The sequence below is a fragment of the Xenopus tropicalis genome, chromosome 8, assembly GCF_000004195.4.
Source record: "Xenopus tropicalis strain Nigerian chromosome 8, UCB_Xtro_10.0, whole genome shotgun sequence".
In the NCBI taxonomy this organism is placed as follows: Eukaryota; Metazoa; Chordata; class Amphibia; order Anura; family Pipidae; genus Xenopus; species Xenopus tropicalis.
In genome coordinates this window covers 70,811,876-70,864,570 of record NC_030684.2, presented here as the reverse complement: position 1 = coordinate 70,864,570, position 52,695 = coordinate 70,811,876, and the positions used below count along the sequence as shown (strand labels likewise).

The 52,695-nt window shown below is 38.9% G+C and overlaps 2 protein-coding genes and 1 long non-coding RNA gene across 4 annotated transcripts; 1 reads left to right on the top strand and 2 right to left on the bottom strand.

Annotated features, from left to right (window-relative positions):
- Positions 1–1,175: 1,175 nt before the first annotated feature.
- On the bottom strand, positions 1,176–6,450 carry LOC101730376. Its single transcript, XR_208924.4, has 2 exons — positions 5,988–6,450; positions 1,176–1,374 (listed from the first exon to the last, which is right to left on the bottom strand). It is a non-coding gene; the product is annotated as an uncharacterized LOC101730376 (long non-coding RNA).
- Positions 6,451–6,556: 106 nt separating this feature from the next.
- On the top strand, positions 6,557–38,064 carry mark4 (MAP/microtubule affinity-regulating kinase 4). Of its 2 annotated transcripts, XM_002932636.5 has the most exons (18): positions 6,557–7,068; positions 11,487–11,672; positions 11,817–11,870; positions 21,028–21,076; positions 21,341–21,406; positions 21,829–21,899; positions 23,074–23,130; positions 23,237–23,473; positions 24,620–24,739; positions 24,837–24,936; positions 25,437–25,546; positions 25,642–25,792; positions 26,082–26,296; positions 30,118–30,221; positions 31,501–31,737; positions 32,068–32,147; positions 35,476–35,520; positions 35,653–35,807. In XM_002932636.5, exons 1-18 carry the CDS (start codon positions 7,027–7,029, stop codon positions 35,715–35,717), a joined length of 1,989 nt encoding a protein of 662 aa, XP_002932682.1. In that variant the 5' UTR covers positions 6,557–7,026; the 3' UTR covers positions 35,718–35,807. The 2 variants fall into 2 exon arrangements, with proteins under 2 accessions (XP_002932682.1, XP_012824414.1); XM_012968960.3 differs by lacking the exon at positions 32,068–32,147 and having other exon boundaries at positions 6,559–7,068; positions 35,653–38,064.
- Positions 38,065–39,253: 1,189 nt separating this feature from the next.
- ckm (creatine kinase, M-type) lies at positions 39,254–46,291 on the bottom strand. The gene is made up of 8 exons (NM_204043.1): positions 46,273–46,291; positions 43,276–43,488; positions 42,423–42,577; positions 41,679–41,811; positions 41,375–41,546; positions 40,509–40,632; positions 40,082–40,271; positions 39,254–39,759 (listed from the first exon to the last, which is right to left on the bottom strand). Exons 2-8 carry the CDS (start codon positions 43,466–43,468, stop codon positions 39,581–39,583), a joined length of 1,146 nt encoding a protein of 381 aa, NP_989374.1. The 5' UTR covers positions 43,469–43,488; positions 46,273–46,291; the 3' UTR covers positions 39,254–39,580.
- Between the last annotated feature and the right edge of the window lie 6,404 nt (positions 46,292–52,695).

Below are 52,695 nucleotides of genomic sequence, written 5' to 3'. Positions count from 1 at the left end.
ATACAGGTGTCGGTAGAATTGTGGGCAAAGTCTGATAGAGCACTCTTCTCAGATTACCCTTTCACTCGCAGGTTTGTAGGTCCAAAAGGGTAAAATCGTGGTGTACAAGGTCCAGGTGTAGTTCTGGGGAGTAGCTGGAGGCACCAAATCAAAACCAGCACATCTCTCTAGCTTATGGCACACATAAGCAACTGTGACCCAAAAGATTTTCTTTTTTTTGTGCTATGATCCTAGGATTCCTATCTAAGAGCCATGTTTAAATCATGTTACTAAGCCTTTTAATATCTTGTTTGTTCTATGACAGCTTAGTAGGTGACAGAATGTACTTCCAGTGAGTAAAAAATAAAAAGGGCGTTGGAAGATGAGCATGCAAATACCTGGGAAAGGTATGTTGTACCGTTTAATATTAGGGCACTTATGAAATCAGCCTTATGAGTCTAATGAGTATTACATATTTGTTAATGCAAGACTCACCAGCACCCCCTGGCCTCTCCAAAGTGTATTCTGCCTGTGCACTGCACGGAATACACTTTGGAGGGGCCAGGGAGTACTGGTGAGTCTTGCATTTACCCAATTGTGTTCGCCATTTTCATTTTCACTACGTCATTTGCTGATATTGCAGCCACAAGGTATCACTGAAGCAGAAAGAAAACACATATAAAACGCTACACAAAGCTTACCATAAACTGCATCAACAACCACATGGCTTGCACTTAACACACACGGTTTATCCCGCTTATAATCTCCTTGCTGTGCCAGTGTTTTTGTACACTTTATTACATATTTGTGCCTGCTGCAAAGGCATGTATCTTTAAAATATAAAGGCCCATTTACCAAGCAGCTTTCCAGTCAAATTGCAAAATTCAGACACAATTTGCCATGTGTTTACCCATGTTAATTCACAAATGTGGGCACTAATTTGCAGAAAAATCTAAAGAGGACATTTTAAGGCATCCTAAAATCCTGGATATGTGTAACCATTTTAAAAGGAATATTTGTATTCTGTTCCTTGAATGGACATACATGGGGTACATGTGTATACCTTTAACTATGTGAACTGTAGTTTAGAGTATAGAAATGGCAGGTTTCATATAATTTTGGAAGGCATTGTAAAAGCGCTGCACATCCCCTCTGTACTTTCCAAGTTCAATATCTTTAGTAAAAACAAAACACAATATATTGAGAGAATGAAGTATCATCTGTTTATATTTACTGGGCTGGTCAGCTTCAATTGCACCTGCTGTACTGGTACTCTATCAACTGCACAATATGACATTAAGTTTAATGTTCAATTTGTACAACTCTCACAGGTGACTCAGGGTACCGTTCAGTAGACATGCCAGGCATCTTGGGAACACAGGGTATGCTGGAACCCTAGAAGAATAAATAAAGCAAATGTATTAAGTGGTGTCAGGGCATGAAAGACAGCAGCTTGTGAGACTGCAAATAGCCTCTGGTCTTTTTAATATTAGTAGAGTTGTTTTTTTTTTCCTTATACTTGTTACTGATGTGCCAGTAACACCCAGACAGTACCATTAAATGGGCCCCCAAAGCCACATACGAAGCAGCAATAGGTTTAGGGAGCATTTGACTGGGTTAGGTAGAAGATAAGGGTAGGGAAAACAGGCTGTGGCTATATGGCATGATGCCAGTAGTTAGGAGGGTTAAGGTATGGATTGGTTAGGTATGGATTGGTTGCAGTCCCTCATTAAGAGGAGTTTGTGGGAAAATTTCCCAGACATTCTGTACGGAGCAGTACAGCAACATCCCTCCCACACTCCCTAGGTTGGAGGACTAGGGGTTGCTGTATATATCTGAAAAGGTGACCATTGGTGGTGGGTCAGTTTAAGAAAGTGACTTCTGCATCACCACAAGATGCACTCTGAGCAGGCGTACTTTGATCCCAGTGCTCTGTACAGAGCTACTGTATATTGTTACTACTTTTTATCGAATGCTTTTACTCGTAATGAGCATTTCAAAGGGGTTGTTCACCTTTAATTTATTTTTTAGCATGATGTAGCTATTCTGAGACAATTTGTATTTGGTCTTCATTCTTTATAATTGTTTTATTATTTTGCTTTTCATTAAGCAGCTCTCAAGTTTAAAATTTCAGCAGCTGGTTGCTAGGGTCAAAACTACCATAGCAACCAGGAAGTGGTGTCAGTGAGAGACTGGATGATGAAGGCAAGGCCTAAATAGAAAGATAAATAACAAAAAGTAACAGTAACAAAATTGTAGGCTCCCAGAGCAAAAAACTGGAAAGAGTCAGAATTAAAAAGCAAATATATCAAAAACTATAACAAATAAAACAAAGACCAACTGAAAAGTTGCTAAGAAATGGGCATTCTATATCATGGTAAAGGTTAATAATTGTGACCTACCCCTTTAACCACTTTACAATTACATTTTAAACAGACCTGTAATAACTCATCTTTATTACTTGCCTACAGTACTTGCCCATATTTTTCATATTACACCCATGCAGAAATTATTATACCTTAAATTATAACTAAATTACATTTGCACAGCCCTCATAGTATGCCTCCACCTATACTTAGACTATAAAATTACTGTCTGTGCCTTCAGGCATACAGTCTCTCTCAATAATTGTTTTAATCCTCTTCTACACAATGGGGAATAGCAATATGCATAAAAGCCGAATATATAATAATAATATTTTTTAGTGTTTAATAAAAAGGTACAGCAGTTATTTATTAGTCATATAAATACAAGTCTTGTGGAAGCAGTCTCTATAGCACACCAACTGAGGCAACAGTATGCAATACAAGAGGCTTCAAAACAATACAGTAACAGTCTGTACTTTTATCATCTTTCATATATGACGTGAAAAGTCTCTACAATAATCAACAAAGCACAGTCCATCCATATGTGCTGAATTATTTAGCAGAAGGCAACAACAGGACCCAGCCCACAAACAACAAATATCTCAAGCAGGTCCATCTACACCTTTCTGTTGCAGGCTGTGGAGCTTACCTGGGACCATTTTCTAAATAGGCACACAAGAGTTAAGGTGAGGGTTTTACCCTATTAATAACCATTTTGTTAGAGTTAATAACATCATATTCAGAAAGATTGAGTTAAACTGGCAAAGTTGTTCCAAATTATTTATGTAACAAAATTATGCAAATTCAATTGAAAATTTGTCTTAATGCAACTTTTGCGAATCCCTTCTTGTATGTTTTTATAGTGTGGTAGAACAGAGTACCTTGAGAAAACCTATCCAAAACATGAAGAACATGGTTTAAGTTAAGCTTTAAGTAGATAATTAGTACACTGTATAGTATCGCAATTTAAATAAACCTTCCAAGGGGCCTAGTGGGACACTGATTGATAAGTAGTTTCAATATGTTACTGCTTACTACTAAATAGACTTTGCTAGGGGTCCATTAGCATCCAATAATACCACTTCTTATCAAGACAAGTATTAAAAAACAACATATTGCTTCTTATTCAATTCTCTTTCTAGTTGCTAGGATGGCAGACCATCAATAGTGTAAGTGTAGCGATTAGTGGCAAAGCCAAGGGGGGTACAATTTAAGGGGCAGCATGCCACCCAGCTGTGCCTAGAGTTTGTTCACACCCAGGGCACTGGGGTCTAGGCACACGGGAGATCTCTGCACATCCTGTCCCCTGTGCTCACAGAAATCCTGCCCTTTAACTACCAAACAAATAAACCGGTGTAATTAAAAAAAGAATGACATATTATCTACCTGGTTATCGATGTCCGTAACATATTTGATTGTAAAGCAGTATGTTATACGGGTACATCATGATTCTGATGAGGTTATTTTTTTAGGTTTGCTCAACCAGTATTCTGAAGTCTGATATTAAGGAACTACTATTAGCTGGCAACATATGTATAAAAGAAAGCATTTTTAACTAGCAAAAGAGATGCTCAGTTGCTTGGACTGTACTGCTTATGTCCTTTACATCCACCCCCCTATCTTCTCATCATGGTATGCTCCACAATGAAGTCGCTAATAGCATGATTTTATAGGGTCTTCCCAATGCAAATGATTTAAGGGGGGCTCTCTTTGTCCTACATGCATAAATTACCCATAAACACTTGCACTCCCACACGCCGGCTTACATTAGTTCTTCCAGTGATGAAGAGGTCTTAGCTACAGTCAGTCACTGTGAGGTAAGCAGACTTTCCCCACCTCTTTACTGCTATTGGGCACAGAGCTGTCGCTAGGCTCCCCTATCATCCAGTTTCAGGCTGAGAAACACATAGCCACCTCCCTTAGAGGAGAGGCCTTCTGTGCACAAGCCTGCCTTTGCTGAAGGAAATGTGCAGAGGACAATGGAACATTACTGTGCCCAAGGAAGCTGCAAGATCTGTTACTTTTCTTTTATTACTGACAGAGCTTAAGGGTGAAGACACACAGAGCTACTTAGCAGCTTACTTGTCAGGGCTAAATGCCAGAAAATACCCTGCCATAGACAATACTGAGAATTCTGTGCTAAAACACAAGTAGAGACACTTAACAGTAATTGATCAGCATTGTCTAGTTTTGTAGCAGTGACAAGTAGCCAGTGACAGTGGGTCTTCACTCTAAAGGTCCCCATACACCATAAGATCCGCTCTTTTGGCGTGGGCGATATCGGGAGAATCCAGGGTAATTAGATCGTTTGGCCCCAGTGCCACTATAACGGCAGGTATCGGAAAAGTCGGTCCGGGGACCGCATCAACGAGCCAATGCGGTCACTGTTCCGACTAGATTTTCTAACCTGCCCGATCGAGATCTGGCCAATTTGAGGCCAGATATCGGTTGGGCAGGCCCGTCTGGAATGCCCATACACGGGCCGATTAGGTGCCGAATCGGTCCAGCGGACAGATATCGGCAGCTACTATCGGCCTGTGTATGGGCCAGACGAGGCATAGGGTGGATAATTTCAGCAAGCGGAAAAGCGCTTGCCGAAAATACCGCCCTATGCCTCCTACATGAAAATACACATAAAAAAGCAAGACTTTCAAACTCTCGCGTTTTTATGCGTATTTCCGCTACATGTGCCTGTACCCGAGCGTATTCTATTCATTCGGGTGCAGGCACAAGGGCGGAATTTTCGACAAGCGGAATATCCGCCCTACGCCTCTTCTGGCATTAGCCTAACAAATTACAGAAACTATTAATTGAGCTGGTGGGGGGCTGTTTGGCCTCTGTTGGTACTTTAAGTACCAGGGCCTATTTTAAACTCCAGTCAGAACCAGGCCAAGTAGTTTTGCAGTCAAAGGCAATCCTACCCTGCACGGTGCCCAGCCAACCTTTCTCATGCAGACTTGTAAAACCACCTCTGCAAGCCACCCATCCCTTGTCCCCTTGAGCTGTACCACTTTCATCCCAGCTCTATAGTTGCTGCTGCCACTTCTAGCCATCCATCCCTTGCCCCCAACCCCACAATTGAGCAATAACCCTAGCTGCAGTCCTGACAGGCTCATTGGCTGTATATCAGTTTAAAGATCCTGCACATAATTTTAAGCTTTTAATTAATATATAAATTACACCTACAATTCACAGAGAAGCAGAATTAATCACCTCACTTGGATAGCTAGAGGACCCCCACATCAGTATATATCCTCCCCTCCGGCTTTTGCAGAGTTACACAGCAGGTAAGACTTCCACATCCAGAGAAATCATAAATCATATTACATTGCATCCAGGCCAACTGTACTGAACAGTCCCCCACATCATACAATAGACCGTAAGCTAAAAGGTCCCACCTGCATCCCTCAAACTGCTTTTCAACTACAAAAAACTCAACAACTCTCCTTAGTAAGGAAAGCTTTTTAAGAAAACACAATTTCATTTTTAACATTTCAGCACCTGAGATAAGTCTATTTGAGAAAAATCTGACCAGAAGCAGAAATGTATTGGGGTGACTCAGAAGAACTGGCAATTAATGGGGAGAATGAGCTGGAACATATAAAACGCTATGAGAAGTAATATATACACAATAAAACTTACCTTCTCCTGACAGAATAAATACAGAGGAGTCAGACTGGGTTTTGGTGGGTTTCCTTGGTGCAGCAGCCACAGGTACCTACCCACCCCCCACTGAACAATAAGGCACACACAAACAGATTCATCCTCAGTCTCTTTATCATACAAATACACAAATCACAAGCAGTTTCTCTGGCACAGACACAATCAAACACGCCAACACAGGCAGATTTCAGATCTCCCAAACTAAAGCAGAGCCATTTTCTAACACAGTCTCACTCTCACACACAGAGCATCATGTGACCAGGCTGAGGCTCAGAAAGATACAACGTAACATGTATTAGGCAGCAGCCTGGCAGAAAGACCTGCAGTGTTATCAAAAAGACACAGAATCAGCAGTTACTGAGATCTTAAACATCATTATGGGGACCTCGGGCACTTGCTCTTGCCCTGTTGTGGTTGGGGGGGGGGGGGATTCAAGGAGGAGGGGGAAAAGTGCCCCCTCTCCGCACGCCTCTGCCATTTCCTCTGTCTCACACCTCCCATTCATTGAATTTTCTGTGTGCTCCTGTCTCTTTAAGGGGTTGGTGTAGGGGGAGGGGAGACTGTCTGAAAGCAGAGCCCATCCCAATGAGACAGCCGGGAAAAGCCGTGAGATAACGAGACAGCTAGCGAAAGAGGTTAAAGAGACATCAAGCAATATTCTCAGCCAGGGGCTGAGCTCTAGAGATATTCTAGGTCGTCAGCTGGCTGCACACATTCACAGCAACAACCACAGATACACAGGAAGGAAGATCCACTGAATATAAAGAGACGGGTGACTGAGAGACAGCTTGAGAAAAGAGACATCCATGAGGATGGAGAGAGGTGCCGGTGGGGAAATGATGGCGAGACATGAGAGGTGTGGGGGAGCCTCCTGCTGAGAGAAAGAGAGGAACCTGGAATCACTACACAGGAATGCTCTCAGGAGCCATAAGGGCCCTCTAGAAGATACCATGATGTCTAGTTAAGGTGCCCCCTACACACCCCGTGGTGGGTTGGTGTTGTCTCTCCTCGCCTAAAGATGTCTCGTGTTACCGCTGGCAATGAGAGGATAAATGACACGGTGAGCACTCATGCCCTGGGGTGGCCTGGAATGATAGCTCAGTTGATAGCTAGACTTGCGGAGACGCCTGTCATGTTGCCCTCCAGCTGTTGTTGCACTATAATCCCCCCCCCCCCCACCAAACATATCTGTTTTTTGAGGCTACTGGGATTTGCAGTTCATTCAGGAACAGCTGGAGGGCAAAAATTTGAGGATGGATTTTTAGCTGACAGAGCTAAACAGGGTTCATTTACATAGGTGGCCGGGGAGGGGCGCAAGGGGGGCATTTGCCCCCCCCCCCCCTGGAGTTTTCCCCTCTAACCGGGCAAGAGCAAGTGCTCCAGGTCCCCATAATAATGTTTAAAATAACAGTAACTGCTGATTCTGTGTATCTCTTCTGATAACATTGCAGGTATTTTTCCAGGCTGCAGCCTCATACTTATTATATTGTATCTTCTCTTGATTCAGCCTGGTCACATGATGCTGTGTGTGTGTATGTGTGAGTGTGCACTATTGTGCATTAAGGGGGTGAGAATGGCTACCTGTGGCTGCTGTACTAAGAGCCAAATCCCAGTCTGACTCCTCTGTATTTATTCTATCAGGAGAAGGTAGGTTTTATTGTGTGTATCACTTTCCATAAAGTTTCAAACGTTCTAGCTCAGTCTCACCATTGATTGGCATTTCTGCTTCAAAATTATCCCAATTCCTTTTTTCATTTAAATCATCTATTAATTAACCCCCACAAATATATATATATAGGGGTGCATTATTGTAATGTGATAAACTCAGTACAGTTTAAGTACATACATATATATGAATTAAACTGTACTGATGACAATCCCATGTGAATTGAAACACGTAGATAGTATGTCTTAATAAACAGTAGATTTGTTGGACATTTATGCTGTGAGTGCTTTCTATACACTCAATAGATATTTATAATTAAAAGATTAACATTATGTCCAATATCTTTAACAATATATACAAACTGATTGCATAGCCAATGAGCTTTGCTGTCACTGCCCCTGGCAGGGCTGGACTTAGGGGTAGGCATGGTAGGCACCTGCCTATGGTGCAGTTACCAGCAGACCTCCAACAGAGAGTGGATGGCTGGTGGAGGTGGGATGGTAGGAAGGAGTGACGGTTCAGGGGGAATGGACATGGGTGATGGGGTTGCAAGCATGCAGGGGTGAAAGCTGGTGGGGTGCCAGATGGCAATACAACTTAGCCTTGCTGTGACCCTATTAACTATGTATTACTATTATACTATATATTAACTATGTGGCCAAAAATGTTGATTGTGGTCACTGTATTAGGTCATTAATGTATGTGATTTTGGTATCTAGCAGCAACTTACTGAGATATATCTGTGTATTTAGGAATAGTTTTTCTAAGTGGGGGGTCATACCCACTTTTGAGTATCTAGATTCACTGTGTTCCACTGTAAATGGAACTTTGCTAGTCTGCTGCCTAAAAACACTAATGGCAAGTTCTGCAGTTTTTCTCCCATCTGTACTATTAGGCTACTGTCATGCTGCAAGCCTTATTTTCTGCCAGTATATAAACACAGGCAGAATAACAGCCGATCAGCTCCTTCCTGTAGCTTTACTGACAGGCATGGAGTAAGTCTGTCTGCAGACATATAGGGGGTGATTTATCAATGTTCGAGTTTGCCATATAAAAATTTGCCATATAAAAGCTTGCAATTTTCTATAGAAGCCAATGGAAGTTGTCCTAGGCAAAGTCAAGCCATATTAGCAAATTCAAATTTAATAACTGATAGATAAGCCCAACAGTGTTTTTAGCGCAAAAATGCATACTTTCGCTTTCCCATGCCAAAATACACTTTGTGCTTGTCTGTGCAAATACAGCACGGATCAAATAGAAGGATGCTGTTAACGCAGGTGGAGAAACAGCATTGTGTATAGGCCTGGACTAGCAATCTGTAGTTTTTGCAAATGCCACAGGGGCTGCTGTACATGCCATAGACAGATACTATTTATTGGGACAGTTTGGGCTTCTTTGTACTTAAAATGGCACAGCCTATTTCAGTCCATACCAGCTTGTGTGCCGTTTAGTATGTGTAGGCAGGTACACAGAGAACACAGGGAAAATTAGAAGAACTCCAAAGTACCTGATACAAGTATTGAACCAGGGCCCCCATAAAAAACAGAACTGTGCCATAACTGTTGAGCCTTTCTTTCCAAATAAGCTCATCTATTAATGAGTTATGTATAGTGCAAAATGTTTTATGGCTTAAAAAGCCCCTCACATTACACAGTTATTTAAGATGTGAGCAGCTTTCTGGTCTTAATAAATTACCAGTAAATTGATTTCCTACAAAACTGACCAGGCCCAGACTGGGATTCAAAATAAGCCCTGGCATTTCAATTACACAGAAGCCCAAACGGCCACCCATGAGCCCACTAAATAGTAACTGTCTGTGGCATTTAACAGCAGCCCCTCTGGCATTTGTCAGAATCCACAGAACCTGGCATTACCGTAGCACCTGTATATAAGCTTAGTCTAGAAACCTTGACTTTCCCCCCTGAATATTTTTCTGTGAATGCTCATATTGATTTATACCTCTGCTTAAAATGTATGTTTCATGGGGAATAACTGCACTTTCAGTGGAAGAATAAAGGGCTATATGCATCTTTCTGGGCCAGAGGAAGACACTGACCCCAATATCATCACCTGTATTTGTATTGGTGACTTTTTTGCACTTTTATTTCTGTTTTGTCTTTTATGTGCTGCCATTGCAAGAAGTTTGCCTTTTTATCTTTATATTTGAAGTGATTTTGCTGGTAACATGATACTTTTTTTTTCATGACATAACTTGGGCTCATTTATGAAGGCAGGGCATATAAAATGCCGCTTCTGGCCAGACTTTAGAGCCAGTCTTGAACTAATACTGTAATACATTGGTGGCAAAAATTGGTGATTATAATGGGGTCAAAGTGTTTTTCTGTAACAGCAGTCTTGCAACAATAACCAGTTTAATGCCATTAAATTGCATTCTGAGAATCCCAAGTACCATTGGTGCATCAGTGCCATGTTTTGTCTTAGTTACCAGGGTACAATATTAAGGGCTGCGGTCACTTGGTAGATTAGGTTTCCTTTGGAGTGAATCTATCTTATTTTATGAACTTATTTTATGGTTATTTGCAAAAAGGCAGTTTAAGTAAAGCTGGTTTAGCATCTTGTTGGAGCTTTTGCACCAAATTTTTTCTTGCCAAAGTAAACCTGAATTGTGATTGTGGAATTGTGTCTACAGTATTTGGTTCTCCATCTTGTTTTGCACCTTTTTGTAGGAAGAGGCTTCCCTCTGGCACATTTATTAATTCCAATTGGTGTGCGATTATTTGATCATGTCCTATAGTGCCTTGGTTGTGCTTTCATAGAAATAGCTCCTTTAGAATTGTGCATGTTAATGGTTTGTTGGAGGAAGTCTTTTTTTGTTTTTTTCTCTTTGTTTTCAAGATCCAGTGTTTGTGAAGAGGAAATTTCTAGTGGTGCATTATTTTCTTATGCACTTTCGCTCACCTATGTATTGTGTAAATATTTCTTGACAATGGCAGGTTTCTTTGGTGCAACGTCATATTGTTGGTGTTGGCAGTGTTGTCTGTTTGATACTATTAGAGCACTCCTAGCATGAAATATTTCTTGGTTGAGCATTTGTTGGAAAAAGTGAGTGTCTCGGTGAAGGTTCATTAAAATATTTCTCTACAGTGGATATGTCATACTAGGCCTTGTTCCCACTGGCATTTTCTATGCAAGTGCAGTCAGTGACTACTCACACTAAAATTCAAATCCAACAGCTTGCACCTGCATCAAGAGATCTTATTCACTGACTAAATTGGAATGTATTTTTGGAGGGTTCACTTGTATAGGTGTGGGACCTGTTATCTAAAATGCTCCGGACCTGGGTTTTTGGGATAAGGGATCTTTTACGTAATTTTGATATTGATATCTTAAGTCTACTCAAAAATCTGTTAATCAAACACATATCATATTTTTTTTTCCACAATTTTTTTTTTTTTTTAACTAATGATCCAGTTTGTTTTTTTCTTAAAAAACAAAACTTTTCAATACCATCTGAAAGCTTGCAAGGTCATGTTGAAGGCAATGGGAGCTGTCCTAGGCATTTTTTTTTACAGTCATTTCACTACAAGGTTTTTAATTTTTGTAAATTCATAAACTAAGGTATGCAGGTTTCCTTGATGCATTTTTGTGACCGCTTTTTATTTTATCTGATTTTTTTTAATAAATAGGAAAACATTTGTGCTTTTTAAGAATATAAGTTTAGTCGAGGTTGTAAAAAACTCTAAAATTACACAAATGTGAATTTTAATAAACCCGCCATCAGGTGTTTTTCTTTTACAACTTGAGGAGATAATACAATAAACTCTTACTCGTTCTTTCTCTGTCACCTTTAGTCTGGATCCACCCGCTCAGAAAAAGCCTCTACACCTTTATCCTGGCCACCTCGACCTCCAGGAGCCCGGTCCAGAAGCTCCGTTCCTGAGGAGCCACATGTTGGGAATTACAGACTCCTAAGAACCATTGGAAAAGGGAATTTTGCTAAAGTCAAGCTGGCAAGACATGTCCTTACTGGGAGAGAGGTGAGAGAATTATAAAGTATTGAGCCTAATTTGTTTTAACATAAGGTATATTATTATTTATATGTCTTATATCAGGCCAGACTTTTTTGTTTGAGATTTGGTGCTAAAGAAAGTTTAGTCATGTTATATTTCTTGCATCTTCAGGTTGCTATAAAGATCATTGACAAGACGCAGCTGAATCCCAGTAGTCTGCAAAAGGTGAGAAAAACAGTCTGACATATGTATGGATATAAACTATATATGAATTAGTTAGAAGAACACATTCTGAAGATAAGGTGTATAGAAACTGTATTTAGACAATCCATTTTTTCCAAATAAAATTTTTATCTAACTTTTTTTTTTCTTGTTCTGGAACAAATAAATGACCACTTTCTATGTTACAATTGGTTTGTTGACCTTGCAGTACTACACACAGTAAATGTAATACAATGCTCTGGCTATCCCACTTAACTTTACGTTGACTAACCCCTTTAACTTTTAATATGTTATAGAATGGCCGATTCTAAGCAATTTTTCAATTGATCATTATTAATTTTCTATAATTTCTGAAATATTTCCCTACTTTTCAGTTTTCAAATGGGGGTCACTGATCCCAGCAGCTAAAAAATTATTGCTCTGTGAACTTAAAATTTTATTGTTATTATTAATTTTTTACTTACTATTGCTTATCTGTCTAATCAAGCCCTCCCCTATTCATATACCAGTCTCTCATTCAAACCACTCCCTGGTGGCTAAGATAATTTGGACCCTAGCAACCAATTCCAAACTGGAAAGCTGCTAAACAAAGCGCGAAATAATTAAAAAACAAGAATTTTGTAAGATGGATTCTCTTGTAAGGTCTTAATAGAATTTATTTTAGAGCAGGCACAGAGAAATATGTCATGTAAATTAGGGGCCTAATATGTGGCATTATGGAGCTAAGTGAATGTATGCTGCACTAACTGAAAGAATAACATTGTAAACTTTGTGGTTTGTTCACATTTATGCCTTATAAGGCTCAGAGTGAACCAAACCACACTGGGAATTTACTTGGATGGAACCAAAAGGAAGCTGTTAAATTGTTGAGCGCTTATAGAGTGAGTTTTGACAAGTCATGATTGCCGCACTGCTTGGCATACTATTCCCAGCATCTGGTTTAAATAAAGAAAAATCTATACTCTGTGAAAACATTGGATTGCTTGTAGCCAGAGGGCTAACATAATGTTAATGTAATCAATGGATATATCTAGCACATGGTTTGTAATGTATTTCAAAGCCTGTTTTTGGTATATTTAGATATGTATAATTCACCAGTTGTGTGTGTGTGGCCTTAATAAATGTTAACAGAGATCACTTATGTACTGTATGTATTAAAAACCCACATTTATATGCTACGCTTACTGAGGATTGTTACAAAGTCAGTAAGTTTATGACTGTATGTCCCCAGTCCACCCAGATGACCAGTAGTTATATTACTTTTAATAGGCATTGGTCCAAGGACCTGAAGTTGAGAAATTCTTTCACTAAAGGATGCTCTTGATTTTAGTTTAGAACATGACCTTGGGCTTTATTGTTAAACAGTTGGAAGAAAATTACTCTGTGATGTATTAAAGGGCAATATCTGTTTAGAACTGAGGAAGGAACACTCCCCGCCTATATTGAACAAATTAAGTCTCCCCTGAAACTTACCCAGAAGTATCCTGTACAGAACAATTTTAGGAAGATCCTGGCAAGTCATTTCCCTGTTAAATTCCCTTGCATCTTGTATTAGTAATGTACAATCTTACTTGTTGGTAGTTTTTTTTTTTTTTTTGTAATATTCTATTACAGATGCACCATACACTGGCAGATATATAGCAACAGCAGATACCATTTTTGTACCTACAAACCAACTGATATCTATAGTATATGGATAATGGGCATTATTGTTGGCGCACCATACACATTCTATTGTAAAAAAAAAAAAACGTATTTCATATATTTTTTATTGGGATATGTATGTACAGCTTCAGAGAAGTAATCTCAGACCTTTATTTTGTTGCTCCAGTCAGATTCTATTGGGAATGTAGAATATGCGTAAGATGATGCCAACTTCAAGAAGTCAGATTTGTATTTGAGTTGGGAATAGTGGAGTGGTGTCCTATCTTTAGTCTCTCTTTGGCACCTGTGATTTTAGTAGCAGGGGGAAAGCATTAGATTTCCCACATTGCTTACTATTGTCAGGTGAAAAGTGCTTGTGCAAGGCTTTGGTTTTCACTCGGATACATATGCCAATATCAGTTGTGTGTATCATTGTCCTTAAATCAGGTTCTTGCCAGTACAGGGGGATGCCTGTCTTGGTAGAGGGGGCACTAGGTTTTCTACACCATAGACTTTTCACAGCTATCCCTCATTGGCTCCGAGTAGGGCCACACTAAACTGAGGTCATTTTGAGTGCGCTCTGAATGTTCAGAACCGTTTGGAGTAATGTTTCCTTGCTTTACATCTCATCAGAGCCTGTTCCCTTTAGTAAGTTAGTCTTCCCTCATCTCCAGATATATTCCTTGACAACCCCTCTGATCTGCTTCTCAGTAGAGCCCCTGCCATTTCTGATCAGGACTCCCTCCGCCCTGCTGACCTTTAGATGCCCCCTGGGGAAGCACCTTTTAAAGGACACTTATTTGACACCATCTGTCATTGGGAATAATGTGATGCTCACAGAACATTATTTGTCAAATATTTTTGAATCAAATTTAGTCTGTAACTTTTGTTCCAAACAGTGTCCCATGTGGCATAAATAAATAAATAATAAAAATAAGTTAAAAAATGGACAGCACACACATTAAAGTGCAAACATTTATTGTAAAAAATCACATCATATTCATACTGTACACAAAAAGCGACGTTTCGCGCCCAGCCGGGCTCTTCCTCAAGGCTTGTGAGCAGTAACTCCATATGCATACTCCTAAAGGAAGCTATTTAGAGCCCAACCGGGCTCGAAACATCGCTTTTTGTGTACAGTATGAATATGATGTGATTTTTTTATAATACATGTTTTGCACTTTAATGTGTGTGCTGTCCATTTTTGAACTTATTTTTATATAAGGATATCGGAACCTGTTGGGGACATGCACCATGTGTTGTTCTATAGTAGAGTGCTGTACTAATGCTAAAAAATGTGTGTGTGTGTGTGTATATATATATATATATATATATATATATATATATTGTTGTTATATAGGGCCAAATCTGAAACTGAAAGTAAAGCTTACATTCTACTTCTTGTTTATGGGGCACAATAAAACAAATTAGCTGTTCCTTGCCTGAAAGTCAAACGAAGCCAGCAGCTGGGGGAAATAAGTGGTTTGTGTATATACAGAGGGCTTCTCAGTAGACAGCTGACATTCGGTTTTAAATGTCTCCCTGTTTAGTGCGAAAAATAACTATAACTCATAATTAAAAGAATGTTCAGCCCAAACCCTATTTACTGTATTGAACTCAGTTTTGACAAAGAGGTATGCTGCCAATTTATTGCTTGATAAAATAGCCAATCTGTGGCAATCCATAAAAGATAGATTTAGGGTGATCATGTTGGACATTCCAGGAGCTGTTTTTGTATATCTGATAATATCTGTAAATACATTATTTGGTGATTGTATGGTATGGTAAAGGTAGACCAGGCCTAATGTTTTATTAGAGCTTGACAAATCTGCATTTGAACCCAGATATACGAGTTGGCTTCATCACACAAGATTTGGCTTAAAATTTATTAAGGGGGAAACTTACCTTTTTCAACACTGTCTCCCTTCCAAACAACTTTTCAGTTGGTCTTCAATATTTATTTGCTATGGTTTAATAATTATTAGCCTTCTCATTTTGTCTCTTTCCAGCAACTGCAAATACTGTCTGTATGGGTGTCACAGATGAACTGTGAGGCTTAAATAGTATTATTTTTACTTTAAATTTGTGATTTTATTTCTGAGATTCTCTATTATTCACCTGCCATTTTGATTTTATAGCTGCTCCTTGCTTGTTAACCTAATTAACCCACATCAACTGTTTAAATTTCAAACCTATGTGCTAAAGAACAAAGCATGTAAATAATTACAAAAAAATGCAAGTTTTGCAAGACTCTCAAATGAAAGTGTTGTTTCTGAGAGAGGTTACTAGTATACTGTTTTTCTGTGACTTGCTACAAATGGCATGGTTAATGGGATCCCAGCAGGTGGGTAGCAGGTTATTCACTGAAATTGTAGGCAGTAGTACATAGTGTACGGTGAAGGTGGCTAGAAAATAGTACAGGTCGTGTGTGGGAAATTTTCTATTGTTATTCATGTGGGGGAGATATTGGCATGAGTTCTGTGTAGGAGTTCTTGGGTTGGCATTTAATCAATGTGGGTGACTGTAGATGGCACGGACACAGATTTTCTTGTGACCAACAGTGTGGTGGTGGAGAGTGGGCCAGCACACCAAGTAAGAAATTTAGCTTAAACATATAAAGCAAAAATATTTAAAAGCATATGAAAGCTTATGAAACATCATGGGCAGATGCAATATAAAGAGAAATCTAACCGTTACTAAAAATGATGTGCCTGTTGTACTCTTATTGTTATTAAGCCATTTTCCTAATCTATAATAAGTGTGCAGGGATATTTACCTTTATTTGTATGTGTAGGTGCATTTTCAACAAGTTAAGGATGGTCTTCATATGGGGAGGAACACAGTGTGCGTCAGGTGCCCTGGATTCTCTCCAGCAAGCCGCAGATGACGTGCTCGCATATGTGTCATGACTAGTACTGTTAATTTTGCATTCATGCAGATGGCATTTATTTTAGCTATACTGATGGGAGGATCAAAATGTTGCTGAGCTATTTTAAAACTGTATATTTCCTAGTTGCTATGCAAACTTTTAATTACTTTCTTTTTTTGGTCATGTAAATTTGGCTCCTTTTATGTCCCGAGAATGCTGTAGAGCAGGTATAAACAAGCAGCGGCTAGAAGATAATGTTGGGAAACGCAGCTCAACTATTGAGAAAGAGGTACAGATGTAGGGAATGTTATCAACATTTATAATTTATGGCTACTAGCTCTTCAAGAAGGATGATGGGAGCTTTATAATCATTGAAGGATTGTAGACTGGACCTTCCTGCTTTGTATATATTTTGGCTCATAGCTCTTAACCAATATACCTTCTTGTCCTCAAGGATGATCCCAAGGCTAGAAACCAATCTGTATGTCAGTTATTATTTATCTTGTGTTTGTTTTTGCACAGAGGTTAAACCTGCATCTCAACAGCTGTTTTAGACTCCCAGCCTGCTCAGCCAATCAGTCTGACACCCCTGGTTTAAAATGCAACATTATGCCCTTGGTGATATTTATGGATGTTTCCATGGAGTGGACGATTAATTAGCTTTCATTAAATATCTTTCTTTGTGAGGCTTCCTGACATTTTATTTTCGATGTCAGCTGTAAAAGAGAAGTTTTATTTTCAGCAACTTTTTTTGTCCATTTAATTAACCACAAATGAACCACTGAAGCCAGCTACAATTGTAGCATTAGCCAAATATCAAAATAGTGGATAACCTGTTTTTAAAGGGGGGCTGAACCTAAAATAAATAAATAAAAATGTATATAAACTTACTAGGGTTAGGAGATATCAGCAGTTATAGACATCTTTTTACTGCTAGACCAGCTTTCAGATTAAAAGCTCTCTTAGATATATGTCACCTACCCTTAAGACATCACTACAAAGCTCCACAGACCAATATTCCCCCAAGATATGAGAGTAAGCTCCGTAGACCACTATCTACAAATAGCAACAAACATACCAACAGAACAACCGCCACCGAAACAAAAATGCAATAAATGTGTACGCTCTGTAAATTTTGTTTGTATTAATCCCCCTTTTCTTACTCCCCCCCTCTTTATAAAACTCAATAAAAATTTTGAGTTACTAAAAATAAGCTCTCTTAGATGGCCCAGAGTTTCAGGAACCCTAACTGTCCATGCTAAACTTGCCACCTATCTGGGCAGCTTGGCTTTTCATCATGCCTACCCCCCAGTGTCTTCAAAATATCCTCCAACATCATTACCCTCACACATTTTGCCTGCTTTTAACCCTTTTCTATGCCCTTTCTATGCACTTCCCAAATTAAGTTAACCCTAGGATTGCTGTTGTCAGTTGAGCCAAAAGTAGTATAATAATGCAAATACCACACAAACCACATAAATAGAAATATAATGAAAATTGCACAAGAGACCAGAAAAGTATGTTGGATAAGTTTTTTAACTTTTTTTTGGGGGGGGGGGGGTTTAGATACCCTTTAACAGTTTCTGAGATATTAGCAGTTAAGCTTGCCAAACACGTTAAGATTTTTCTCTCCCTAATGACCAATGTTCAGTGTGATTGTACATGTAGCGATTTTTTCAGTTAGAAAATTGATCAGGCAGGTACCTGCAGCGAGCACTTCCTTCTTCCGTATGTCTTCTGCCGGCAAAATCCCTGGGCCAGCGCATGTGCATTAGAGTGAAAAGCCGACTTTCTTCTTCTCACTCTATTGCGCAAGCACGCCAACGTGGAAGAAGGAAGCGCTCACTGCTACCCCGGGCTGGTGCTGTTCTCTCTTAACAGGGGCGCCAGCCCGCGGTACAAGGTAAGCGATTGTAGTCACTTGGGGTGCCTAACATTTTGGCACCCCCAAGTGACTTAGGCTTTCCTTCTCCTTTAAAAGAAATGTGAATGTGGTTAGCAGTAAATGTACGCATTATTGCCAGAATGAGATACTGGTTTCAAAAGTAAACTATGCATTTAATAAATTGTAGTGAGTATAGAATAGGATATACAAGATAGATGTGAAGTGACATCCTGTGTAATTTCTAGCAGTGTGATTAGAAAAAAAAGTCAAGCACAATGATATATTAAGCACACAGTTAAATGTAAAATCCTTGACCTTTTGCCATTATAATTACACTTAATTTATGTGTTGTACAATATAAATTTTGCATAGCGAATTAAGAATAATCTATTTTATTTGCTTGAGAATGGGTTTTTAGACTGTAATTTAGGAGCAAATTTTAATGGTATGCATTATCCTAACCAGACATTGTTTCGTATTTGCTGGAAACAGTTCTGTTCTATACCCCACAGTGTATTAAATAGGATTTAGTTCTATACCAGGTCTTTTCAGACCCCATATCAGGAAACCCATTATCTAGAAAGTTCCTTCCGAATTACGGAAAGGCCATCTCCCATAGACTCCATTTTAATCAAATAATTCACATTTTTTAAAATGATTTCCCTTTTTTACTGTAATAATAAAACAGAACCTTGTACTTGATCCCAACTAAGATATAATTAATCCCTATTGGAGCCGAAACAATCCTAATGGGTTTAATTACTGTTTTTAAATAATTTTATTAGCAGACTTAGGGGCAAAGTATGACAGGTCCGATTTTAAAAAAAATTGTATTTTTTCTTTAACGTATTTTCTGCGATATTTTCCTTAATTTGCTTGACTTAAATGTTAATAATGTTAATAATAACACCTGTACTAAAGGGTAGGAAGTGTTGTAATCTAATTTTTTGGAATATGAAAGCATAGAAAAATGTAGGTGTTGCTTGAAGTATACAAGATTTCCAGATAAGGTCCAAAATCTGCATATATTTCTCATATTTATCACATTATCTTATCACCAATTCTAGCTATACCTGTACTTAAGCTCCCATTTAGAGGAATGGTTGCAAAATATTTTCATATGAGCCTCACCTGAGCATCATTGCTCACAGTGTATTTACAATCTGTAATCCAACTTTCGGCCCACTCCTTGAGAAAGGCCTTAAAGTGGAGTGAAACGTTGTATGTACAGATACACTAAATAAAAATTATTTGATTCACTGCAGATTGGAGTGTGGGTCCTTTGATATACAGTATATATAATATATATATATAATATATACTGTAATCATAGGAATGCAAAATCTTTTGGATCCCTAATTTCATTATAGAACTTTGAGCCATAAGTCTCTTAGTGACCCAGAAAATTAGACAAGCCCTTTAGATAGCCTTTCTGAAGTACAGGAATAATCTCTGGGCATTGCTAGAAGTGCAGGAATATTTATGCAGGAAGAATAAGTGCATGGTTCAATTCTGTTTGAGTGAACGCATAAAACTCTGTTTCTGGTTGGTTTTTCGATCAGTGCCATGAGTTACATGGCAACGCAAAGCACAGAGCAAAAAGGCCACTGTCTGCCAGAAAAAGGTTAATAATTCTTTTGTTTTACAAAGACTAGTACTTAATGTTGCTGTCCTGTTAATGCAGGGGTGCTCAAAAGATATATTGTGATCAACTGGTAGATTACAGCTCTGATTATTTATATTTTTTAAAATGGGTGTTGTTCTTTTAAATATCAACACTTTTTTTTCTTGTGTAATGAAATAAAATTTAATTTCCATGCCATTGCAACACAAGGTGATAGACCCTAGGGCTATAATTCACTAAAATAACCCCCACATTGATAGTTTGGGCTACCTTGTGTAAAGTCTTTACAATTCCTTTACTAAAGTAAAAAACATGGCTACTACCACTAATGTATAATGCAAGTGTCCAGGCTCACAATATCTGGACTCATTAAAAGAACATTTTGGGTCAGACTGGGGGGTGCAGGGCGTTCCGGGGCTTCTGCCTCAGGGGCCCCTGCACCCTCCAATGGCCCCTGTTGCCTTCAATGGCCTTCAATGGCCCCCCTCCCGCACAGGGCCCCAACACCCTCCCCCTAGCGCTCCTAAAAGAAACTTACTGAGACCGCGGATTGCGGGAGCGGCCTGGGGGGGAGCAGATCTGGGCTGCTGGGGCCCACCGGGATTTTTCCCGCCCCCCCCCCCCCCATTTTTTAAATATGGCAGGTATGGGCACGGAAGTCATCTGCTTAATTATAATACAAGAGATTTTAAGTAATACTTCATTATTCCTTTTCCAGTTAGCAGTTATCTGCTGTTCTAATTCCACTACATAATGTGTCTTTCCAGCATTTTGCAGTTACATATACATGTAGTCATGGATATGTAGTCTGTGACCTTTTAAAAACTGAAAATGTGTTGTAGATTGACTTTACCACTCATGGTTTGTGGTGTTGCATTAGGCTAATGTAGTCATACTTTTAGGTTGTTGGAGTTGTTTTTATTGTACGGTATATAAAGCTAATTTTCTATACCAGTTGCTGCTTAAGTAAAAGGTACTTGCTGACCTGAACACATTTCTAGAGTGGGTAAAGATATGGCTGTTCTATTGCATTATGTTGTATACTGCCAGTTTAGCAAGCTGGATGTTGAATCAATATGAGATTACAATGTGCCTTTTATAGAAGATATAATTTAACTGTCCATTATTTTTACTTCAGCTATTTCGTGAGGTCCGAATCATGAAAGGACTTAATCATCCTAATATTGGTAAGATGGTCTTGGTACCTTTTTACTGCCTTTGAGTCCTTTTACCTTCTAAGTAATCCAGATGAATTTTATGTTTTTATTCCTTATCTTGCTGGGTCTCTCACTGTCTTGAGCTCTTTGTTAACCTCTCCTGCACTTTCTTTCTCCCATCTGCTAATTTTATTATCTTTTTCCCCATTTTGCTTATTCTCATGTTGATATTTTGTTTCTGTTCTAATTTACCCCCTTCCTGATGCCTTTTTATTATTTCCTTCTCCCTGACAGTGAAGCTGTTTGAAGTCATAGAAACTGAGAAAACGCTTTATCTCATCATGGAATACGCCAGTGGAGGTACTCCTGCATTGACTTCTTCTTTAATCTTTTTTAATTGGTGGTCTTAAAATGGTTAGTGATCTTCCCCGCTCATTATTTAGTTTTATTTTTTCTTTCCTCTCTGTTTCTCTTTTTCATTTTCTTCTTCTTTCATGTGTTTTTTTTTTTTTTTTTTTTTTTTTTTTTTAATATCACTTCAGTTTTGCTCTTCCTTTCTTTCAAACCATTTAGTTACATATTTCTATTTCTTTCATTCTTTTCTTTGCTTTGTATACTCACCTGTTGGTTTAGCCATGAATATTTTTTTCCCTCTCAATTTTTTCATATTACTTTCCCTAAAAATCTAAAATGAAAGATTATTAAAAAAAATAAATACACAAAAAAGAGTTTTGAATTTTCTTTTTCTCTTAAACATGTTACTTTCACTTTACTTCTCTCAGGTGAGGTATTTGACTATTTAGTGTCTCATGGACGTATGAAAGAGAAAGAGGCCCGTGCCAAATTCCGACAGGTGAGGGACTGCCAGTGTCCGACTTCATTACCTCATAATTGGCAGTTATATTTACTGCTCTCTTGCATAAGTTTTGTGATTTACAGCTGGTTGCTTTGCAAGTCCTCACATTTTTTAACTAAATCTTTCTTATTTAGGAATTACGAGATTTAAAGTGCCTTTAAAAGAAGGGGCAGTTTAGGGGTCAGGGCTGCCCTGAGGTGTCCAAATCAATGCCCCCCCACACATATTTTGTCAGATTGGGTTGAGGGGCAATACAGTACAGAGGGGCAAAAAATAGATAGCACTCACACAGCTATTAAATTCACCGACGGGTGCACAATCCAACAGGGTCCCTCCACTCCTGCACATGTACATCCAAGCGATTATAGGCAGCACTCCGTCTTGCCTTTATTGTCACAATGCGGGCAGCAGCAAAGTTTCGAGCCAAATTGGCTCTTTATCAAGATTGGGTTGAGGGGACCCGCATTACTGGCGCAGAGAACTCAATTGAGAATTGAAAATGCTTACTATTTAAAAATCTGAATTTTGCCTCTCTTAATCTACGAGGAGCAGCTTTTTTCCACCTTTGGTAACTTTCAGGAGGCTGCCACCTGAGGTGAGTTTCTTAATTCACCTCAAGGCATTAGCACCCCTGATTAGTTAGTTGGTACTCCTTTAAATGCAATCAATGCAGCCCTGCAACAAGCATTTATTAGATGTGTCCCTGAATTTTCATATAATCTGGTAACCTTAATTTAGAGGGGGTTTCTTAATCTGCAGTTAAAATAAGAACATTATTAACTAAAAGAGCTAAAACTTTGCTTTCCTGCAGAAATCTTTAGATTTTCATCAATTGTATTCATACTGGGTTCTCTGAGAATTCAGCCCCCTTCCCACTGTATGTTTGCGCATTGACAAGAGAGTAATCCATCTGTCACCACATACATGAGGTGCACATAAGCATTTTCTTGCTGAAATCTATTCCTATAAATTCCCACACATAGCGAAAAGGAGCGACTCTACGTTTTCTTCAGCACTGAGGGAAACACAACATGTGCCATTAGTCATAGGTGGCCCTCAGCTCTGTAAATAAGTCACAATAGATATTTTTTTCTAGGTTTCAAACTCTTTACTGAAAGCCCCTGGCACACAGGGGCTTTCAGTAAAGAAAACTTTTCTTTGTCTATTTCAGATTGTCTCTGCAGTCCATTACTGTCATCAGAAGAACATAGTTCATCGGGATCTCAAGGTCTGTAACAAGATCTAATTTTTTAATTGTATATTTGTTCTTCCTGTGCCCATGTTCAAAATCAATCTGTTTTTATTCTCCAACTTTCCTTTTGTTTTACTCACAGGCTGAGAATCTCCTTCTTGATTCAGAGTCTAATATAAAAATTGCAGACTTTGGATTCAGTAATGAGTTTACTCCAGGTGGGAAATTGGACACTTTCTGCGGTAGCCCCCCTTACGCTGCCCCTGAACTCTTTCAGGGAAAAAGGTACAATGGACCTGAGGTGGATGTCTGGAGCCTGGGAGTTATCTTATACACATTGGTCAGTGGATCCCTGCCATTTGATGGGCAGAATCTTAAGGTAGGTCATATGAGCTTGAGGTGAAAGGAAACAATAAATAAGGACTAATATAACACCATGACTTATATTGTCACCACTGGTTTACCATGTGCTGTAGGGGTTAAGCGTGTTCCTTATGTTTCAAGGAAGAGAAATGCTAAAATATTTTTCTGAACTTAACCAACACCAAAACCGTATAACTTTTTCTTTCCAATTTCTATTACTTATTGTTTTGTGATGTGCCAGATTGAATAAATTATATAAATGTGCTTCTTGCTTAGTTTGGTGGAATTGCAGTTCTCCATGGATTTAAAACAAATATTGTAATCTTATTTATGTGAAAAACATTTTAGTGTACATTTTAGGCACAGGCTTGTAATTATTATTAAGGGAAATGCCACTGATGTTATGTAGCAAAAGGCAGTCTGCAAAATACAGGGCCTTAGGCAAATGTAAAACTTTGGCCCCCAAAAAATGCACAACTGCATAGCAAAAATTACATTTAATTAGGCCATACCCTTGGTACTGCGCCCCTTATTAATGCTATTTTTAGCAACAATGAGCACTGCATACGTGGATAAGACATACCACTTTTAAAGAAGTGCTCTAAATATCTTTGCCACGAGGAAGACAAACAAATGGGATAAGCAAATATTCTTGCACAGAAGAGAGGAAAGCAAGTTCATGAAGGGTAAAGTAAATGTGAGAAAATATAACAAGAAAGCATCAGGAGAGCAGGAAAAAGGCTGCACTGCAGAAACCAGTGGGCCAGCCCCTCTCAACCCCCACAAGAGCCCATACACCACTGCAGCCTGGACCCCCCCCTAGAAAGCCAGCCTTAGAAAGTATAATAAATGCCCCGCAGGGATTGTGTGAATCTTCTGGTTCACACAAATGTAATGTTTTCACTTGTCAGATTCTGAAACAAATTGGTTTAGTCAGGCTTGAGAAGGTGGGTAAACAAAACACCAAGGCTTCTATGATATACAGGGCCCATGATATACAGGGGTTATTTAACTTATGGACCTTATACAAAACTTCACGCATGCCCTTTACCAAAGATATAGAGAGATAAAGGAAAAAGTTCAGGTGGAAAATGTATCATGCAAAGACTTTATATATGCCCCAGAGAAATGGAACAGTAAATATAATGATCCCTTTTTTAAGGAACTGAGAGAGCGAGTTCTGCGTGGGAAATACAGAATTCCATTCTATATGAGCACAGACTGTGAGGGTGTTCTACGAAGATTCCTAGTGTTAAATCCAAGCAAGAGGTGCACTTTGGACGTAAGCCCCTAGAAATCTAATATCTTTGGCTGCCTTTGACTATAATGCTTACTATATCCTCTTATTGCTTGTGGTCTTACCTTTTTCTTTTCTCTAGCAAATAATGAATGACAAGTGGATGAATATTGGATTTGATAGTGATGATCTAAAGCCATATAAAGAACCAGAGGAGGACAATGCAGATCCCAAACGCATTGGTAAGAACCAAATGATAAATGGAAAACATACCCTATTTAAAAGTTGTGTTTATCTTATTCTTTCTTTTTTTCACATATACAATATGTTTAGCAAAAAATAGTGGCATAGGTTATTTTGCAAAGCAAGCCTACTTCTCTTGCTAATGTCAGAGGCTTAAACTGATATAAGCCTCTGCATACTTTGCGACTGTTGTTCCACGGTCAGATTCTAGATATGCTCTTCTGACAATAGTTGCAGGTATTTAAAACTTGTAGTTTATCATCTGGTGTTAGCAAGTCACAGGTTGCATACCCATTAGAAAGGAATGAATTTGTGAAAATCAAAATCTGGTAACTTACATTTTTTTGTTGGTTTAGATAAAAACATGTTGTATGATACGTAGCAAGAAAGGGGTATTCTAGGAGCTGATGATTGTTATGGGGCCATGAAGCAAAAATAGATTGTTGTATGTAGATTGTTGTATGATACTAAATATCTTATTTTTTTCTGATCTCTATAGAGATTATGTTGGAAATGGGTTACTCACGTGAGGAGATTAAAGATGCTCTGAGCTCAAACAAGTACAATGAAGTGATGGCAACATACCTGCTGCTTGGAAGAAAGCCTGAGGTAAGATGCCAGCCAATCAGTTCACTTGCTTGCTGTCCCTGGCTTTCCATATGTGGGAGATAGATTTTAACCTTTCTTATCTTTTTGTCACACAGAGTGAAGGAGGAGAGTCTCGTTCAGACAGCACTCTTTCACTTTCTAGGTCCCGTGTTGCCTCAGATGTTACCAACGGTGCCACCAAGTCATCATCAGTACACAGCAAAAACCAGAGAGGCTATCAAAGGCAGAGAAGACACAGTGACTTCTGTATGTGTCAGGACTTATACAAGCTTAGACATTACTCTGAAGCTTATGTTTGTTTCCTGTTACTTTATTTTAAGGGATGAACTAGTTTGCCTTTATTTCTGGAAATATTTTGAGTAAAATATTTTCTAGTCTTAAAAGGCATATTTTCAAACACATATTTGAAGGATTTTTTCTTTTGCTTAATGAAACACTTGTTTAAAAGCAGATTAATACCCATGTTTTTTTCTTTCTGCAGTGTAAAGTTGCTACTACATACTTATATTAAGTTTTGTTCCTCTAATCTTTACAGGTGGTCCTGCCCCAGCTCCTTCACAGGCCAAGCGCAGCCCTCCTGGTGTAGGCGATGATGGTGCTGTTGGAGAACGTCTTGCCCCCCGGAGGGGCAGTGGATCAGTGGGTGGGGGCAGCCGGCCTCCCCCTCCCTCAAGTCCCATGGTCAGCCATGCCCACAACCCTAACAAGGCAGAGATTCCTGAGCCAAGAAAGGAGGCCCCACCAACAACTGTGAGATTGTATTTTTTTTTCCCTGTAAATTCCTAATACACCGCATATAAAATACTTGTGTGAAAATGATGCGAGATAGTTTAGAGGAAAGAGAATGGAACAGTATGTTAAACCTCATGAAGCAGATTAAGAAATTGAAGTAAAATATAAAGGTGGGAGAAAAGGAGAATGAGACGGTGAGGGTCCTGATCATGAGTAGGACCCATTCAAGCAATTAGTGCGCTTCTCTTCTATTTTTGTGGTTGTACCTGTGCCCTAAGCAGAGAGAAGCCTACTTCAGCTTTATTGAGCCTCTTTTCATCATGTCGGGTTTGCTGCTTTCAGCTTACTGCACCATTTTCAATTCTCTATACTTAAGCCAAACTAGGAAATGGCAGACAATTAAATGGAAAGAAACATATGCTCTAAGTAAAAATAGTTGAAATCTCACCCATAGTAAAGATGGGCCCGGGTGCTCATGCCCCAGACCTTCAGCTTAAGGGAGCCATATAGGAAATCCAAAAAATATGAAAGGCAGGCACCCCGGATATAAATGGGGAAAAAAGTACGGTAATCAGCAGTGGCTCAGAAAATGTTTCGTACCTACATGGTATTTAATTATAGGCTGAATAACAATCCACAAACAATTAGTATTTAAAGCAAAACTAGCCAGTGGCTTAAAAGAAAAAAAATAACCAATCACAATGTATTATTAATCAAGGTTAATTAAATGACAATTGTTAGAACAATACAGTTCAGTGACCTGCCATAAATCCATGGTATAGTATATCCAAAACGATTTTATATATCTTTTAAATAGAACCTAATTCTTAGTTTATTTATTTCTTGATTATTATTCTATTTTTCTTATCTAACTTTCTATTTTTCTTTTTTTCTTTCTTTTGCAGAAAAAATAGCAGTATATTGAAAAAATACATATGAATAGGATCTATTTACATGCTATAAATGTATTTTTAGTCAGAAGATTCTAAACAATTAAGTACATATTTATTATATCATATAAATTATAAATCCAAGTTAGAAAGGATGTATATTTGAAGTACCCATAAAAAAGAATAGCTGTATCTTAATGTCAAAAAGTACTAATCAGACTATATAGGTACTTTAAACTACATCAGTTTCATTCATTATACATAACAACATACATCATAGTCGTAATTCAAACCTTCTGGTTGTCGCGTGTGTAGGTAAAAAATCCATTTGGTTTCTTTTTTTGATAAGGGCATTAGTAATATTGCCTCCCCTAGGGCTTGGGATAATTCTGTCAATGCCTATAACCGAAAGATTAGACAATGATCTGTTGGACCATTCGTGAAAATGTCTAGCCACTGATGTATTTGATTTCTCATCAGTGATATTTATGATATGTTCACGAATTCGTTCTTTTAGTTTCCTGCTTTAGTAAATGGCAGACACCTGACTTGGAGAAAGCTCAAATACTTTCAAATGGTTTGGTCTCGGAGAATTCATAAAAACATTTTTTAGGTGGTTTCTGTTTAAGTTATTTCTCTGTAGCCTTTGTTAGCTGAAATTATCAGCCACTCTATATATACTATCTTTGGCTCTCATACGTTTCATTAAAAGAATGTAAGTTATGATGCCTTCCATCCCAGTCAGAGGGGGGTATCACACGCTCTATAGTTGTGTTATCACATTTTAAATTAAGTTTAAGTATATACCACTTCATCCTCAAACAAAACAGTTTATATTACTTTAGCAGTAGTACTGGAACACCATCCTGAAGTTCTGCATAGTTTTAAACTAGAGTGTAATCATCTTGAGGTCCTTGAAGATGTCATTTTTAATTGTTCAATTAAAGATTTATGGAAGCACTTAAGTTGCCCAGTTGCTCAATTTAAAACCAGAGAATGTCCCATCATCCTAGAATAGTAACACATAGACATAGTGGCTGGGATCTAGCCCCCATAGTAGGCATTTTTTCTTTCCTCTTGGGTTATACTCTTTAGTAAAGGCTAATTTTGGTATAAGGAATGTCTCATTAGAGGGAAGGAAGTTTGAGAGAATCTCTCATTTACTGAGGATTTTCTCTTATTATTTTATCACAACACTGAGGACTGGATGCAATTTCCGTACCTTGATCTTTTCTACTGGCCTTCTTTATTTCTTTTTCAGCAATGCTGTCAAGGTCTTGAAATATTTACTGGTAATGAATAAATGTTGTCATCAGTGCTTCTCACTAGCCGAGTAGGGCATGGTTCTGAGACTTTAAACACCTACTTTAAACCTTTTAAAATATTTTGGAGGAGAGTCTAGTATAATTTGTGGACCAGGTCTTGGCACATTCTCTTTTTTAAGTTTAATTACATTCACCAGATGGGAATCAGAAAATTATTTCAGGAAGCTGTTCTTTACCTGTTCACAACCTGTCCTATTTCTTTGCTAGGACCCTGTGTTCTGGGGCAACTGTTGAGAGTTTTTTTAATAACTTACAATATGCTAAGGTAGTGGGGATAAAAAGGAAATCTTTGGTCAGGACATGCAGAACATCAATGTGAGACAAGGTCTAGGCTTTTTTTAGGTGCTGATTCTTGTGTCATGAGATTGTTCTGCCTCTTAAACTGAAAAGGTACCCCAGACTAGGGATGCACCGAAACCAGGACTTGGTTCAGCATTAGGCCAAGATTCTGCCTTTTTCAACAGGATTTGGATTTGACTGAATCAATAATGCTCGCTAAACCAAATGTGAATCCTTAAAATCACATCTTTTTGTCACATAAACACTGAATTTTAAAAATGTTCACTGTGTGCAAAGCGTGCAATTCTCTTTAACCCCTCCTTATTTGGATTCAGTTTGGTATTCATCTAAATCTTTTGCAAAGGATATGGGGTTTGGCCGGATCCTAAAGTAGTGGATTGAGTACATCCCTACCCCAGACTGAAGAGGAAATGGCAATGGTGAACTTTAATTCTAAGAAACTTCCAATATAAATTTTAAAGGAGACATATTGGATAAATGGGAAAAACCCTAATTTTGTAGGCAATTATGAATAATATACGGTTCTGGTTTCACTTTGTGCTAAAAATTAATCCTCTCTGTAAAAATGGCCCCTTTATTGGAGCTCCCTATAGATCCTCTCAGGTCCCTGTCTGTGTTTCACATGAGGGGTGGGCGTGTAACGGTCCCTGCCAGAAGCACAGTAGGAGGGGGAGAGCCAATCACAGCCCTGCACTCACACAAGCACAGACAGGCTTCAGTTCCCTATCAGGTCAGCCTAGCTGCTGATTGGTTCCTATCCTACAGTGCAGTATATAGAGGACCGCCGGCTCCCCAACTCATCCAGAGAATTCAGGCAGCAGGAAGTGAAACAGATGGGCGGGACTAGTGGGGTTTTTGTGGAATTTCTCAATAAATCAGTTAGAAACACAACTTTTTAAGCACAATCCTTCTATATCTAGAGGAGTATAATTTACTGGTACATTCAAAATTTTTATAGGATATGTCTCCTTTTAAAGGTATTTGTAACTGCAGTTAAAAGTATTTATTTATATATTTATACTCTGGGCCTCACTCTGGATGCTGCTCTCTCAGATAAATTCACAATATTTAGCAGTGTTTGACTGCTAATATGAAAACAAAAGATAACAATAAATTCCATTGCAGTAGTGTTCAGAAGAGCACTTTGGGCAATAATACATTAGGTTATGGCAGAGGGTATATGTTCCTATTTTAATGTGGAAAAAATTCTTGGTGGTTGCAATGCATCACTGTTCTGTCATAGAGTTGTTATTCATTTTCTTGGTTAATGAATGCCGAAATGAGCACTTAACCCTATAAATAAAATTCTCATCTTCTGTACTAGATTAATACTCCACCAGGGGTGATGGGTCGCAGAAATACATATGTTTGCACAGATCGGCACAGCTCTGAAAGACATTCACTTCTCCATAATGACAAAGAGAACAGGTGTGTAATTTCTGTGTTATTCTGAGCTGTTCTGTGTAGTAATTTAAGGCTGCCAACTGATTTCATAGAAATGATTGGTAACGTGTAATCTGATAAAATATGTCTGATGCAATATTCTCATGCCAGAGGGGAATGTTGGGTGATTGTATTCATTTTAGTGTCACTAAGCCAGAAAGGCGTTCTAGCTTCCAATCTGAGTTATGGCTTCTGATTACATAGTGGTAGGAAGTGGAGTAAAAATGATCTGGCAGTATTTATTATAATTGGGGCTGACATCCTCAAAGTATTTTGATATCCTTTTCCAGGGTCGGACTGGGGGGGTGCAGGGCCCAAGGTGCCCCCGCCGGCCGCATTCCCCTGCCACCCTCCCAACGTCCTCCCCTGAGCGCGTGTAAGTGAAACGCGTCGGGGGAGGACATTGACTTCCAGGGGAAGTGGCAACAAGGATCAGGTCTGGACCACCGGGGCAGCCTAGTCCGACCCTGTCCTTTTCAGTGGGTCTTACTTATACATATGACATGTGCTATTCAACATGACCTTTAAAGTGATACTGACACCTATGGGGGATAGTTATGTTTGTTTTCAACATACAGAATGCCTTGAAGTTCCATGGCATTGCTTGTACTCAGTCACTACACTACTTCACCACTGGGTGTCAGGTTACCAGCTGGTTTCTCCTAAGCGCCAACCTGCAGCTCGGTAGTACAGGTATGGGACCTGTTATCCAGAATGCTTGGGACCTGTTATCCAGAATGCTTGGGACCTGAGATTTTCCGGATAAGGGATCTTTCCATAATTTGGATCTCCATAACCTAAGTCTGCTAAAATTAGTTTAAATATTAAATAAACCCAATAGGCTTGTTTTGCCTCCAGTAAGGATTAATTGTATCTTAGTTGGGATCAAGTACAAGGTACTGTTTTATAATTACAGAGAAAAAGGAAATCATTTTTAAAAATTAGAATTATTTGCTTATAATGGGAGAAGGCCTTTCCGCAATTCGGAACTTCGGGATATAGAGCACTAAATTAAAAAGAGATGTTCTGATGCAAATCTTCAAAGAAATTTGGAAATTCCATGATGCACACTTCCAGGAGGTGTGTCTACCATGTCACCCACTGTGCACATGAATTTGCAGATTTCTTTTTAGTTTAATAAACCATACACCTTCAGAGATTTTTCTTATAGTATACCAAAGGGCCAAAACTAAGGAAAATCTCAGTAACTCAAGTATTTAAACATTGTGTTTATTTTTTTTTTTCCCCCCTCCCAACAATTTAGCTCAACCCCATCTCGTCCACCTGCACTTTCACCATCCACACAGAGTATTGCAGAACGAAGCAGTCTTTCCAGGGGATCCAATGTTCGTAGCACTTTCCATGGGGGCCATGTGCGAGATCGGAGAGGCCAAAACCCACCCCCTAGTTCTCCAACCCACCCCCATGAAGGATTAAATCAAAGTCGGACCAGAGCCACATCAAACCTGTTTAGTAAACTGACCTCCAAACTGACCCGCAGGTAACCAAGAAAGTTCCTAAGAAAATAGAAAAAAAATTTAAGAGTATTCCTCCCATTTAGAGCAATGGGACCTCCGCATAAAAAGTTTTAGACATATTTAAATCAAGCTGCTATTTTGACCTCACAATTAATTAGCTTCCTTAATTCACATCATGGCTTTGCCCAGCTATAGAACTACGGGCATCCAGAATAATAAATGTCTGTGCTTTCTAGCACTGTCCCTGTACCCTTTTCCTTTTTTCTGTTTGTTATTTGCTATTTCTTTCTGCTGTCACCTGTTCTCCTCACTTTTCCTATCCCTCTCTACCTCTTTCATCCTTTCCTCCTTAGGGTCGCTCTTGACCCCTCTAAGAGACAGGCGTCTCACCGCTGTGTGTCTGGAGTGTCTCTCCCTCAGGACAGCAAAATCAGTAAGTTTAACACTCTAATACAGTAATATTTCACTATTGTGGCTGCTTCTAATCTACCGCTCAAAACCTAATGCTGTGTTGCTTATATTCCCTACATCTATTGCTACATTATTTTTAAGGATTCCAGGGACAGACGCCACATCCACAATGTTGTATTGCTTAGATGCATTTTCAGTCTGTTGCCATCCTAATGAAAATGCCATCTGAGACAATATATGCATTTTAGCAGCATGCATGCCTGGGACATTATTGATGTTTGCTCCTCATAATTCACTTCTACTGCAGTAAACCTTTATGTTTTAACTGTTTCCTGGTGATTTTTTCCTCTTTTGGCATGGGAAATGTTATGTATGTTGACATACCTTTATGGTGTCACACTGTAGAGTCTGTAAACAATATGAAGGGGTTGTTCATGCTAATGCTATGCTTTACCTTGAACTGGAATTCCCTATTACTGTAAACTATTGATTGGCAGTGTCCCTTTGGTTACCCTTGAAATTGGATTATGACTTAACTGAAAGGCTATGGCTGCAGCCAGACAGCTGGAAACTACAGACATAATTTGTTTACTCTGAGTCAGTCATAGCACACCATTTTCATTTAAACAAATTGACATGTTCAAACACTGTATAATGATCATTTTAGTAATATTTTTCACCTCCTATTTGAATCAAACATTAAATTATGAGGATATCATTAACAGGTAGCTCTATTGTTGTCATTGATGAAGAATTGTTGTCTTAACCTTTGCCCTAATAGGTTATATACTATTTAAATATTTTATCCTTTAGGTAATATCAGCCCTTTTCGGGGATTCAATCATTACATCTGCCCCTGTGGCAGTGTAGCAATTTAAAGGAAAGGTTAACTTTGTTTGTTAGAGGCACTGTCCCAAAATGCTAACCTACTGCCCCAGGATAGCTTCTTCTACAAAAACCTTGCCTGCTTGGGGTACTTATCTGGGGAGTTTTATGCCATCATTTTTAACTAGTCCTTTCCAGCTTAGCCTGGATTCATCTGCTGTACAATTCAAACAAATCTCAGTGTGCTGCACCCACCCCAATGCACAACATTTACTACCTGGGAGTGGGGTTACCAATTTCTTGTTCTTCAAGGGAGTAAGTCTGTTTCAGTTCTGCCCTTTGTATCTGCAGGTACAGTGTCATGATACAGCTGTTACCAACAAAATCAGATGGTTCACTGTGAACCAGAAGTGCTGTTAATATGTTAACTGTGGGTTTAGGGCAGCTCTTGCCCTCAAGTAGCTCAAGAATGGCTTCTGTTAATCTATTGCCACCACACCAAAAAGGCATTTCTTTATGATGAAGATATATAAATGCTGTATATTTTAATGCAATAACTGGTTTCTAACATTGAAAACTAATCCTCACCCCTGATCAGCTCTTTTACTAATAGTCGTATGGCTTATTTTTGCTGTGTCTTTGTTTTCTGCATTTATGTTGATGTTAGTATTTATTAAAAGTGATATTTGACTCGGTTTTGCAAAGTAACCCCTGTACAGTAGCATTAAGCTGGCCTAAATTATATGCACTCACAGTTAGCATCAGGCACATTAAGGCACATCCATTAGTAACACAGTGCCTGCCATTGTTTCATCTACAGTGAGGAACATAAGTATTTGAACACCCTTCGATTTTGCAAGTTCTCCCACTTAGAAATCATGGAGGGGCTGAAATTCACATTGTAGGTGCATTCCCACTGTGAGAGACAGCATTAAAAAAAATTAAAAAAATCACATTGTATGATTTTTAAAAAATGTATTTGTATTGTACTGCTGCACATAAGTATTTGAACACCTGAGAAAATCAGTGTTAATATTTGGTACAGAAGCCTTTGTTTGCAATTACAGAGGTCAAATATTTCCTGTAGTTCTTGACCAGGTTTGCACACACTGTAACAGGGATTTTGGCCCACTCCTCCACACAGATCTCCTCTAGATCTGTCAGGTTTCGGGGCTGTCGCTGAGCAACACAGAGTTTCAGCTCCCTCCAAAGATTTTCTATTGGATTTAGGTCTGGAGACTGGCTAGGCCACTCCAGAACCTTGATATACCTCTTACGGAGCTACTCCTTGGTTATCCTGGCTGTGTGCTTTGGGTCATTGTAATGTTGGAAGACCCAGCCACGACCCATCTTCAATGCTCTGACTGAGGGAAGGAGGTTGTTGCTCAAAATCTCACAATACATGGCCCCATTCATCCTCTCCTTAATACAGTGCAGTTGTCCTGTCCCCTTAGCAGAAAAGCACCCCCAAAGCATGATGTTACCACCCCCTTGCTTCACAGTAGGGATGGTGTTCTTGGGATGCAACTCATCCTTATTTTTCCTCCAAATATGGCGAGTGAAGTTTAGACCAAAAAGTTCTACTTTGGTCTCATCTGACCACATGAATTTCTCCCAAGCCTCCTCTGGATCAACCAGATGGTCATTGGCAAACTTCAGATGGGCTTGGACATGTGATGACTTGAGCAGGAGAACCTTCCGTGCAATGCATGATTTGAAACCATGACGGCGTAGTGTTCTACCAACAATGACCTTTGAAACTGTGGTCCCAGCTCTCTTCATGTCATTGACCAGCTCCTCCCTAGTAGTTCTGGGCTGATTCCTCACCTTTCTTATCATCAGTGATACCCCACGAGGTGAGATCTTGCATGGAGCTCCAGTCCTAGGGAGACTGACACTCCAACAGTTGAATTATTTTCACCAAGCTGCTTGGCAATTGTCCTATAGCCCTTTCCAGCCTTGTGGAGGTCCACAATTTTGTCTCAATTTTGTGTCTTTTGACAGCTCTTTCGTCTTGCCCATGGTAGTAGTTGGCTTCTGACTGACTGTGGGGTGGACAGGTATCTTAAAAGAGCTCAGACAGGTGCTACTAATTTAGATTAATGAGTGGAGTAGAGGTGGACTATTTAAAGGCAGAGTAACAGGTCTTTGAGAGCCAGCAGTGCAATACAAATACATTCTTTAAAAATCATACAATGTGATTTCCTAAAATTTTTTTTAAATGCTGTCTCTCACAGTGGGAATGCACCTACAATGTGAATTTCAGACCCCTCCATGATTTCCATGTGGGAGAACTTGCAAAATCGCAGGGTGTTCAAATACTTATGTTCCTCACTGTAATATACTCAGTGGTCATTTACTAAATGTATAGCTCACATTTGGAAGTGCTAATAAAAAGTTCTGCCCCCCCCCCCTTTTTTTCTTCTCTTTTGTTTGCTTGTGTGTGTTACACTTTTTTAACATAGAAAAATAAGACTAGGGGATAAGTAGAAAAATCTTTTTTTTTTTTTTTTTTTTTCTTTTAGGGTCACAGACGAATCTGAGAGAGTCTGGAGACCTGAGGTCACAGGGTAAGGCATAACACATTTTTCTTATAGTTTTATCTACCCCTCACTGATATAATTTTTACACTATAAGCTTTAATCTCACCAGTACCTCCTAAATTGTCAGTATTTCATTCCATTTTTTTTCCCCTTCTGCAGTAGCTATATACCTTGGAATAAAACGTCGGCCAACTCCAGCCTGCTCAGACCTCCCAGGGATGTGAGAAGGTCAAGTCAGCACCCACCCTTGCAGCCAACAGAAACCTCCATTGCTCCCAACAGCCCTTCCTCAATAGGAAGGCCAAGCCCCCTACCAGGCAAGCTACGCCCACTTATCACTGTTGGGACAGTGGGACTTTAAGAAAGGGAGGTCTGCTCTGTGTGGAAATATACTGAGATGTTGTGACTCTTAATACTGAGACTGTATCCCTTCTAGGAATAATCATGCAGTCTCGGATAGCCACATGCACTCTTTGCCGTTGGGATGCTGTGCCTTTAAGACGGACACGTACCCCTTTCTCTGGATTGCCACACCTGCTACCCACTAGGAGATGCTGTGGCATTGCTAAGAGTAGCAGGTCCACTTTAGCCTAGAAGACACGCCCCTCTTGGATGTGCCATGCCCCATGTGTATCTTGGGACAGCAGTAACTATAACAGGAGTATCTGTGAAATCATAAGGGCAGGGCTCATGTTGGACACATTATTTCTTTTAGATTTGGCCCTTTCCGCTGTGCCATGATGTATCTGAAGTGACCAGGGGAACATGCTGGATCAGTGTTATGTGTATTAGCAATCTCTTTCCCTTAAAGTAATCATTCCCCCTTTAATGGAACTCCCCACGTGTAGGTAATTTTCCCCTCTTAATAAGCCTCGTCCTTTATTAAATACCTCAAGTCATGCTCCCCCAGATTAAATCCTCTATTATTGATACCTAACTTATTGAATTTCCCTTTTAAAAACCAATTTTTTAACTGTTTTTCTCCCATAATGCGTTTGTCTTGGGAATTTCCCTATAAGTATATTCCCCTTTGAATGAAGCTTTTCCTTATCCACATGTGCTTCTGCAAACCCACTTCCCTTACTGATTTATTCTTAATCAAAAGTCACACTTTGGATTACCTGTTCTGCTTTGTGAATGATCACCTGTTTCCCACGTCACAGGCTATAATGCTAACAAGGTTTCTACCCTATTTCCAGCCTTTAAACAAATATTTTATCCACCAACCTTTAATTCTTAATAATGAAAAGGTAGGACCTTCTTAAGGACTTGCCTTGTGCTGTCCATTCTCACCCATTGGTTGCTGAATTGTGTGGGCGGGATTGTGTAAATGTGCGGGTCACGGAAACTACTGTTCTTTTACTGAGTGGGGGAGGGTGTCCCATCTGATTACTGCTCTGTGCGCACGCAAACACCACTGCTCCTCACAAATACTCATGTACCAGTCAGAATACCTTACATACATACCATCCTGGGGCAGTATCCACCTTATACTGAATCTAGCATTACAAAACCAAAAAGAACACTCAATAATCACACTTAAACATAAATGAATTCAATCTTGAGCATTTGTATGTGGAGGTCTGCCTACCAAGGCTGTTTGTGTGCCAAATTAGGTGCTTTTGAGTGATGAAACTTACAAGAGATAGGACTTTGAATAGAGCTGTTCCCAGCTGGAAAGTGAGCAGTCAAAATGCTCTGTGTGCCATTTGCCTAAATTACTGCTAGAGTGAGTATTCCTGCAGTAGACTGCATTAACTTCTGTAATGTTAACAAAGCATTTACAATTAAACAGACCATTAACTCCACAAAACATTCTTCATTCTGGACGTTCTACACAATCCTGTTCCAAATCTTTACATGACACTTGTTACACATACTGGATCTTGTAAAAAGCTAAGCAACAACCATTTTCCACTGTTATCTGCTGAAACCTTGCAATATTTGTTTTTTCTTAAGGCCAATACTTAGATGCAGTAGAAAATTATCCCTACTAAACTGTCTTTAGTTCTGAAATCTTAATGCTGACTGTAGTACTGTATTGTAATAACTACTGTTCACACAGCATCTGATGCAAATCACTATACACACTGTCTTGTATCTACAGCACCATATAAACAATACAGTACAAATCACTTTGGTTTTTTTACTAAGCATCCTGTGCTCATCTTCTCACACAAACAGTCACTGCTTCAAACACACAAGGGCCCTGTAGTAATCACTGTTGTTTTATAAATCAACACCCACCAACACGTAGGTTTTTCAGAACTATTACCCTGTAGTTATCAAATGGCTGAATGTTTTATTTACAGATCTATGTGGTGGATTTCCAGTAGCATATATGGTTATGTACACATGCAATACCATTTAACTACACATTGTCATATACAAATCTTTGCTTTGCCTACTGTTACTTTTTTTTTTTTTTAACACACAGTGCCCATACTGTACACACAAACTTGTTACCATACATACAAGAAGTGTAGAAGCACAGCAGTGGAACACCCTCTCCCATATTATACCTTAAATATATTTATTAAACTCACCCAAATAAATCTGTACATGATGTTGTATGTGTTACACAAGTGCTGTATCAAGGGTGGTGGTATGTAAAGGTTGTGAAGTATTTGGAAAAAGTACTTAGAAAACATTTAAAAATCTGCAAAGAACATATGTGAGGTTTGAAAAGATGCAACCACTTTCCATAAATTGGCCTTATGCTATCTTTACTATGCCCTGTACTCTAGAGTTACCCAAAGAGAATTTTCATTTCCACTGGTAAATATCCCCTTTTCCTATTCATTCATCTTAGTCTTCTGTCTTTGAGGGGTAAGATGAGACTTTGAAGGTTTATAGAAAGCAGCCATTTCTGAAATGTTTATGGGAACAGTGAGACACTTGGGGGCACATTTACAAAATCTTGTTTTTTTCTGGCCTTGAAAGTCGTATAAACTCAACATGGTATAAATCCGAATTAAACTCGATCATTGTATTTATAAAATGGCACGATAATGCTTGAATCGTTCGTATGAAAATTTTGAGTTTACATTCAAAAATCCATACGAAAATTTGAGTTTAAACGGACGTTCGTTTTCATGAATCCTGTTTATTTTTCCTAAACAGTTATTGCTCCAGCAGCCATTACAGGAGCATTGGCACTTATTCTGGGAAAACAAATAATGTGGGTGAAATAGAAAACAATGATGGGATTAACTTCTCCTTGAAACTGAGTAAAAAAGAAAAAAGTGAGGGGATTAACTTCTCCTTGAAAATGTGTCAAGGACAGGCTGTCACTGACTAGCCTATTCCTCTACTATTCTAAAGCTACATAGGATTCAATTTTTTTTTGACAAAAATAAGTTAACTAAACATTAATAAATCAAATTATGGGAGTTATTTCCGAAAAACTTTAATTTTTCGAAAAACGTTATCAGAAAAATCGAGTACTGGCAAAAAAAAAATCTTGAAAATATCTAAAGGTAAAAAAATCAACTTTTTCTCAAAATTGCTTAGTAAATGTGCCCCTTGTTAATGAAAACTCAAGCAGGGTGGGTCAAATAGAAATCTAAATAGTTTATAAACAATTAGAAAGCAAATTCATAAATGTCATAGTGGAATCAGAAAAACTTATTTAATGGGCTGACTGTTGCAGGAAGCTTGGAGTAAGTCAAGACACAGTTCATGTAAATTGGAAAAATAAGTGTATGCGCTGATTGAAGAAAAAGCCAAAGGAAATGCCAACATTGAGAAGGACACATTGTTAGAGGTGATATTTTGGTTTTATTGTCTCCAGGCAATCATTGGGGGGTTTACAAAACAAATGGTGAAAGGATGGTAAATGTGCAATAATATAATCTTTATCAGAGAATTAGATTTATCTTCTCTTTTATGTTGATTTTGAAGTTTTTGTTTTCTTGTGCTGGATCTTCCTACTACATTTCTGAGATTATCCCACCCACATCCATTACTTATGTATTCCCCTGTAGATGGCCATTTTTTGACCTCTAATGATCTTAATGGGGTCTCCTGTCCCCTTTGATGGTGGTAAGGGTTAGGGTGTTTAGGCTCTGTCTCTAGCCCCTGTCATCTACTTCTGTGCTGGCATCATATCATCAATGGACTGTCCCTTCTCAAGCTTCTTCTCCATCTCAATCATGAGTTTCACACCATCCACTACCATCTGGACTTGGTCCACTTCAGAGAAGCCCAGCCTATCAGCATTGGAGATATCAAAGACACCTCCTACTGCTGCAGTGTCAACACCACCTGTGGGGATAAGGGACAAAATGTTAGGAAAGAAAAAACACACACGTGTTAAATTCTAGTTGGTTAAATTCTGTTCTATCAATGTATCCCCCACAGTCATATGTTTTTAGGTAGGCTCTTCAAGGGGATACACTGCTATGACAAAGGCAGCATGACAAAAATTGGTATAGGTAACAATATTATGATAGATGAGATCTAATTTAGTCCTTGCTAGTCCAAGAATCAGTTTACTTAAAATTTCCATTCCTGTTTCAATAACTGGTTACACTCCGTCATATTCTTAAATGTCCTATTAGTGTCCCTTTAAAAAAAATATCCTTACCTGTGCCTCTCTTCTGCAGACGAAGCCTGCCCAGTATCTCATCAAATTTGGGGTGTTTGCTGAGGTTGGGGAGCTTGGCATGGACACCTCCTCTCAGGCCTGTGCCCAAGTTTGATGGGCAGGTAAGGACATAACCCAGATGTTCATTCCACATGAAGGGGTGTCCTGCTTGTTTAAAGATCTCTTCAATCTATAATAAATAAAGGAATAATTGTGGGGAGTTTAAATTTTACTCAAACAGGTGCAAAGTTTGCTTTAGGTCTAGTAGCCTTAGCAACCAAGCTAATACAGTGAACACCATGCCTGATTAGTTGCTATTGAATTCTAGAACTGTAGCAAACCTTCCAACCATTTTCTTATTACCCCAAAGACAGGCCTAATCTAAGAGAGATGAGAAACCCAACTGATAAGGATCATTATGTTATACCTTCTGAAGTCCCTCACAGAAGCGTCTGAAGACTTCTTTCATGTTTCCTCCTTTCTGCATGGAAATGACTCTCAGATGGTCCTCTTCATTTACCCACACCAGGAAGGTCTTGTTTTCATTGTGCCTGAAGGTAGTGATATAGATTAAATATTAGTTAGAGCTAATATATATTTATATGGGTTCACACCAAAAATACCAGCTTTATGACCACAATTATTGCTCTTGCTAATGCAGTCTATTGATAAGCACCTTTCTCACAATAAGTATTGTGGCAGCTCATCCAACATATTAAGGCAACATAAACCTATAAAGCCTATTCACATCACAAATGCAAGAATATTCTTCAATGAGAATCATCTCTACATCAGTCATGTCATTATCTAACATGCTAGAATTTATTTGTAATATTGACTTTTCAGTATTATACAATAATGAGAAGGTTAAATACAGTGTTATTGGGTGTTCAGAGCTAAAATAAAATGCTCAGTGCCTACCACAACAATCCTGATGAGAAGTGAAAAAAGGGTTATAGGATTGGTCCTATCTCTAAGGTAGCTGAATTACAGCTCTCATTATGCTTTGACACTTAATAGTCTAAGAACATTTTTCTGAAGCAACACTGCTTAGGAATCTGATGGTTGTCTGCCTACTTGTTAGCCTCCAGTGTCGGACTGGGAGGCCAGGGGTCCACCTTAGACTATGGGCCCCATTCTCCAAACTACTACTACTCCACTCAACCTCTATATTTTCCTATTTTCCACGGGGTTTTTTCCTGGTATCCCTGTGGGCCAGTCAGACACTGTTACCATCCCTGTGCGGGGTTATTACATTCTACTATGTTGAGACTTATAGGCCACATAACTCACCAGATACCACGGGCATCAGGCCAGTCACGGCCCATGCCAGAGGCCAGAAGCAGAGGGGACACTGGTTTGTCAAACAGGAAGTGGTCATCAATCAGCTGCTGCTGCTCTGCATCTGACATATCCTTGAGAGGGTAGTATTTCCCTTTGAATTCCCCAGACAGACTGCTGAGAGCTGAAAAGAGTGGATAAAAGTTAATGTCCAGCAGTCTGTGCTATATAACTGCAGGTGCCTAACACACCGAACTTATTAGAAAAGGTCATTACACTATATAACAAAAACATTGCCACACCACAGGTTATTTACCTTTGATGGAGTGTTTTTCAATGGCACGACGCTCCCCACGGCTGCAGTGGGGGGGCAGGGCATATCCCTTAATGCTACGGCCAGTCCTTACACGGCTGCTCAACACATAGTTTGGGTCAAGGTCATCACCTCCCTGAAAGCAAGAGAGCAATTTATTAAGTATTCATACTAGCTTGACATTAGGATGTGCTGTTCAATGAATCTCTGAACCTGTTGGTTTTTCAACCCTTTCTCATTCAAATAGCTAAATTACATTATTTAATTTAGCTGTATATATATTACTCACAAAATCTGAAATGATAATTGGAATCAGTTAGCTGTTCTTGTATATTGTGATGGAAACAATATAATAAATAGTTTTAGTAGGTGAAATGAACGGGGCCATAGATACAGGCACAGGGCTTTATAACCCTGATAACTTGGCTGGGTGCAGTTATATTTTGCTCTAACTTTGGAACCTTCAGGAAAACATTTTTTTTAGGCAAGCGATAAAGATATTAAATATATAGAGGAAATCAGTTGGTATAAAAAGAAGGATTGCTGCCTGCTGCCTGGAACTCAAGTGGGTAAATCTGTAGGGCTACATTACTGAAATAGAAACAAATGTTAAAAAATACTAAAAAATATATTTTACATTCCTATCTTTACTAACTGCTATAGTAATTTCCAAACAATCCTCAACAAACAATGTTATATCTTAAACTGCACTTACTGCCCTTTATGTTAATTTAATAACCAGAATACCTTAAGGTTGGCAAAGTTGAGGTCTGTCTTGTGTTTGTCAGTTGGCTTGTAACCACCGTGACGATCCTCAATAATGGGATCAAAAAGGTCCTTGAACACCTCATAGGATTCCTCATCCCCTGCTACGCAGCCCACAGTCATGATGAAAGGATGGCCTATGAACAGCAGGGTAACTCATTTATAGAACGAACTTGTGATTTCATTTTTCATTTTTTTACAGAAAAAGATAAAGGTTCCTTCTGATGGTAGTCAAGTAGAAGCAGAGATAATAGACATTTTATAGTGTTTTACTTCTTAACACAGGCAAATCTTGAAGTATTCTACAGAAAAACATTATCATAGGTGGGTGCACAGAACTAGGGAGGAAGGGTCACACAGCATTTCCACATTTATTATTATTTCTGAAATGTCTGCAGTATACAATTTAGTTGAACCCTACTTCCTGAGGTGCAATGTGACCTGAGGATTTGGTGTTTCCTTAAAGGTCTCTGTGTCTTCCCCAAATGCAGGCCCAAAATGAAAGGGAGGTACATCTTTCCTCTCTGTGCCACTTCAAACTAAAACAAAGCTATAAGACATATTACTAGATTCCCTAACCATATATCTGATAGTTCAGCCCCCCCATTGTAAAAATGTATCATTTGCAATCCCCATAAGCCCTTTATACTTATGGAACCCTATCCCCTGCTGCATTGATGTGCCTATCGTTATTTCTGTAAATGTTGTACCATATTATGAGAAAAGGGGGCTATTCCAGACACATCTGTCCAGCCAATCTACAAAAAGCATAGTGGAATTATAGAGCCACAATGTTCCAAAACCCTGGACTTTTCAAGAATTATAGATTTCTTACCTGGGTTGTCAACTCCAGTCTGAATGACATCATCCAAGGTGAAGCCACTTGGTGTCTGCTTGTCCCTGAGCTTCTTGTAGATGTCAGCAGACAGGGCCTTGGCCATATGATTGTTGTGCTTGGTGAGGTCAGGATATTCCTCCTCAGAGGAATAATTCAATTTCCAGTTATTATGGGTGTTACCGAAAGGCATGTTGGAAGATCGGGCTAGACCTGCAGTTTAAGGGACATTTAAAAGAGAAAAAAAAAACATTCATTAGAAAGGATTATTCAGCATGTGTTGATCATCAGTAGACAAAATATTTGGTACAAATCTAGTAGTTTTTTGGTTTTTAATTTGAGAAATCCCAGATGAGAAGCAACACTTCAGCTTGTCAAATGTGAAATGGCTTGGATGAGTTAATCCTTTATAAAGTGTCCTAGATACAGTCCTAATGGTATTAGGATGTTGGACAGAGTATCATTTAGTTATCTAGATATTAAAGATTCACATGTCAAAAGATGAGAAGGGCAGTCTTCTCTATATAGAGATGTCTTATTTATTCCACTTCTCTGATCTGAGCCTTATATTCATGAACCTTCCCAAACCAATATGTACCCCTACATCCAGCAATTCTAGATGTTCTCTGGCTCCTGTTCACCACAGTCCCATAATTGCTTGGTATGAGACGTGCGATCTTATGCAACAAATGGCAAAGCATGTTGAGTTGGCGATTTGACAAAAGCATATGATATGGTAGGTGTAGAGGTGAGTTTGTGCATGACCAGTAAGATACTATGTGACACTTTATTGGGCTGTGTTCTTGAATGTGCCTGTTCAGTAGCAGCGAGTGGCAGTTTGGCAGTGCTGGGACAGCACGTTCTGGATAAATATAGATCATGCCATTTCTGTACACATAGCCAAAGCTAACAGGTGGCTGTGCTGTGAAACATGAGAGGAAAGAAAGGGGGTGGGGAGAGGTTTAAAGTTCTGAAAAGAGTACTGAAAGAGTAAAGGATGGTGCACGATACTTATCCTTGCCAAAGCCAAAGCAAGATAGACAGACAGACAAACAAACATGCAATCACTTTAAGTATCTGTCTATCATGGTAGGGCTTACCAATACTGAAGGGTTGAATGACCCATAAATCAACTGTCCCCAGTAAACAGATATTCCTATACTAGAAAGAGATTTTTGAATTCACTGACAGATGATCAGTTGTAGGGAAAGCTGCCTACTGGGGGACAGTCTTACTGAGATAGGGTTAAAGAGAGTAGGTCTTTCACAAGGTCCTAAGTGAAAGCATCTGAAAATTCATCAGGAAACCAGTTGTTTTGGAAAGAAAGATTTAGGAGCTTTGCAGCCATTCTTGCAGGTATTTTTTTTTTTTTACAAGGAATGGTTTAAGTCTCTTTAGGTTTATTTAACAGAAAAAGGATTTAAGTTCTGTAGCTCTGTTTAGCTGTGAGTTATTCAGACTTTTTAGGTCTAATAATTAAGCAGGCATAATTACCTTATTACATAGTTAACAAGGCATCCAAAACCGCATTTCACCAAAATCACTGTTCAGGCTATTAATTTTGGAGCTTCTGAGTTAAAGTTATAGGTCCCAATAAATGGGAAAGAATAAGGGCTCTTGCATTTGAACATTTACAACTTTGATTCCATGCATTGATTTTTGCCATCCACCACACGGGGATGTAAGAGTTAAATGAACCCATGCTTCTCTATGGGGACTGTACACACTGGAGCATACCGAGTCACAACATGCAGTAGTTCAGATAGACAGGATCTGAAAGACTAACCATTCTGGCACTGCACAACAGATTGTCGTAACAGTTACTAAATTATATTTGTACATACAACATTTTCTATATGCGCCACATTGATAGTGTGTGGTGTTGTCATATTTTATGTGTACAACTTAGGAGGAGCATTGCTCTAGTGGACTGACTTGAGGGCAAAAATGTAAATGCTCCACAAGTTTGCTGGTTAAGACTCTACAGATCTGCCTTACAAGAAAGTATACCTTACAAGCAAATAATGAAAGGCTCTAAAAGTCTACCATACAAAAAGGGTTGAAGAATTCCAAGATCTGTCCAAGATCTGTGTTAAATGCTCAAATGAGTTAAATCCTCATAAGATCTGTATTATTGTAACTATTTATAAATATTAAGGCTCTACGTCCTTTCCTTGCTTCATGCACTAAGGATGCCATCACTAATGCACAGGTCGTCACATATGAAGGGTCAGTAAAAGGTAGATATAACAGTGGTAAGCTCACTTCTGGTGGGTGCTAAGGAATAGTTGAGAAACCTACTGTAAACATTAATGAAAATGGTAACAGCTGTTTTGTACTTATTTATCAGCAAATACATGCAAAATTTACAATCATTTTAGTCTACAAAAAGAACATGTAAATGTTACTGCAGGGGTCTCCCTGATATAATTGCATCGATCAAGTATCATATACAGGGAAAGGTTTAATGCACTGCAGCCTTCACATAGGGACACAATTATATGGTCTGCAAGTGTCCTTCTTTGTACACTTTCTAGGCACTTGGTCTGCCCAGAGTTCTGCAGAAACCTACAGTTTGGTTTCCACACAATACTTTCTAGCTAGAAGGATATTACTTTTGTACGAAAAAAGTTGCATGTGTGGTTTATAAACTTATGCTTTGCAAGTATATTTTGCTAAAGGAAGATTTACATTCTATGAAGATATTAATGAGATGACGCTATAAATTTACCATTCTAAGTAAAAGTTATAGATGTGGAAGTCCTGTGCATTGTAGTTGGTTGGAGCCCCAATATATGTAAATTAAGAATTTATATCCTGCAACCAACCAGTTGATGTTGCATCTACCAAATCTAGGGGGCAAATGCCCTCTCTCCCAAACCCTAAAACTGGCTCTGGTTGTCTTTTGTTTGAGAATTTGCAGGTCTATTTTGGCAAAGAACAAGTTCACACACAACAAGGCTTTCCCCCTAACAGTAGAAGGGTAAAATGTATTACCTGCTTTAGAGACGGAGCAAACTTCAGGGTGACCCAACTAGCTCATCCAAATTCTATCTTATATAACCCTAAGTTGCTTTCAATTGGCCAGCTCTTTGAAGGTGTGAAATGTGTCACTGTGATGTCAAGACATCAACGCCTTCTCATTGGTTCCTATTATATCTGACTTGATGCCTTTATCTGGAGCACAAGAGCTCAGCTTTCTCACTATGGGTTATAATTAGAGAGTGGGTGGGTCAGTTCAGTAGTAGTACAGACAGAGGGAATTTTGGATCCTATCATACACTGGGTGACACGGTGAAGCAGAGAGAGAGGGGGAACTAGGAATTTCAATTTACCCATCTCAGTCAGGCAGAGACAGTGATAGAGTATGAAAAATCTAAAAGCCTGGCTGCTAAGCAGGGGGACAGATGTACAGACAGATAAGGTTTGGAAGATTCACCATTCTGATCAGTGTTACACTGAAAACTGAGTTGCCATTCTGCACTGGGTGATTCCAGGATATTACTAGTGTTACTGCACTGATGAAAATGCATGCTTTTCTTTACAGATGAGTGCTAAGGTGATCATATGTGCCAAGAATCAATCAGGTAATTTGGCCAATTCGACATTAGTCCCTGACCATCTGAGCATGTATTGTACCTAGATGATACCCAACGTACCATTCTGTGACTATCAAAGTTTGGTAATGTTTATAGTTCAATCTTACTGCCTGACTATCTGCACACACCGTCCAGGGTGCACCCAACAGAACATCCTGCTGATCAAAGGAGATCAATAGCTGATCGTTCGGATACAGTGACTGATGCAGAAAGCAGATACAAAGAGTTTTCTCTGGTTTAGTAAACTAGATGATCTGTTTGTTTTAAAACAGCCTAGCCTCTAAATGCTACCTGCTGATTGTCAGTCTCAACAAAGCAGTGCTATTTAAAGGAACAGTAACACCAAAAAATGAAAGTGTATAAACTTAACTAAAATGTAATGTGCTGCCGCCCTGCACTGGTAAAAGTTGTGTGTTTACTTCAGAAAGTCTACTATAATTTATATAAATAAACTACTATGTAGCCATTCAAAGGAGAAAAGGCACAGGCACATAGCAGATAACAGATAAAACACTATTGTATTCTACAGAACTTATCTGTTATCTGCAATGTAACCTGTGCCTTTTCTCCTTTTTTCCAGCTTGAATGGCTGCCCCCATGGCTACACAGCAGCTTATTATATAAATTATAGTAGTGTTACTGTAGCAAACACACCAGTTTTACCAGTGCAGGGCAACAGTGCATTATATTTGTATTACTTTAAAGCTCTTTCATTTTTTGGAGTTACTGTTCCTTTAACTGCAACACTTTATTTGGATAAAACTAAACCGCCTGTTTTGGGACCTGTGCCCTTTGTCAAAGCACTGTTTGGCTCTGCTTTCTTTTTTTGTGACCAATTACCAAGGGGTGACACAATGACAGATAGTGGAACAGTGTGAGCCCATTAACTCTATTTGATGCATAAGAAAGAGTGGCAATTTCTTTTTTGCATACTACCTTGCTACTGTTCTGTTTGTTTGGGTTAAGGCCCATCAGTCAGTGTAATATGACTACTTTAACCAATAAGTAACTTGCTACCATGTTCTTTTCTTAGGCAGCATGTTTGTGACAGCCTCTCACAACAGCTCGGAGGAAGTTGTTAGTTACAGCTGCTTATAACTCTTTTGAGCCTATGCCATAGTATGTCAGTTCCAGTGCAACATGAACCTTATGGTTGCATGTACTATTAACAAATTTACAAAATAATGCTTACTATGAGATATAATTTAAATAAACCATTTTCATGAAAATATACTGTTTAGTAATATTTATTACTATGTACTCCTAAATAGAAAATTGCCATTTTAGCTACTAAGGGCTGTCCCCTTGGGATCATACAATTCATGGTGCACACAAACCAAGGGCACACATACATGTTAGTTCACATCAACCAATTAATGGACAAAGTTCTGTCTTTTACGCCCACACTTCTTCCTGTTACAGTTAGAGCTGCATTATTTATGGTGGCTCAAGGTAAAATAAGTAAAAGGCCAATATTTACAGATATACATATATATTCCAGATTCTTTAATCGGACACTTAATATAATATTAACTATCTGCTGGTTAAGTATTCGTTCTGGGGGTATTGTTTTATTTAATTGTTAATAATGGATGTAAGGATTTTTACTGCCACCTTCAAAACCCACTCCCCCACAAAGCTGCCTCTCTCAGAAAGGCTTCCTTGTACATTCCCTGGCTTAATGCTTAATGCTTAATGGTGTGTTTGTACTGCGGATGGTACGTGGCCTTTATAAATTCAGGTTTTTTCCTATGTCTAACTTCTCTGTTCGATGATATGTGAGCAAGAGTCATCACTGGCCTATTTAGTGACCTCATTCACCAAAATTAGGGGAAAATAACTTGTTTTGTGTCCACATATTCTAAAACTGTGGTGCAATATTCAAGATTCCCTGTTTTTCTGCACCCCGTAAGAGTTGCTGGGTCTGCTTTACCTGAAAGTAACATACGTCCTATCTCTTAGCTTGTAAGCTTCACTGAGGTAGAGCATTAATAAACAATTCTTTACCCATAGATTCCAATCAGTTTTGCTTTTAATTAGAACATTTTGTTGTGACTGTTTCCCTAATAAGGGCAAATGCATATAACAGTATATAATTTTAATATAAATACATATAATACATATCTTTCTCTGGAGTTGCAGGCACCAAAAAGTTCATACAGTGAGGCCCTTTTTTATCCAGTAATGCCCAGTAATGCTTTAATTTCACCTCCTATACAAAGCCTCATCCAGTCTCTTTTGTTAAATGGAGCCTTAAGGGCGATGGTACATGGTACACTTTGTCGCCAATGCTAAATCACCTAAAGCATGGTGTCAGAGGTTCACATTGACAAAATGTACCATGTGTGCCATCACCATAAAGGCTCACTTGAACACAAACACTGGATGATGCTTTGTATAGAAAATAGATTAACAATGGCCAAACAAGTATAGCTAACATACTGCAATATCTGGGCGTCTATGTTAATGATCTTAAATGCACCAGCAGACCCGTCATCAGTAATTAAAGCCCCCGTAATACTATGTATTGGAAAGGGGCCAAAGTGGAATCAACTCTTAACAAATAAGTAGAATGGGGACTTTTAAAAAAATATATATATACTGTATATTAAGTCTGGCCATGCACTGATCTAGGTCATGCCATAGCCACACAAACACACCTCCACCCCTTTTTTGGTCTGCAACTTTTTGGGACCAGTTGTGACAAGGGACTTGACTGGACTGCCACCTCTTAACCCTAATGCCCTGCATACTGGACACATATAACTAGTATGCCAATTATTATTTTCAGTTTTTGGTATTACATGCCCTTTAACAGGCCATGAATTAAAGAGACATACTGGACACATATAACTAGTATACCAATTATTATTTTCAGTTTTGGCATTACTTGCCCTTTAACAGGCCATGAATTAAAGAGATACTGGCCCCAGAAATTAATCCTTTTTTTACATCTATCATAATATTGTCCTTACATGCACTTTGTAATTTTGCCTTAAAATTATTTTCCCAATGCTACTTTTACATTCCCTATCTGACCTTCCATGTTCCTCTATGAGGGGGCAGCCATATTTGTGCAGCAGGAGGCCGTTAGCATTAGAAGCTATAACTGACAGGCTGAGAAGGGACAGTCAGGTTGGCAAAACAGTCAGGTTTAGGAACTGCAAGTAGCAATTACTTACAAAAGCAGCCCTATCAGCGAAAAATGATCAACATGACCTATAGGGAACTTTTAATGTACATTCATATTTTGAGGAGGTATTTTTAGTGTACTTAAAGGGTAATTTAAGTTTTTCACAGTAGGTACAACAAAATGATTGAATCACCAATTACCACCCAAACTTCAGTTAGATGTGTGCATATTTATATCCTGACCTACTGGGGCCTAAAGCCTGTTAGAATTTCTGCAGTTTTGTATGATTACTTTTTCTTTGCCATTGCTGATTTTTCTCTTGCTCCAGGTCTTTTTTTATTTCTGCCTAGACTCAACTCAGTGTAAATGTGTTTTGGCCATTTTCAGTTTATATTCCATTTTGAGCTTCAACATTTGTTTGGGGTCCTCTTTAGCTCATACCTAGGCTGCGGATATAAGAGACATTGATGTAGCAGTCCTGTTCAGTTCTGTTAGTATCCAGCACAGCACATAATAAATCACCTTACATCTCACCCTACTCACCCATTTTAAACAATTTGCAGTTGATTTAATCAGGTTTTAAGCAGGTTTTTTTGAAGAGTAGCAAAGTAATTCAGACAGAAGAGATTGGGAAAAGTCTGCAATGTGACACACTAACTCGGTAACAGGAGGCTTAGGGAAGGTATAGATTTCACCACCATGTGACAGGCTCAGAGCTAGACAATAACTGACTGCCCTTTACTTTGCAAGGTGACACTGACAGGTGGACAGTGACCCTGACCGAAGAAATGTTTCTTCTATTGGAGGCCAGCAAATTAGATGACGTGTTACTGTCTACTCTGCAGTGGAGTGGGAATGGGTTTAATAACTGTCATGTAGAAATGCTGACACACACAACATTTGTCAGTGTATATTTTATACTGTCACGAAGACTGGGCTTACAGCCAGCCTGCACTCACACTCTAATGTTCCCTTCACGCCTCCCATGGCCATGTTCTTATTCATGTCCCCCTAAACCTTCTCTCTCTTTCACTGTCCATGCTACTGAGTTTTCCTGCCATTTTACCTCTTACCTTCTTACCATTCCAATATGGATGTTGCTAATTTCACCCCTATTGAGCTTAAGCCCAGTGGATCAAAAGATCCTTTTATATTTCTGTAGACACTTGTCACGACCTCTGCAGAGGGATCTTAGCCAGGGGGAGGCTGATCAATATCAGTGCTGGAATAGATTTTACACATATTTGTCAGATTTAGATCAATTTCTGTACCTTGTGCTAGTGTGAATAAATGTCATGACAGTTCATTTTCTGTATTATGCCATGCCTGAAGCAGGTTATTATTTACTCTAAAATCCCTATATGGTCTTGGCCTGCAGAGCCATATAAGTTTATGTGAGCAGGAGGGGTGTCAGTCTTATTGGCCAGTGGCATATGTTGTTTAACAAGGTTTTCTCATACGGAAACAAGGTTTTCTCATACGGAAACATTCACAGGTGTTGAGGAATTTGCATGCTTCATAGGAAGGTCAGGCACACCAACATGGACTTTGCTACTGCTCCTTCCTGCACTTGACTTAAGCCAATGTATTCTGAGTTGAGATAATTCTAGGCGTTTATTCGTTCTAAAGCAGACTGTATGGTCTTCTCAGGATTTGCCAGCAACAGACGTGTAGCAATAGGAGTTGCAGACAAATGGCTGCTCTAGCTTTCTTACTAAAGGCATACAGAAACAAGAAAATTATTTCAAAGCATTGAATGATGGGAAGCCTGGCACAAAATTCATATAGACCCTCAGCAAGTAGAACAGTGTAAGTTAACAGTGAGCCATTTGAAAGAAAAGTACAAAATAGTGTATATTTATATGCAAATAAAAACCTGGTTATTACAATCTCATATGTGAATGCTATTCTCCATAGATTTGCCAGTATTATCACTTTATGTGGAGATCTATGCTGTGCATCATATTTTTGGTTGGAGAGCAAAAACTGCACTGAAGAAGCAGAATGACTCTATTTTATGTTTTGGTACATTTGTATTTATTTTTCCATGTGTTGATTCTTCAACTTCTGGTTATAATGCTGTACATCAAAGCATCATCTGTAAAGACTGACACTTTTTTAATAAGTCCTCTTCTCCAAAGGTCCCCAATGTCATAGAATAACAAATTGTAAAAGCTCCATTATTAGTGCAAACAATAGACTGACAGAGGGCACCCTGGCCTATTTTTATCATTATAGTTTCCTTATAATGTACGAGTATATAACAGATAAACCAAGGCATGAGATCGGAGGAAGCTGCATGAGCCAATCTAGCGTAAGATGAACTTCTCTTGGGAATGATTTACCAGCCCTGCGCAGATCTAAAAGAATGTAGGCAACATTTGTGTGGAGCCTTTCCCATAAGCACAGTAATATGTAAATTTCTATTACCAACCATCATTCCTTGCACTGGGGCTCATGCACTATTATTTGGAGAATTATCAGAGTTCCAAAGTTTCAGAGGACATCTCTATAGCTCTAGGAACTAAGGAACCCCAGTCTGGATTCCTAATTTCACATTACATTAAGATTCAGGAAACTGTAGGGTTTACTCCTATCTTATTCCTTGTTACTGCAAGCAAGTTGTTTAATCTCATTGTTCAAGAAATTTGCGCAAAAACATGCCCTACACAGAATTGCAGAAAAATG

Excerpts from the sequence above, each read along its gene's own strand:
- mark4 (XM_012968960.3), top strand. The coding sequence starts at position 7,027 with ATGTCTCGTGTTACCGCTGGCAATGAGAGGATAAATGACACG. Across the intron at positions 25,547-25,641 it reads TGCTTGGAAGAAAGCCTGAG|AGTGAAGGAGGAGAGTCTCG; the intron begins GTAAGATGCCAG and ends TTTGTCACACAG. Across the intron at positions 30,222-31,500 it reads CATAATGACAAAGAGAACAG|CTCAACCCCATCTCGTCCAC; the intron begins GTGTGTAATTTC and ends CCAACAATTTAG.
- ckm (NM_204043.1), bottom strand. The coding sequence starts at position 43,468 with ATGCCTTTCGGTAACACCCATAATAACTGGAAATTGAATTATTCCTCT. Across the intron at positions 41,547-41,678 it reads TGAAAAACACTCCATCAAAG|CTCTCAGCAGTCTGTCTGGG; the intron begins GTAAATAACCTG and ends CACTCTTTTCAG. Across the intron at positions 40,272-40,508 it reads TCTGTGAGGGACTTCAGAAG|ATTGAAGAGATCTTTAAACA; the intron begins GTATAACATAAT and ends TATTTATTATAG.